Source organism: Manis pentadactyla, chromosome 3 (genome assembly GCF_030020395.1).
Source record: "Manis pentadactyla isolate mManPen7 chromosome 3, mManPen7.hap1, whole genome shotgun sequence".
NCBI lineage: Eukaryota > Metazoa > Chordata > Mammalia > Pholidota > Manidae > Manis > Manis pentadactyla.
This window is the reverse complement of record NC_080021.1, coordinates 50,364,494-50,436,582: the sequence shown is the minus strand read 5'-3', so window position 1 is coordinate 50,436,582 and position 72,089 is coordinate 50,364,494. Positions and strand designations below refer to the sequence as shown.

General features: G+C 36.2%; 1 long non-coding RNA gene across 1 annotated transcript; it reads right to left on the bottom strand.

The window, feature by feature from the left end:
* Positions 1-19,970: 19,970 nt before the first annotated feature.
* LOC118935812 (uncharacterized) lies at positions 19,971-48,449 on the bottom strand. Its single transcript, XR_008996768.1, has 3 exons — positions 48,361-48,449; positions 27,654-27,832; positions 19,971-20,093 (listed from the first exon to the last, which is right to left on the bottom strand). It is a non-coding gene; the product is annotated as an uncharacterized LOC118935812 (long non-coding RNA).
* Between the last annotated feature and the right edge of the window lie 23,640 nt (positions 48,450-72,089).

Here is a 72,089-nt window from a genome sequence, read left to right as displayed (position 1 = left end):
TTCAGCTGTATCAGTCCTCAGCCTTTCAGTTTGTATCTTTAGTTCCCTCCATGCTGACTCCTTATGCCAGTGCTAAAATATTCTAGGGTCTCTCCCTTTTAAATTAACTCTATGTAAAATATTTATTCCCCTCACTATAGCCTAGTCTCTACCCTTCCCATAATAGCCAAGCCTTCTGAAAGGCTAGTATATTACGAACCATTCACTCTGAAACAAACAGTTACTGGATTTTCATCCCCACCACACTCCCAAATCTACTTTCACTTACTTACCTACCTTAATGGCTAAATCCATAGACAACACTCTCTACTTGCCTTGTTCAACTTCTCAGAAGCAGTTGATATTTTTTACCTCTGTCTCCTTAATAGCATTTCTTCTTGAGTGTGGAAACAGCATCTTCTCCTGTTATTTTTTTTACCATCTCAGGCTTTTATATATTCTTTTTCTTAATAGCTTACACTTTCTCTGCTCATGCCTCAGATATCAGTTCCATATGTCTTACCAATGGTTTTCAGACCCAGACAAGTTCACTGTGGATTCAATGAGACTGAAAAAGTGACAGTGAAACGTTCTTGGGGTGAAAGGATTTATACCCAACTTGATTTACACAGTGGCAGGTCAAGTGCTAGAATCCCGTCCACTTCAGAGCAAGTCTGCATGCAGCAAGCCAGTCTCTGCCTCTGGGCCTCTCCGCCCCTGCAGCCCTCTCAGTCTCTACCCTCCACCCTCCTGCAGCCTTGCAGCCATGCAACAGCCCAGAGCACTGGGCGGAGCTCTTTATATAGAGTCAATAACAACATAGTGCCCACCTGTGTGTAGTGAGCTAGCCAAGCAGGGCCAGGTGAGAATCCTGGCGGTAGGAACCTTCACTTTCTCTACACCAAAGTTATTTCTCTTGGCTTTTTTCTCTCTTAAAACTGTCTTTTCAATGCCATGATATTGACTCACATTTCTTCACCCTCCTGAACTTCACACCAATCTATCTGGCTACTGGATAAAGCCACTTGAATACCCCCATGGTCTTCTGAAAATAAACAATTTCTCCCCTACTGCACACATTGCAAATGCCCTACTGGATTTCCTCACAGCCCTTCCCAACAGCTTTTTTTTTTTTTTGGTATCATTAATCTACAATTACATGAGCAACGTTATGGTTACTAGACTCACCCCATCACCACTCCCCCCCACATACCCCATTACAGTCATCATCCATCAGAGTAGTAAGATGCTGTAGAATCACTACTTGTCTTCTTTGTGTTGTAGAGCCCTCCCCATGCCCCCACACACACATTACGCATGCTAATCATAATGTCCCTTTTTCCCCCTTGTCCTTCCCTTCCAACCCATCCTCCCCAGTCCCTTTCACTTTGGTAAATATTAGTCCATTCTTGTGTTCTGTGAGTCTGCTGCTGTTTTGTTCCTTCAGTTTTTTTCTTTGTTCTTATACTCCACAGATGAGTGAAATCATTTGGTACTTGTTTATTTCCACCTAGCATATTTCACTGAGCATAATACCCTCTAGCTCCATCCATGTTGTTGCAAATGGTAGAATTTGTTTTCTTCTTATGGCTGAATAATATTCCATTGTGTATATGGACCACCTCTTCTTTATCCATTCATCTACCAATGGACACTTAGGTTGCTTCCATTTCTTGGCTATTGTAAAGAGTGCTGCAATAAAAATAGGGGTGCGTGTGTCTTTTTCAAACTGGGCTACTGCATTCTTAGGGTAAATTCCTAGGAATGGAATTTCAGGGTCAAATGGTATTTCTATTTTGAGTTTTTTGAGGAACCTCTATACTGCTTTCCATAATGGTTGAACTAGCTTACATTCCCACCAGCAGTGTAGGAGGCTTCCCCTTTCTCCACATCCTCGCCAACATTTGTTGTTGTTTGTCTTTTGGATGGTGGCCATCCTAACTGGTGTGAGGTGATATCGCATTGTGGTTTTAATTTGCATTTCTCTGATGATTAGCGATGTGGAGCATCTTTTCATGTGCCTGTTGGCCATCTAAATTTCTTCTTTGGAGAAGTCTGTTCAGATCCTCTGCCCATTTTCTAATTGGATTATTTGCTTTTTGTTTGTTGAGGTCCGTGAGCTCTTTATATATTTTGGATATCAATCCTTTATTGGATATGTAATTTATGACTATATACTCCCTTACTATAGGATGTCTTTTTGTTCTACTGATGGTGTCCTTTGTTATACAGAAGGTTTTCAGCTTGATATAGTCCCACTTGTAAATTTCTGCTTTTGTTTCCCTTGCCCGGGGAGATATGTTCATGAAGAAGTTGCTCATGTTAAGTCCAGGAGATTTTTGCCTATGTTTTTTTCTAGGAGTTTTATGGTTTCATGACTTACATTCAAGTCTTTGATTCATTTCGAATTTACTTTTGTGTATGGGGTTAGAAAATGATCCGGTTTCATTCTCTTGCATGTAGCTGTCCAGTTTTGCCAACACCAGCTGTTGAAGAGACTGTCATTTCCTCATTGTATGTCCATGGCTCCTTTATCGTGTATTAATTGACCATATATGTTTGGGTTAATATCTGGACTCTCTATTCTGTTCCACTGGTCTATGGGTCTGTTCTTGTGCCAGTACCAAATTGTCTTGATTAGTGTGGCTTTGTAGTAGAGCTTGAAGTTGGGGAGTGAGATCCCCCCTGCTTTATTCTTCCTTGTCAGGATTGCTTTGGATATTCAGGGTCTTTTGTGGTTCCATATGAATTTTAGAACTATTTGTTCCAGTTCATTGAAGAATGCTGTTTGTATATTGATATGGATTGCATTGAATCTGTAGATTGCTTTGGGCAGGATGGCCATTTTGATAATACTAATTATTCCTAGCCAAGAGCATGGGATGAGTCTCCATTTGTTAGTGTCCTCTTTAATTTCTCTTAAGAGTGTCTTGTAGTGTTCAGGGTATAGGTCTTTCACTTCCTTGGTTAGGTTTATTCCTAGGTATTTTATTCTTTTTGATGTAATTGTGAATGGACTTCTTTTCCTGATTTCTCTTTCTGCTAGCTCATCATTAATGTATAGGAAAGCAACAGATTTTTGTGCATTAATTTTGTATCCTGCAACTTTGCTGAATTCACATATTAGTTCTAGTAGTTTTGGAGTGGAGCCTTTAGTTTTTTTATGTACTATATCATGTCATCTGCAAATAGTGACAGTTTGTCTTCTTCTTTACCAATCTCAATGCCTTGTATTTCTTTCTTTTGTCTGATTGCCATTGCTAGGACCTTCAGTACTATGTTGATAACTGCGGGGAGAATGGGCATCCCTGTCTTGTTCCCAATCTTAGGTGAAAAGCTTTCAGCTTCTCTCCATTTAGTATGATGTTGGCTGTGGGTTTGTCATATATGGTCTTTATTGTGTTGAGGTACTTGCCCTCTATACCCATTTTGTTGAGAGTTTTTATCATAAATGGATGCTGAATTTTGTCAAATGCTTTTTCACCATCTATGGAGATGATCATGTGGTTTTTGTCCTTCTTTTTGTTGATGTGGTGGATGATGTTGATGGATTTTCAAATGTTGTACCACCCTTGCATCCCTGAGATGAATCCCACTTGGTCATGGTGTATGATCCTTTTGATGTATTTTTGAATTTGGTTTGCTAATATTTTGTTGAGTATTTTTGCATCCATATTCTTCAGGGATATTGGTCTGTAGTTTTCTTTTTTGGTGGGGTCTTTGCCTGGTTTTGGTATTAGAGTGATGTTGGCTTCATAGAGTGAGTTTGGAAGTATTCCCTCCTCTTCTATTTTTTGGAAAACTTTAAGGAGAATGGGAATTATGTTTTCTCTATAGATCTGATAAAATTCAGCAGTGAATCCATCTGGCCTGGGGGTTTTGTTCTTGGGTAGTTTTTTTATTACCATTTCAATTTCATTGCTGGTAAATGGTCTGTTTTGATTTTCTGTTTCTTCCTTGGTCAGTCTTGGAAGGTTGTATTTTTCTAGGAAGTTGTCCATTTTTCCTGGTTTTCCAGCTTGTTTGCATATAGATTTTCATAGTACTCTCTAATAATTCTTTGTATTTCTGTGGTGTCCCTCATGATTTTTCCTTTCTCATTCCTGATTCTGTTTATGTGTGTAGATTCTCTTTTTCTCTTAATAAGTCTGGCTGGGGACTTATCTAGTTTGTTTATTTTCTCAAAGAACCAGCTCTTGGTTTCATTGATTTTTTTCTCTGTTTTATTCTTCTCAATTTTATTTATTTCTTTTCTGATCTTTATTATGTTCCTCCTTCTGCTGACTTTGGGCCTCCTTTGTTCTTCTCTTTCTAGTTTCAAAAACTGTGACTTTAGACTATTCATTTGGGATTGTTCTTCCTTCTTTAAATAAGCCTGGATTGAAATATACTTTCCTCTTAGAACTGCCTTCACTGCATCCCACAGAAGTTGGGGCTTGGTACTGTTGTTGTCATTTGTCTCCATATATTGCTTGATCTCTGTTTTACTTTGGTCATTGATCCATTCATTATTTAGGAGCATGCTGTTAAGCCTCCATGTATTCATGAGCCTTTTTGCTTTCTTTGTACAATTTATTTCTAGTTTCATACCTTTGTGATCTGAGAAGTTAGTTGGTATAATTTAAATCTTTCTTAATTTACTGAGGCTCCTTTGTGTCCTGGTATGTGGACTGTTCTGGAAAATGTTCCATGTGCACTTGAGAAGAATGTGTATCCTGTTGCTTTTGGGGGTAGAGTTCTGCAGATGTCTGTTAGGTCCATCTGTTCCAGTGTGTTGTTCAGTGCCTCTGTGTCCGTACTTATTTTCTGTCTGGTGGATCTGTTCTTTGGAGTAAGTGGTGTGTTGAATTCTCCTAAAATGAATGCATTGCATTCTATTTCTTCCTTTCATTCTGTTAGTATTTGTTTCTCATATGTTGGAGCTCCTGTGTTGGGTGCATATATATTTATAATAGTTATATCCTCTTGTTGGACTGACCCCTGTATCATTATGTAATGTCCTTCTTTTTCTCTTGTTCCTTTCTTTGTTTTTGTCTGATACAGGTACTGCAACACCTGCTTTTTTCTCTCATGTTTGCATGAAATATCTTTTACTATACCTTCACTTTTAGTCAGTGTATATCTTTGGGTTTGAGGTGAGTCTCTTGTAAGCAGCATATAGATGGGTCTTGCTTTTTTTATCCATCCTATTATTCTGTGTCTTTTGATTGGTGCATTAAGTCCATTTACATTTAGGGTGATTATCAATAGATATGTACTTATTGCCTATGCAGGCTTTGGATTCATGGTTACCAAAGGTTCAAGGGTAGCTTCTTTACTATCTAACCATCTAACTTTAACTCTCTTATTAAGCTATTATAAACACAGTCTGATGATTCTTTATTTCTCTCCCTTCTTATTCCTCCTCCTTCATTCTTTATATGTTAGGTGTTTTATTCTGTACTCTTTTGTGTTTCCTTTGACTGCTTTTGTGGATAGTTGGTTTTATTTTTTGCCTTTACTTAGTATTTCGTAGGTCTACTTTCTTTGCTGTGATTTTATTTTCTCTGGTGACATCTATTTAGCCTTAGGAGTGCTTCCATCTAGAGCAGTTCCTTTAAAATACCCTGTAGAGGTGGTTTGTGGGAGGTAAATTCCCTCAACTTTTGCTTGTCTGGAAATTGTTTAATTCCCTCCTTCAAATTTAAATGATAATCACACAGGGTACAGTATTCTTGATTCAAGGCCCTTCTGTTTCATTGCATTAAATATATCATGCCATTCTTTTCTGGCCTGTAAGGTTTCTGTTGAGAAGTCTGATGATAGCCTGATGGGTTTTCCTTTGCAGGTGATCTTTTTTCTCTCTCTGGCTGCCTTTAATACCCCATCCTTGTCTATGATCTTTGCCATTTAATTATTATATGTTTTGGTGTTGTCCTCCTTAGGTCCCTTGTGTTGGGAAATCTGTGGGATTCTGTGGTCTGAGAGACTATTTCCTTCCCCAGCTTGGGGAAGTTTTCAGTAATTATTTCTTCAAGCACACTTTCTATCCCTTTTTCTCTCTTTTCTTCTTCTGGTACCCCTATAATGCGAATATTGTTCCATTTGGATTGGTCATGCAGTTCTCTTAATATTCTTTCATTCTTAGAGATCATTTTATCTCTCTCTGCCTCAGCTTCTCTGTTTTCTTGTTCTCTTATTTCTATTCCTTTAACAGTTCCTTGCACCTTGTCCAGTCTGTTCTTAAGACCTTCTATCAATTGTTTCATTTCTGTTATCTCCCTCTGGACTTCATCCCTTAGCTCTTACATATTTCTGTGCAGGTCCATCAACATGGTTATTACTTTTATTTTGAATTATTTTTCAGGAAGATTGGTTATATCTATCTCACCAGGCTCTCTCTCTGGAGTTGTCTGAGTGATTTTTGACTGGACCAGATTCTTCTGCCTTTCCATGGTGGTCGCAGGCAGATGTCGCATGTGTCAGCTGGGAGAACAAAGTCCCTTCAGCTTGTTGGTTGCCTTGCCCTTCTCTGCTGCCTGTGCCATCTACCCACACACCAGGAGCAGTCAGTCTCTCAGATAATCTCCTGAGATGCCATGGGCAGGGTGACCCTTGGGCTAGCCTAGAGCACCATGGGTCTCTTAGCTGTGGGGGGGGGCATTCTCCTGCAAGAATGGCATCCTTTGTGCTTTCTGGAGCTTGCTCTGGCTTCTGCTGCCTGTGCCAGTTACCCACACACCGGGAGCAGCCCTCGGGTATTTTAGAGTACTGCGGGAAGTCGCTGCTACATTAAGTGTGTTCTCCTGCAAGAACAGCACCCCTTCGTGCCTTCCAAAACTTGCTCTGGCTTCTTCCAACTGTCCTGGTTACCTGCGCACTCGGAGGAGACTCTGTGTGGTTGCTGTACGCGGGGCCGCTTCCTGGCTCCTCCACAACTGTGGCAGTCAGCCAGTCCATTTGCAGCACCAGCTTGGGGGAACAAATGTGGCAGGTTGCTTATCACTGTGAGGGGCTTTGGGGCTGCTTTACCCCTCTGGGCTTTAGGGGGCCCAAAGTTCCTCAAGATTCCTAGCCTGCTGGGCTGAGTGTACTGGGATGATTTTTTCCAGCTGTTGAGCCCTTATCCCTCCAAGAAGTCCAAAAGGCACCCACTTTTCTTTTGTCCCAGGGGAGCTGGCTGTGGAGACCCGCTCGCAGTCTCCATCTTGGATTTTACTTTGCTGTTTCTCTAATATCCAGTACACCATGCAATGTGTGTCTCTGATCCCAGTGCAGATTACTAGGGCTGGTTATTTAGTAGTCCTGTGCTTCCACTACCTCCCCCTCTGACTCTTTTCTTCCCACCAGTGAGCTGGGGCCAGGGAAGTGCTCAGGTCCCGCTGGGTCACAGCTTTGTATCTCACTTCGTGAGATGCTGAGTTCTCACAGATGTAGATATAGTCTCGCTGTTGTACTGTATCTTCTGGTCTATTTTTTAGGAATAGTTGTATTTGTTGTATTTTCAAAAATATATGTGGTTTGGGAGGAGATTTCTGCTGCCTTACTCATGCTACCATCTTGAGCCCCTTCTGCCAGCTGCCTTTTAAGGTTGCTGTATGTACTCACACAAAGGTGGGCTTTCAATGGCAAGCACCTGTGCTTTCATTGAGTCACCTGTGGCTCTCCTTAGAGGAAGGTGCTGTGGATCCTTAAGCTGCTCTGCCCACAGATGAAATAAGTCAGACCTGCCTAGGAGATTCCTGACCCCACCACCTGCACAACAGTTTACCAATAACTGTGAACAAGGGCATATGAAAGTCTAGCTGCCTTGTCTCAAGTCAGGATATCTGTGCAGCTTCATATTCCAAGAAATCCCTACAAGAAGTTTTCCTAAGAATGCATCTTTACTGAGCTTTTCTCCTGTTCCTGATCTGCTTCCCCATTTCTATGTGAGTTTCCTCTGGCAATATTTTCTCAATTAGCCCCTAATATACAAATCCTTTACTACTCATTATCTGCTTCTGGAGAACTCAACATAAGCCATCCTGTTCAAAAACCCTTCCATTAGTATAACAACGAAGAAGAACTGAAGGAACAAAATAGCAGCAGACTCAGAGACTCCAAGAAGGGACTTGTGGTTATCAAAGGGGAGGAATGTGAGAGGGCAGGTGGGGAGGGAGGGAGAAGGGGATTGAGGGGTATTATGTTTAGTACACATGGTGTGGGGGATCACAGGGAAAACAGTGTAGCACAGAGAGGGCAAATGGTGAATCTGTGGCATCTTGCTACACTGATGGACAGTGACTGCATTGGGGTATGGGTGAGGATTTGATAATATGGGTAAATGTAGCAACCACATTGTTTTTTCATGTGAAACCTTCATAAGAGTGTATATCAAAAGGACCTTAATAAAAATAAAAATACAAACCCTTCCATTTTCTTCTTTTTAGTTTTGGTTAGTGATGTTATGATTATCCCTTTTTTTCCAAGCTAAAAATTTAAGAGTCACCATCAAATACCTCTGTCTGGATTACTAAAAATATTCTTAACCTTGTTTCTGTGACATGAGACTTCATAGGTCATATTCCTTATCCACACTGCTGCTGCCTGAGTGATCTTTCTAGTACAGACATAATCATGAGCCCCTCATAAAATGACTTTCTTTCCATGACTATCTAAATAATATGCAAAGTCCCTAGAATGATACACAAAATCCTCCATGGTCTAACTCCAACAGCCTCCCATTTACTCATGCAGAAAGCATTTATTAAGTATGGCATACAATAGAGAGAAAGAGAGATGTGATCTATACCTTCTCAAAGTTGCCAGTCAAATGGGGATGCTACAAAAATTAAGCAAGTAATAATAAACATAGTAAGGGCTGTTCCTGGTAAAAATACAGGTTACTATGGGAACTTCTAGTGAGAAAAATAATGAAGTTCACATTTGGGGAAAACTTTGAAGAACTCTTAGCCAAAATCTGAAGAATGAGAAGAAATTAAACTGGCAGAGAAGACATACAGTCCCAGTGAGAATAGGACTAGCATGTGTTAAACCCCAGGGTAGAAAAGAGCGTGGTGGATTTAATGATAAGACTAACATTTACTGATTAACTGTTATGTTTCCAGGACTTTTCTAAGTGTCTACTATATTTATAATCTCATTTAATCCTTACAGTTGTTTCATGATATTCTTATTGTTTCCATTTTTAGATGCTAAAATTGAGATACAAATTTTTCAACTATAAAATTTTCCCAAGATCACTCAACTAATAAATGCAAGAGGTGCGATCATAGGCATTACACTCTATTACCTCCTTACTCCTGCTCTTCAGGAATATGGAACAATATAAAATTTCAAAAATATACTAAGCTTTCTCTCTCTGTAATATCATACAGCAGGTCATCCTAGCCCCAAAATATTTGCATAAAGGTTAAATTCTGTCCCATATTTTCCTAAAATATATTATAGTTTAACCAACGAAAAGTATCATCTGCATGAGTTACCAAGTTACAAAGAAAGAGGACATATTTCAGGCAGAAGACTAGATCTGGTTAAACCAAGGGGTTGGGACTTTGACCTGATGGAAGGAAATATACACAGATCTCTGGGTTGAAAGGAAAGAAGAAGGTGATCAGTGTTCAGAAATGGAGGTATAAAAGACAAAATTTCTCAGCTTTCCAAGTTGGAGTCAGACTAAAGCATATATGCTAACAGGTAACTGAAAACTATTTTCAATGCCTAAATTAAGATAGTAGCACTAGTGTAGCATGCTACAAATCAAAGATACTCCAAGGAATCCCAACCATTGTCTCACCAAACTAGAATAATCTTGTCCAAATAATTTCCATTTCAGCTTGATTTTTCTCTACCTTCCCACATTATAAGAAGAGAGGGAACTGAACAAAGAAGAGAAATCCACTCACCTGTACCTCATAATTCATTTAACAAATAAGTGAATACCTACTGTGTCCAAGGCATGATTCTAGATGCTCCATATATATTGATGAAAGATGGTTGAGGTCCTCCCTCTGTAAACTGAATGTGCAACAAAATAACAGGGTTCTCTTATTACCCATCCCCAGATTTCCCATTCTTCAAGTTGCCTGAGACATGACTAAATATAATTGTTAAATAAATGAATTAATAAATTACCACAGCCTTTTATTGGCATTATACATTAAGATACCCTATGCTTTATCTATTACTTGAGAATTCATTTCCTGAGAATTTTAAAAAATATTACATATTCCATAATTGCATTCTCACTATCCCACCCCATGTATTTATCATGAACAAGAGAATAATATCACTACTGTGACAGAGATCAACTATTATGCTCTTAGTATACCATAATTAGATCTGTGTGCTCCCTTCTTAATTTTCACAGGGCTTATTCAGAAATAACTGTTTCACAGTAATTATCATTGACCTTGATATGATCCTCCCTTCAAATACATTACACCTGATACATCAATTCCCCCAAATTATCAAAAGCTCAGAGCAATAGAAAGATAAATAACCAAAGAAAAAAATTCATTGAATCGTATGATCCAAAGGACCTTCATACAGAAATGCAAATATGCTTTTCCTTGGCTGCTAAAGACAGTAATTTATTTGAAATGCCGGGTTTAGAGTGAACATCCACATTATTGTATTGCAAGAGCATTGCATTAGCTCCCAACGTGCACTAGAATAGGGTTATATTCATGCAGCTCAAATTGGGGTAGGTAATTACTGTCTTGCTAATTTGATTAGTTAGGTAATCATATCAACTGGATCAACAAATATTTCACTTATCCATATGATCAAATTAAACAGACTAGACTTAGTCTACTTAGTTATTTCAGCTGCCTTAGCCACTAATGTACATACTTACAAGATTAGATCGTAAAATTATTAGTTCAACCATAACAGTTAAATAGGACTTTCTGAAAACATAGCCATGGTTTACATGTGCCCAGGACTACTTAGTAGTACCTTTGGCAAAGGGAGAATTGTATCTATTATCCATAAATTTAGTCACAGAATACTTATTTTTCTTAGTCTGATGGAATTTTGGACTGAATTATACAGTTAAGTATCTCAGTTTTCTATGTCCTTTGAAAGTGAGTGTCTAAGCTGACCTACGCGAAAATGATTCTGGAAATGAAATAGCCAAGCTTATCAAGTCTGTGGCTGAAAGGAAACATAAGAATCTACAACTATTTCTACAGTAATGCATGTGAACATGTAGACACCGAGATGCGTTTCCAGGGAATGCCAGTATGCTTAACAAACCCTTAACTAAAGTGAAGTTAAAGCATATAATTCTACCAGTTAAACCTGACAGGCATTTCAAACTTGTCCTTTTATTCTACAATGAAAATAATATTACTTTTCGTGAGGTTTTTAAGATCAATTAAAAGAAAAAGATAGTTTTCTCCCTCAATGTAAATTAAGCTAGAGCTATAATTCTGCATCTGTTTCAAAAAGAAAGCCAAGTGCTTGTAAAAGAAACAAAATGGCGGCCTATATTCCTTCTTTCCTGTCTTTAAAGAATCAATATTAAACTTTTTTTAAATGACAGAACTAAAGTTGGAGTATACAGTTTAAGATGAGGGTGACTGGTGTGACTTCACTATAAACAGCCCTAGCAAACAGACAACAACCCAGCCCACCTTGGGGGCAGGGCAGGGGGTACAAGTCCACACCCTAAGCCCTTTATCAGTTCCCAAAAATCCTCAACTGCCTATAAATCCCCTAGACAACACACCAACCCAGGCGCTCTTGTCCCCTCCTGGTGTGAGCCAGGAGCTCTGTCCTCTCACTGTGTCTCTCAATAAAAGCCTCTCCCTGGCTCTCCTACCAAAAAAAAAACAAAAAAAGATGAGGGTGATTGGGTCCTCCTAATACCTAACAACTGAACCTTAAAACTAGACAGATGTAACAATCTGATCATGGAGATCCGGACTGGGCCTCAACACATGCTGTTCCCTGGCAGAGCAGAAAAGGACGTGTGCCTTTACAGGGATATGCACCTCTCCAAGAAGAACAAGGCAGGAACCGAGCTCAGCACCTTGAGTTCAGAAAAAGGGCAGAGAGAAGAAAGGAATGAGGCATCAACTAAGTGTCCTCTTGGAAGGAATCATCAGAGGGGGAAAGAAACCTTCTCATTAATGATGAATTAATTCCTTTGTGTCAAATAATAAGAGAAGCTTAACAACTGATAGATAATATAGCAAATGATATTATAAGAGTATGCAAAAAATACCATGTTAGTATAGAGCATCTATTTTAAACTGGGAGTGAAGGTAGAAAGGATATAATGACAAATATTTAGCTATTATAATTATCTAAAATATTGAATAAATATTTTATTCCAGGCATATTTTATAGATGGAGAAACTAAAACTCAGAGAGTATAACTTTGCTAAATCTCATAGTAAGTGTAGAATCAGGATTCAAATTCAGGTTGGTCTGATTCCAAAAACCTTTATGCTTTCTTAATGCCAAAGAAAACCACCTTTTAAAATTGATAACTTATAAAAATGCAAGTGTTCAAAATATTTTTAATGATAAATTGTGGAACAAAAATTTTAATACCAAATAGATCCCATATTTAGAGCCAATCCTGAGAATACAGCATAATAAAAATGATTAGATTTAAATGAAGACTATTTCAGGAAAAGGGAATGAAGTAGCTGAAAACACTTTATCCAGGAGTATCATTACAAAATTCACATATTTTCAAGTTTTGAATGTTTTTGTTTATGCCCTGAAAAAGCAGATGCTGAGCTTTATCACCTATGTAGAATAATCATAATAAGTGATATTTGTCCAGTTATCCTAAAGTGACAAAATTTATAAGCATTCCTATTTGTATTTATTTATTGTTTCTATTAACTTAACTAGAACCATCACTTATTGACATCCTAAAGCTGCCAAACAGGGAAAATTATCCAGAAAAAACATTTGCTAAAGATACTAACTTTGAGATTAGATACTACTTTGAATAAAGTAGCATTTAAGTTAGCATCAAATTATGAAATATGGAGGATAAATCTTAGAAAAAATGTGAAAAACTTACACACAGGAAATGGCAAAATATTCCTGAGGTAGAAAGGACTTAATAGAAAGACACAGAATATCCATGGGTTGAAACATGCAACATTGTTAAAATATCAGTTCTCTGCAAATTTATCTATAGGTCCAATACAATCCCAATCAAAATTCCAGCCATCTAGTCATTGTGAAATTTGATAGGTTAATTATAAAATTTTACAAAGTGGAAGGATCTAAGAATAGCCAGTGCAGCTTTGAAAGAGAAGAACAAAGACAGAAGATTAACCCTGGTATTGCCCTCAAGATAGTCAAATAAAGCAATGGAATAAAAGATAATCCAGATAAACCTATAGATAGATAGATAGATAGATGGCTGATACTGACAAAGGTGGAAAGGTACAGTACCCAGAGGATAGCCTTTCCAACATGTAGTGCTAGAATTGGATATCCATATGCCAAAAATAAACTTGAATATTTTCCACCAAATATAAATTTTAACACAAAATGAAAAACAAATATAAATATAAAACCTAAACTGTAAAATGTCTAGGAGAAAATCTTTGTAACCTTAGGTTAGTAAAGATTTATTAGATACAACACCAAAAGCTCAATCAATAAAAGAACAAATAGAAAAACTGGGCTTCATCAAAATTTCAATTTCCTGCTTTTCAAAAGACACTGCTAAGAAAATGAAAAGACATGCCACAATCTGTGGGAAAGTATTTGTAAAGCATATATCTGACAAAGATATTATCTAGAACAACTAGAACGCTCAAAACTCAACATTAAGAACACAATAATCAAGTTTAAAAACTGAAAAGAAATTAATGAGAATGCTTGATATCTTGATCTAGGTGATTGTTACATGAATATAAACATATGTCAAAATTCATCAAACTGTATGCTAAGATTTCTGCATTTCATGGCATGTACTTCAATATAAAAATAATAAATAAGTAAATATTAAAGTGGGTAAAATATTTGAACAAACAGTTCACCCAAGAAAATACAGTTGATCCTCATTGCCCATTGTAATTGCATTCTATAAAATTACAGCAAACACTAATTTAGGGAATACTAGCTTGGAGAAGATATCTGGCATGAATATGGCATAATCCTGCAGGACATAGCATACACCTTAAAGCTATAATCATATACGATGCTGTGTTCCCAGTAGGGAGAACACATTGCAATATACCTTCCCCAAGCTTGCCCTCAGCAATGTGTCTAAAATGCTGTTTCATCATTCTATCAGGTTAAAAATTGTGACTAGGGCAAATACCATAAAAGGCCTTAAGAGTGTTGCCTGAGACTCTGTGCAAGATATGCATACCTGTAAACAAAATATATCAATTTTGATCCAAGTGAATCTAATTGTCCCCAAGTTACAAGTTGGCTCGCTGTAAAACCCCCAGTTTGAGGGTTTGTTACATATTTTTCAGGTTGTATAGTTGACAGTAGCAATAGCCTTAGTGAGCTGGTTCTACCCATAGCCTCTCTCTCTGCAACCATGGCTTCCCTGATCATAAGTCCATTGTGCTAGCACCAGGCATGGCTGAATCCAGAGTCACTCAGTAAATTCATTAAATCAGTATTCTCAAGTATGATGTTAAACTATCCCCTAAACTAAAACTCTATCAGTCATTATACTTCCTTCTTAGTAGTGGAAGGTGCGTGATGAAATACTTTATACCTTATATCAGACAGGGTGTCTCAGTATGCTTCAGATCACTCAATCCCAACGATTTCACTGATGTGTCAAGTCCATGAATTTTCATAGAATTTATCTTGAACTCACTGGAGCTCAGATGCCCCAATATACCTGGCACATGTTTACATCTGATCCCAAAATGATATTCTGGGATAGTACAGGTCCCTTTGGACTATATAATGACAGAGAGCAGAATAGTTAACATAGCCCTTGAACAAGACCATAAATAAATACTGCTGCTGGTCCCATAAGACTATAAACTCTTTTCTGGGCTAAGGATGGAAAATAATTCATTCATCAAATCAGTGAGCCAAGGACTTTGACAAATACAGTCAATATGTAGATTTTTCCACTGGTAGAAACTTCACATCTACCATGAGATTATCAACCTTCCCAAAATGTTGAGAATCACTGTTCTAAGAAAATTAACCTTACATTGTCCATTACCAAGAGGTGTTATTAAAGCTTCAAAATCTTTTTGACATTCTAAAAAGCATCAGGCTAAGTAAATCATTCTAGGTTAAAAAAATAACCTTAAAGAGGTCTATATGCATGGCTTTAACATTCTTCCCATTATCTCCTGGTGGTATACTATTTGTCTGGCCTCTGCTATCGGTCTCCTTTTGTAAGCTAATTTTCCTGCATTATTAAATGTTAGTGTAACAGACTGACTCATCAGAGTAAACTTTTCCAAGTCCAAGTCTCCAATAGCCAGTAACTTTCTGATGACACACAAGTAAACATTTATCCATCAGCCTCATTTCCAATGAGCTCCTGAAATGTATAACTAACTGCTTACTGAACATTTTTATTTAAATGTCCTGCATTATATTCAGGTGAACAGCTCCACAATTGAACTTACCATCTTATTACCCCTTTCTCCTCCCCAACTCCCTAAATGTTCCTATTATGATACTCCAATTACAGTAGAAACCAATAATATTCAAAGAATTGTCTAAGTTAGAAGGATAAAATTTATCTTAGATGCCTTCTTATTGTTGATTTCCCACATCCAATCAGTGTACACCCTGAACATTCCTTCTTTCTTAAATATGTGAATTATCTACTTCAACATTTCACTAATAATGACATAGCACTAATATTCATTAGTATTTCCCTGTCATAAAATTTTTCTCCTTTCTTCCATTATGTCCTCTCCTTCAATCTGTCCTCCAAACTTCTCCTACAAGGATATTTCTCAAATGCAAATGTATCAGTCTTCTGCACAAATACATAAATTTTCGTATAAAATTCAAACACCTAGCTAGATACATAAGCTCTTTATAATCTTATCAGTGTATTTCTTGCAGCTTCCCCATATTTTATTCTTGGCTGTAGCTTAACTAAAACATGTGCAGATTCCTGAAAGGACATTTCAGGCTTATGCACTGGCATCGTCACATAAAGTTTGGTCTTCCTGAAACTCTGACTTCAGCCCCTGCTTCATATCGCTAACTGCTGTTTGTCCCCCAACACTCAGCGCAGTGGTCATCCATCCTGGTAAGCCTCTCCCAACTTACAAAAGGGATCTATACTCCCATCCTTGGAAAACCCTCAAGACCCACATCTTCAGTCCTTAACATAAGTACTATCATCATTAATTTCCTCATCCTTCAACAAATGGCAAAACAAGTCATTTCTTACACTGGCCTTTGTGTCAACAGAAAATAGGACAATGATAGTAATTAACTGTAGTCAAATTTTTTTTTGCAAAAGAATGTAAATCCAACCACCTTCAAATATCAAGAAAAGTATTCTAGAACTCATTCCTGCCAAGACTCACTGAGCTAAAATGTAAAGAGAAATGTAATTGGATAGAACCAAGTTTGGTAAATATCACTTAATTTTTAAGACAACTTTTAGAGACATTTTTGATTTACAACAAAATTGAGATGGCAGTACAAAGAAATCACATGCCCTCTGCACCCACACGTGCATAGCCTCTCCCATTATCAACATCTCACCAGATTGTACTTCTCTGTTTTGTTTACCAAGGATGAACCTACATTGACACATCATAATCACCCAAAATCTGTGCTTTGCCTTAGGTTTCATTCTTGGTGTTGTACATTCTATGGATTTAAACAAATGTATAATGACATATACCCAGTATTATATTATACAGAGTGTTTTTCACCTCCCTAAGAATCCTTTGTGCTCTGTCTATTCATTTCCTCCTCTGCCCTCTCACTTATGGCAACCACTGATTTTTTTTATTCCATCCATAGTTCTGCCTCTGGAAATAATTGGAATCATATAGTATGTAGCTTTTGCAGATTGTCTTCTTTCAATTGGTAATATACATTTAAGTTTCTTCTGTGTCTTCTCTAACTTGATAGCTCATTTCTTTTTAGCACTGAATAATATCCTATTGTCTGGATGTAACACAATCATTGAATTTTTATTATGTGTCCTCCCTGGTTTCACACTCTTTTGCATTCCAGCATCTTTTGAAACTCCTATTCATAATTCCTACTATATTTTTGTGAAAGGCAACTGAGCAACTACCTCTCTTCTTCTAGTAAGTGTATTATTGTTTTTCCAAATAGATACTATAATTGAGTAATACTTCCTGGAGTTATCTTCTACAAATTTGCTATCATACAGTAATATTTTAATCAAAAACTATATAAGTTCTATTCTCTCTTTCAAATATCTTTCTTTATTTATAAATTATAACATAAAAGGAAAAGGCCCAGCTAATATTAAAATATGTTGCACTGTTTGATTTTCTCCTATGAGTATCCTAAGCTATGGGATATACCATAAAAGATGGTATGATTTATATGTGACATACTTATATGTTTCTTTATATCTTCTACTCATTCTAATTTGAAACAAAAATAAATTCTCCTGAAAAGCTATAAAAGACAAGACGTTTATTTATAGTATTTGGAAATAGTTTCCTTTGTTACAACAAGTTTTTTTCTTTCAAAATTCACCAGTGCCAGAAACTTTTCTAGGTCTTAGGAGACAGCAGCGGACAAAACAAAGTCTGCTCTCATAGAGCTTACATTATATATGTGTGTGGTATCATAAAATGATAAAAGTAATGGGAGAGGGAACATCAGGTCAAGGGGAGAAAAAATAATGGAGCATAGGATATAATTTTCCATAACGAAAGTTCGTATGAAATTGACTCACAGAGGAGACCTGAAGCGGATGAGTGACCAAGCCAGTCATACAGCCCTCTGGTGTAGAGTAATAAAAGAAGAATAAACAATGCAAAATCCTGATGACAGCTTGATCTATTTATGGAAATGTTAGAAAGTCACTGTACCTAGAATAAAGTGAACAAAGAGAGGAGAGGTCAAATATGAGATCAGTTTGGTAACTAGGGGTTAACTTATTTAGGACTTTGAAGGTTATAATTACGACTTTGGATTTTAATTTGAATGAGATGAGAAGGCTTTGGCATAGTATGACTTAAATTTAAATATCACCTTGATTGCTTTACAGTTAAAAGATTTTAAGAAGACAAAAAGAGCAAGGATGGAAACAAGAAAGCCAGTAAAGAGGCACTAACGCATGTGAGAGATGTTAGTGGTAGAGGAAATGCTGAGAAACAGGCTTGACGAGCAGACATATCGAGTATGAATGTAGTGGACATATAGAGTATGAAAGAGAGAGGAGCACCAAGAGTAATTCCAAAGTTTCAGTCTGAGCAACTTAAAGGATGGAATTTCAACTTAGAGAAGTGGGGGAATTCTAGGAAAGAACAGGTTTTGAGGAATGGAAATCAGTAGTTTTGTTTTTAACCTACTAGATATCTAAAATGTTGGGCAGGTAGTTAAGTTCATTGGAGAGGACTAAGTCAAAGATACACCAGTTGTGGCAGACGTTGTTGAGGCCTATGCACATCCATCCTATCAGGATTACCCATTTTCACTTGCATTTATCCAACTTCCAATGGTCAGTATTTGTGACTCAGCTTAATGGCTTTCTCCAGCCATTGGATTGCTTTATGCATGTGGCAGGCTGGAAGTGCCAGGGAACTGAAGTCCCCCAGGAATGGGCTAAATCTGAAGTATCTGCTATCTACTAGCAACCAGAATCCCCAGTGGAAATAAAGTTCCAGTTCCCACAACAGTAACTTGTTCAAAAGTGCACCATTTATTGGTGCCCCTCCTTGTCTCGCTTTCACAAACTTCTGTTCAGGTTTCCTGGGATCATCTTCCACACAGCTACTTGCACTTGAATTTTTATCTCAGAGCCTGTTTCTGGGAAAGCTTAAACTAAGACAGCAATCATTAGCGCATTAGCATATGGATAATATCTAAGTTGTAAGACTGGATGAGATCAGCTGGGGATCAAGTTATCAAAGAAAACATACCCAAGGAGTAAGTCCTGAATGCTTCCCATACTTAGAGGCCAGGAAGATGAGAAGGAACCAGGGGAGAAGACTAAGAACAAATAGCTAGTGATATACAGAGGGGGAAAAAAAAATAGTAAAAGGTGGTGTTCTAAGAAAGTGATTAAAGATAATATCACAAGAAAGATGGAATGATTAAATACCAAATGCTACCAATCTGGAAAAACAGTGATAACCACAAACAAACTATGGAATTTGGCCTCAGAAGAGAGTGGGCATTATTTAAGAAAGTCCATATCTCAATGGATAAAAATTAAAATGAAAATTCAAAGTCTCTTTGCTACTGAGTTTTTGTGCCAAATGGCTGGACAGACATAGACACCTTGCTGATAACAACATCATATTTTTATCTCCCAATAGTCCCTTCTTGCCTAAAAATCTTTGATTCAGTTAACTATCCAACTACCTGCCAATAAATAAAGACAGGAAAAGGATAATGCAAAGGGGCTGACTGGGAAAGCAATGTCCTTGAGAGCATAAGAAGCATGGAATCCAAAAAAAAGTGTTTTATTTGTTGTTTTGTTTGTGGTTTTGTTTTTATTTGTTCACAGAGTAGATGCTTTATCACAGCTATCTTAAGAATTATCACTCAAGCATAATTATGTATTTTATATGATTTTATATTATTTATAAACATAATTTAATATGCCTAACAAAGTAGGCCCCCAGTTAGATCATCACAGATTCAAGCACTGCAATTTGCTTCAGATGCACATGAGTTATCTCACCAGTAAGAGAACATTTTCAGGTTTTTCAACAGAACAGCAAATTCCAACTGAATTAAACTATAAGGAAGCAAGAAGGCTCATATAATTGGAAAGTTTAGAAACATGATTGATCTTAGATAAGGTGTATTTGTGTGGCTCAAACACAGTGAGTGGAACTACTTCCTTCCTCATTTCTCTTTGTTGGCCTCATTCTGCGAGGCCTCCACTGCTGGTCCCAAAACAGTCTCCAGGTTACAGTTTCTTGTTCATATTCAGTGGGGTACAAAACTCCCATAGCCAAGTATTTCCAGCAAAAGTCCTGAAATTAATTACGATTTAGTTGGCCATCTCAGAACTAACTTATATTTCACAGAGCATTCACAGAATTAGATCAATCAAGGCCCGCCAAGTCAAGATCAAGGGTAAAATGTGGTGGTACTACACAAACAGAAGTAACAGTACTGCTATCAAAGGAAAGGTTAATTAATACTAAAGGATGTGTCCACTGCGGTACCCGTAGTCAACACCAGAAGGATCGCATTAGTTACAGAACAACATGTGAAGTCATAATTAGGGTCCACTCTGTACCTGCACAGAGCAGGCAAATGGAAAAGAAATGAAGTGCCAATTGTATCTGTATGAACAGCTTTACTACTCAGTGATGCTCAGTGACTGCAGTCAAGCCACTTATAAAAGAGGTCCCTTTCCAGAATGAAATGGAGATTTTATACATACACGTTTGTGTGTGTGTCTGAGAAAGAGAGCGGGAACACTCAGCTGAGTGATTTTCTCACCCTTCAGAAGATAAGGTAGAAAAGAGAAAGAAAAAACCCTAAGATAGATTAGTATCTCCAACTAGACTGAGATCATCAGGAAAACTTTAAAGTCTACTTAATAAACAAATATTTTTTGAGCACCCATGCTCATGTATTAGGCATTAGTAATGTCCCAAAGAAAATGTAGAACATATCCTACTTAGTAGGGGCATACACACTGTGAGAAGAGAGATAAAAAATGAAAAGATAAACACATTGATTAATCAATTAATTAGATAACAAATAAAACACAAATAATATTAGGATGAAATGAGTGATACACTGAAAAATTAGTGATATGAGGGAGAGTGACTGATGGCTGTTGTAGGCTGGTGGTCATAGAAGGCCTCTCTGAGTTAGGAAATTCAAGCTGAGTTCTAAAATGAGTTAGTCCCTCCAAAGATATGGGGGAAAACCAGATTAAGAAGGAAGAGATCATGCAAAGCACCTAAATTTTTATGTTTCTGTAACAGAAATATCACAGTGACTACACTGTCCTGAAGAGAAAATTGTATTATATGAAGTTGAGAGCAATAGCAGGGGACAAAACACACAGGGGCTTTATAGCTGGAAAAAGGAATTCGAATTTAATATGGTTTTAATAATAAGCATAGGTTTAAGGAGAAGGACATGATCTAATCACTGTCTTAAAAAGGCATTCAGGTTTTTGTGTGAAGATTGGTTAATATAAGGGTAAGAGTGGAATAAGAGGGCTAAAGAGAAGTGTTGTTTTAGTTTACATAAAATATGATTATGGCTTTGATGGGAGAAGCAGCAAGTCTTGGCATATGTTTTGGAGGCAGAGCCAACAGACTTGTTGATTGTCTTGATATGGGGAATAGGCTACACAGAGGAATCAAAGTTAACTTTTAGATTATTTTCCTGACCTAGTGGATAGATTAAGGGGCCATTTATTTGGTACAGGAAATAATGGAGGTAGCAGATTAGAACAGGGGCAGTAGGCATCAAGAATTTTATTTAGCTATGGTTATTATCAGATGCCCGTGAGGCATCCACGTGGCAATATTCAGTAGAGAGATATGAATCTGTTGTACAAGGAAAGATCATGAATGGAAATACAGATTTGGGAGTTATAAGTACATAAAAGGATACTGAAAGACATTGAAATAAATTAGTCAATCCAAGGAGAATTTAAGCCAAACCTTGAGAAAGTATATATATGGAAAAGAGAAGAGTCCATGGAATAAATGCTACACAGAGGAGGAGAAATCAGCAAGATCCTGAAAAAGAGTTAGATCACTTTTTAAAGCCAAGAAAAGAAGAAATTATTACAAGGTGGAACTGTGAGAGTCAAACACTGATCACAGAAGGCCAAATAAATTAATGACCATTGAATTCAGCAACATGGATGTCACTGTTGACCTTGACAGGTGCTGTCTGTGATAAGATGGGGCAGAAACCAGAGAAGAGTAGGTTGAAGAGAGAATTTGAGGTGACTTAAGTGCATACATAGACTATAGTAACTCCATTGGTAAGACTGGGTAACAAAGGACTATTTTTATAAGAAAGAATATACTAAAACATGTAAGTACATCAGTGAAAATTATACTGAAAAAATTTATTGGAGAATTTATTACTTACCAAGTATTCAATTTCTTCCTTCATCAATCAAACATTTGAATGAATAAAACATGTAGTATGTGGTCCAGGATGCACTCTTAAAATGTATATTATGGAAGTTGTACATATAATCCAACATAAATTAAATACAAACAACAATGCTTCAGATTATTTAACTGTTAATTCGCTTCTCAGAAATTGGGAGCTGTGGGGACACAGAGTTTTAATTTAAAAGAAGAAAAGAGTGAACACAATACAAGAGAGAGACCAGAAGAGGAAAAGAGAGACTATAAAAATATGCTCACAGTTATCCTTCTTCACAAATTTGTTCGCATGCTCTTGAGCATTGTCATTATACATTTCAGGGGCCATGAACTTCTCATGAATTTAGAAATTTGAAGGTCTGGTTATGAATCTTAATTTTGACACATAATCTTTCCAACCAGTCTCCACATTGGAGAAAAGAATATTATCTTTGATAAACCTACTTCCATGTAACATTGTGATGATTAAATAAAACAAGGTATTATATATAATAGTAAAAAGAAAGGTCAAATAGAGGCTTGGTTACTCTGGTTTTGGTACCATTAAATACTATCAGATGTACGTGATTATTCCAATTTATCAAATGAAGAATTGGTCCACTTCATTTTTGAAATTACATAATTATTCTTCATCATAGTGCCTTATCAAATTGTACTTGATACTTGATAAAAATTTAAAAATTAGCTTGAACTCAAAGATTAGGTTTTTGGTTGAAGTACTATATCTCAATAAGACAATCATGGAGGAATTCATTAGAACTAATCGCAAGCACAAAATGAGTCACTCATTTTGTTTCTTTTTTTTTTTTGTAGATAATTATTTTTTATTGAAGGGTAGTTGACACACAGTATTACATTAGTTTCAGGTGTACAACACAGTGATTCAACATTTATATACATGATAATTCTAGCTACCAGCTATCACCATACAAAGTTGTTACAATATTTTGACTATATTCCTTATGCTATACATTACATCCCGCATACTTATTTATTTTACGACTGGAAGTGTGTACTTTTTTTTTTTTTTTGAGAGGGCATCTCTCATATTTATTGATCAAATAGTTGTTAACAACAATAAAATTCTGTATAGGGGAGTCAATGCTCAATGCACAATCATTAATCCACCCCAAGCCTAATTTTCATCAGTCTCCAATCTTCTGAAGCATAACGAACAAGTTCTTACATGGAGAACAAATTCTTACATAGTGAATTAGTTACATGGTGAACAGTACAAGGGTAGTCATCACAGAAACTTTCAGTTTTGCTCATGCAGTATGAACTATAAACAATCAGTTCAAATATGAATATTCGTTTGATTTTTATACTTGATTTATATGTGGATACCACATTTCTCTATTATTATTATTTTTAATAAAATGCTGAGGTCGTAGGTAGATGCAAGATAAAGGTACAAAACATAGTTTAGTGTTGTAAGAGAGCAAATGTAGATGATCAGGTGTGTGCCTGTAGACTATGTGTTAATCCAAGCTAGACAAGGGCAATAAAACATCCACGGATGCCGATTTCTCTCAGAACAGGGGGGGTGAGGTTCTAAGCCTCACCTCTGTTGATCCCCAATTTCTCACCTGATGGCCCCCCTGCGACTGTGCCTGTCTTAGGTTGTTCCTCCCTTGAGGAATCTTACCCGTCTCTGGCTAACCAGTCATCTTCCGGGGCCATACAGGGAAATGTGAAGTTGGTAAGTGAGAGAGAAGCCTTATTGTTTGAAAAAGTTAGCTTTTTACTTCTTTGCATATTTATGCCCTGTGGCTTCTATGCCCAGCATTTGTCTTGAGGTATCTTTACCACTTGGAGGAATTATGATACTCGGTAAATTTGATATGAGGCACGAATTCTATTTAAGGGTTGTAATTAGGAAGGAAGAAGAAAAGCTACAGAAGTAGCAGGTGGAAGAAAACATGGGAAGATTGATTATTTCTTTGACATATCTTCTTGTAGAGTAACTTCAACATGTATAGGTTTTGAACTACTAATTAAATTGCGCACACACATTAACATAATAGGAGTACAGTTACATAACCAAAGCAGACCTATAATTACCAGCCATCTCCAGTGAAACCAAGAAAACCAGTTAGGCACCTTAGACATTTGTGAAAACTTATCTATGATATGGTGGATATTGTCCAACTGAACTTGAACAGTCTGAGAGAAATCAGACAAATTAAAACAACCCATTCCTGGGGACTGTTCACATCCCATATGTTCTTTTAACAGTAGATAGTCTGTAGTTCTAAGATTTTGGAGCGCTACAATTTGCACTTCTCCGAATTCTTGGTTGAGTTCCAACAGTATAGGTCCAGTCAAATTTGTTGTTTTACTGTATGCACAGGCCGGCTTAGATATCTCCTTCTTCATTCCCATGGCAAGTCCAGGAACTGGTGGGATGAGTGCATCTACAGCTGTAGCAGCGCGTGGATCTTTGTTGGGGTTTTTTGGTGATCATCTTCTGGCATGAGTCTTCCAGAGAGTGCTGATGTTGGAAGTTCTTTTTCATATCATAGCCAAATTAAGCTTTGATCCTCTGTATAAACACAAACAGACCCTTTGCCTACACTTTTATATGCCCTTTATACCATTGTGTAGAACTCATTGGAGGTCGCCACACAGTAACTGCTTTTTATTTATTTTTTTGTTATCATTAATCTAAAATTACATGATGAATATTATGTTTACTAGGCTCTCCCCTATACCAGGTCTCCCCTATAAACCCCTTTACAGTCACTGTCCATCAGCATAGCAAAATGTTGTAGAATCACTACTTGTCTTCTCTGTGTTGTACAGCCCTCCCATTTCTCCCACCCACCCCATGCATGATAATCTTAATAACCCCCTTCTTCTTCACCCCCCCTTATCTCTCCCTACCCACCCATCCTCCCCAGTCCCTTTCCCTTTGGTACCTGCTAGTCCATTCTTGAGTTCTGTGATTCTGCTGCTGTTTTGTTCCTTCAGTTTTTCCTTTGTTCTTATACTCCACAGATGAGTGAAATCATTTGGTATTTCTCTTTCTCCGCTTGGCTTATTTCACTGAGCATAATACCCTCCAGCTCCATCCATGTTGCTGTAAATGGTAGAATTTGTCCTTTTCTTATGGCTGAGTAGTATTCCATTGTGTATATGTACCACATCTTCTTTATCCATTCATCTGTCGATGGACATTTAGGTTGCTTCTACTTCTTGGCTATTGCAAATAGTGCTGCGATAAACATAGGGGTGCATCTGTCTTTCTCAAACTTGATTGCTTCATTCTTAGGGTAAATTCCTAGGAGTGCAATTCCTGGGTCAAATGGTAAGTCTGTTTTGAGCATTTTGATGTACCTCCATACTGCTTTCCACAATGGTTGAACTAACTTACATTCCCACCAGCAGTGTAGGAGAGTTCCCCTTTCTCCACAGCCTCGCCAACAATTGTTGTTGTTTGTCTTTTGGATGGCAGCCATCCTTACTGGTGTGAGGTGATACCTCATTGTAGTTTTAATTTGCATTTCTCTGATAATTAGCGATGTGGAGCATCTTTTCATGTGTCTGTTGGCCATCTGTATTTCTTTTTTGGGGAACTGTCTGTTCAGTTCCTCTGCCCATTTTTTAATTGGGTTATTTGTTTTTTGTTTGTTGAGGCATGTGAGCTCTTTATATAGTCTGGACATCAAGCCTTTATCGAATGTGTCATTTTCAAATATATTCTCCCATACTGTAGGGTTTCTTTTTGTTCTATTGATGGTGACTTTTGCTGTACAGAAGCTTTTCAGCTTAATATAGTCCCACTTATTCATTTTTGCTGTTGTTTTCCTTGCCCGGGGAGATATGTTCAAGAAGAGGTCACTCATGTTTATGTCTAAGAGGCAAAAGCCTATGTTTTCTTCCAAGAGTTTAATGGTTTCATGACTTACATTCAGGTCTTTGATCCATTTGGAGTTTACTTTTGTATATGGGGTTAGACAATGGTCCAGTTTCATTCTCCTACATGTAGCTGTCCAGTTTTGCCAGCACCACCTGTTGAAGAGACTGTCATTTCGCCATTGTATGTCCATGGCTCCTTTATCAAATATTAATTGACCATATATGTCTGGGTTAATGTCTGGATTCTCTAGTCTGTTCCATTGGTCTGTGGCTCTGCTCTTGTGCCAGTACCAAATTGTCTTGATTACTATGGCTTTATAGTAGAGCTTGAAGTTGGGGAGTGAGATCCCCCCTACTTTATTCTTCTTTCTCAGGATTGCTTTGGCTATTTGGGGTCTTTGGTGTTTCCATATGAATTTTTGAATTATTTGTTCCAGTTCATTGAAGAATGTTGCTGGTAATTTCATAGGGATTGCATCAAATCTGTATATTGCTTTGGGCAGGATGGCCATTTTGACGATATTAATTCTTCCTAGCCACGAGCATGAGATGAGTTTCCATCTGTTAGTGTCCCCTTTAATTTCTCTTAAGAGTGACTTGTAGTTTTCAGAGTATAAGTCTTTCACTTCTTTGGTTAGGTTTATTCCTAGGTATTTTATTCTTTTTGATGCAATTGTGAATGGAGTTGTTTTCCTGATTTCTCTTTCTGTTGGTTCATTGTTAGTGTATAGGAAAGCCACAGATTTCTGTGTGTTGATTTTGTATCCTGTAACTTTGCTGTATTCCGATATCAGTTCTAGTAGTTTTGGGGTGGAGTCTTTAGGGTTTTTTATGTACAGTATCATGTCATCTGCAAATAGTGACAGTTTAACTTCTTCTTTACCAATCTGGATTCCTTGTGTTTCTTTGTTTTGTCTGATTGCCGTGGCTAGGACCTCCAGTACTATGTTAAATAACAGTGGGGACAGTGGGCATCCCTGTCTAGTTCCCGATCTCAGAAGAAAAGCTTTCAGCTTCTCGCTGTTCAATATAATGTTGGCTGTGGGTTTATCATAGATGGCCTTTATTATGTTGAGGTACTTGCCCTCTATTCCCATTTTGCTGAGAATTTTTATCATGAATGGATGTTGAACTTTGTCAAATGCTTTTTCAGCATCTATGGAGATGATCATGTGGTTTTTGACTTTCTTTTTGTTGATGTGGTGGATGATGTTGATGGACTTTCGAATGTTGTACCATCCTTGCATCCCTGGGATGAATCCCACTTGGTCATGGTGTACGATCCTTTTGATGTATTTTTGAATTCGGTTTGCTAATATTTTGTTGAGTATTTTTGCATCTACGTTCATCAGGGTTATTGGTCTGTAGTTTTCTTTTTTGGTGGGGTCTTTGCCTGGTTTTGGTATTAGGGTGATGTTACCTTCATAGAGTGAGTTTAGGAGTATCCCCTCCTCTTCTATTTTTTGGAAAACTTTAAGGAGAATGGGTATTATGTCTTCCCTGTAGGTCTGATATCCTTTTGTTTCTTGATATACTTTACATGCCTCGGTATCAGAGCCAACAGTGAACTGTATTCACAGAAGAAATCTCAGCGTGGCAGCTCTTTAGTTCATTCCTGCTTCCTAAATGCCTTCTCCACCAGCAGCTGCTCTGGAATTCTAGACTGCCAACTCAGTATTCCCACCACTGAAGGCACTGTGATGGCTGCTGCATCAGGCAGTGTGCCCTGAATATTAGCCCAAGCTGCACAGAAATGCCTGTCAATGAAGATTAAAGGAAACCACTTTATAATTGGCTTAGCTGAGGAATTCATGTACCTTCAAATGTCATAAATCAACTTACACTTACAGTCACTGACTATTTAATTAATAGCTTCATGTTGTCAGTCCAGAAAGGGTCACTGAGGACAAGATATAAAAGGTTCAAAATTTCTACCAGCCTCTATAGTACTCTTAGAATCAAAATATTGTCACATTAGTCAAAATAATTACTGAGACAGCATCAGACCCTTTTCAGCAGCTAAGAAAAAATAGTAATTTTTCTCTCTGCATATATTTCCTGTATTCTTTCTTTAGCCTACTATATGTACCTTTATGTACAACAATAAAATAGAGCCAGGATCTCCAGTAAGAAATGAGTTGTATTTATATAGTGTCACTGATTTACATATTTTTATATTTAAATTGTGTAAGATGTACTTGAGGCTAAAACCCAAAGATAGAATTCTCAGTCAAGAGAATGGAGTATAGCCAGAATAATTTAAATCACAATTAAGAATTGCTTCTAGTATCTTAATATGACTAACATAATATTTCACTAAAGTTTTCCCGATTATTTCACCAAACAGTGAGAGAAAGTTCTTTACTACACCTGGAAAAAAACTGATAAATAGAGCTTATAAATAGGGAAGAAATCAAATTAGTATAAGAGATATTAGGAGATAGTTATAAAGAATTATGAGCATAAGCCACACTTTATTAAAAGAGGTAGAAGGAATATTAAATGACTTTATTAGTCAATTTGAATTTTTATTTAAAATGTATCTACTTCTGAGATGGGGTTTACATTGTAAATAGTTAAATATGATCTCTAAGACTCACAATTGTGTTTTTTATGCTTATAGTCTTCCTTAGTAATTAAGCTTATTTATTACTAACAGGCTGGCACTGTAACTAGTTTTCAAAATCAGTGTAACCAAGAAGGCAGATACATTGACCTAACAGAGATACCTCTGCTCCTAACCTATGAATTTAAAAAACTGCTTGGTTAATATCAGAACTGACAGCTACAGTCACATCTTCTCTCCAAGTTTGAGAGCAAGGGAGGAAAATAGAAAGACAAATCAATTTGAATTCCACAGACCTTTTTTTGCTATTAAGATAATTTATTTTCTACAGATTAGCAGTGGAAATAGCATAATATTGTATTAGCACACAGGCTTTGGAGTCACATGTTTATATTCTTAATCAGGTGCCACCAATTATTACCTATATGATCTTAACTAGGTTAACACTCTAGGTCCATGTTTTTCTCATTTATAAAATGAGGATTATTGTAGGAACTACCTTTGTACAGAGTGCTAGTTGTCTCTTATTATTGATTCTCCCTTTGTTTTAAAGTAATAGACCTAATTTTTAGCTCAGTGTATGGTCTTTTGGGAAAACACACACACAGACACACACACACACACTTCTCAGGCTCTCTTGCCCATAGGTGTGGCCATATCAGTAAGTTGTAGCAAATGAGATGCAAGTGGGAGTAATGCATGCAATTTTCTGGAAACAGCCTTAAGAGCAAAGAGAACACCTACCTCAATGCCCTCCCTGCTTTCATTGGCTGCAGTACAGACATTATGACCTGATCTAGTGCAGCCATATTGGACCATAAGGTGTGCCTGGGAATAAAAGTCACACCTAATAAAGCAATGACACTCATGAAGCTTGGGTCCCTGACACTATAGAGCATCATTCCAGTCCCTGATATTTGTATCAGTGAGAACAAACGCAGTGGCTTAAAACAAGAAAGATTCATTTCTTGTTCATACTATTTTTCCATCTTGGATCACCACAGTTTGCTCCACTCCAAGCTGACCTGAATTGGAGGCCAAGGCTGATAGGGCCTTCCCAACATTAGAGCATCTTCTTCAGAGGCAAGAAAAAAGAACACGACAGAGTGTTCATTAGGTCTTAAAGGCTTCTTCCCAGGAATGACACATTACTTCCACTCAAATTTAATTGACTAAAACAAGTCGTATGGTCACATCTCACATCAAGGGCATGGAGATGTATAATGCTACCCTGTACCTGGAAGGAGAAGAATCAGAAACTGCAATAAGCACACTAATGATGATTACAACCTTCTACTATGGGACATTTAAGTGAGAAAAAACATTTCAACTTCTTAAAGCCACTGTTACATTGTTTCCTATACCTCATGATTCAACCTAAGCTTAGCTAAAATTCTATGAGAGAGTGTGAGTTATAAAGATTAAAGTAGGCGTAATACATGAAGTGTCTGGCACAGCCTGACACATGATATGCATTGGATAAAAATAAGACACAACACCACCATTTTCATTACATTAGGGCATTGCAGTAACCAGAGATGAATGCTTAAACTGTGATTAGAGAAGTCACATTCCTGTTCCATGTATTTGATATCCCTAAGTCAAAAATCATTGTCCAAAAACTAACAGTGAGGAAAGTAATGTGTTTGGCAGCTGGAGTTTCGGCACGAATGTGGGTGTAAGGAAGCCCTCCTGCTGGAGCTGTCAGTACTTCTCAGTTGGAACATCTAAGGAGCCTGTTTCATAAGAACATGATGAAGTACATCTCTCTGTGCCAAAATGTAGCACCTCAAAGAATTTCTAGCTTACAAGTGAAGATGCATTGTTTAGTGCATTTTCTCAATTTTTCCCACAAGGGAAAAGAGAACCTCTACAAAAATCTCAACACACATTCTCACCTCCATACAGACACACACAGTTTCTGATTTAACCTTAAGGTTTTAAGATCTTGTAGAAGCTAAAAATACACACCCTCTGAGAAAAGTTTAGGACCCCAGATTTAATTCCATACCATAGTGTGTCTTTCTTGAAGACTCTTGAATCAAGATATGAGGAAGGAATCATAATGAGCAATGGTAATTTATTGTTTCCTTTTTTAAAAAATCATCCAGCACCATTATTTTACCTGTTTTTACTTTTAAATTAATTTTTACTTCTGCAACAAGGAAAAAAAGACAATATAAATCTCCTCCTAACAGGCTAGAATATTACATTACCTGTTGTGTCAAGGAAAGAATGTCACATTCCCACATCTTGTTATACATAGTACACTGGTTATAGTGTCCGAAGCTTTATTTTCTACTAACTCCAACTTTTTTTCCATACAACCACATGCAGAAATGTTTCCTCTGCCCAGGACACAATTATCCACAGTGACCCAAAATGATGTCTCTATAAAGGAAATCTGATCATGATTCATCCCTATATAAAACTCTGAAATGGAATAACAACAACAAAAAAAGTCTACTTTTCCAGTCCTCTTCTTTTGAGAGCCTATAGTTCGTATTACTGATTGTTGGAATCTGTTCAGGAATTTTGGAGTCAGGAAACACTGACTTTAGCTATCTTGAATTCATTTCTCAAATGTAATTTTCTGATGTGCAAAATCAAATGCATTGTACGCTCATACTCACTGTATTAGATTCATTCACTAATAGCAAAAGTGATTTGTTTTATAAGCAATTATACAGATAGTGTGGGACTTTTAAAACAACTATTGTTCTTTATAACATCCACCCTAAAGATCTTGGTAATTGAATCCCAGTTTATAACCTTTGTGTATTTCCATCTAAACCCTCATTGGCATAGAGTATAAATAACAGGAAAACAAAATTAGAGAAACCGATATGGGATATTGACTGACTTAGTTTACGATGTTAAAACAGCAAAAAGAAAGAAACTTCACCTCTAAATAAGATGTAGGAAATAACTGCAGGTCAACTCTTTCATTGCCATAACTAAAGATAGCTGGATAAATTACAAAACTCAGGTTTTAAAAGGTTTCATGGATTTCTGTAAGCAAGGAGGATTATTAGATGAACTAAAATACTGGAAAAAATAAAACTCTTTCAAGATATGCTGATTATTACCAGCTATTTCTTTTCTCTTTGGGCATTTAGCAATCCCGTGTGTAAGATTACTGTACTTGACAACACTTCAGGCTTTCCCAGGCAGTAAGTCTCCAATGGGGAAAGGAGACATCAGCAATATTTTAAGCAGCCACAATGAGCTGGTGAGGAAATACTGGGGCTTAAAAGTTCTAAAGTTCTAACATTATCAGGAAAATTTTAAAAATATATGCTATATGAGACTGCAATAAGCCAAGGGCTTACCATAAAATAATAGTGAGAGAATGTATAGCAGACTAATAAAATGAAAAAAAAATGGAATATTAAAAACTTCATTAATTTAAAAGAAAGCAAGAGGAAAAGAACATCAAAGAAGTGGGCCAAATGCAGGTTATTAATAAGGTAATAATATAAATCCAAATGTATTAATTAAATTAAAAGTAATTGGAACAAATACTTTAATTAAAAGAATAGGATTATAAAGAGAGATTAGGATTTAAACCTTACTATACACTTCTTGAAGTAAAAAAACTTTAAATGTGAAATTATAGAAGGAGTGAAAGCAGAAAGATGGGAAAAGAAAGACCTTGACAGTTCTAACCATACAAAAGCTGGTTTACCTATACTAATATCAAGGTAGACATGAAGTCAAGAAGTATTATGAGAGGTAAAGAGGAATAGTTCCTAATGAAAATGGGGCACTCCATCAGGAAGATATCACAATTAATAGAAAAATTCACAATCAGGGGTGGAGACTTCATTCATTTCTCTCAGTAAGTGATAGAAGAAACAATAAATATATAGAAGATCTGAACTAGTCTGTTAAAAAATTTGGGCTGATTGCTGTATGGAGAATGCTACATCAATGATAGAATTCATTAGTTTTTCAAGGACAAATGGAACACTTACCAAACCCTATACTGGGTCTTAAAGAATGCCTCAAAAATATACAAAAGATTAAATTATTCCAAATATGTTTTTGACCATAATAGTTTAAATAGAAATATATAACAAGTATATACCAAGAAAAAACCCAAGGACTTGAAAATTGAGCAGTATACTAAGTAATCCATGGTCAATGAAGAAATAAAAATAGAAATTAGAAGACACTTGATGTGAATCATAATGAAGATTTGATGTTTGATATACTAAAACAAGATGGAGGATGATATCAGTAAGATAGTGGAATAGGAGATTCCATCTCCCATACTCCTACATAAACACTGACTTTAATAACCACTCATGAATGAGAGTATTTATATGGGAGCTTAGGAGTTCAACTAAAAGGTTTCAGCAACCTTTGGAGGAAAATCATCTAGAAACAGATGTATTCAAGAGAATATGAACAGCTTCATTTACCTACATTACTCCACCCCCAAGGCTGCACACCTCAGTGCCAAGAGAGACCCCTTCAGCCCACCATTTCTCTTGTGGGAGAAAATGAGAGCAAAGTGAGCACCCAGCTCTCCTAGTCTTATGGGATGCTACCTGGGAAGCCCAGTTCTGTCTCACCCTATGCAAAACACTGAGCAGGTTAATGTAGTTGAATAGTCTGGAGAAGGCTAGGAGTAGATAAAAGGGGTAGGGACTTACAGCAACCAGCAGATGAATTTCAACAACACTACATATCCTACTTACAGGCTTGTAGCCCCCTTCAGAAAGTCATAGGTCATCTCATTTGTGGACTTCCACAGGTAGAACACAAGGTCCCACAGGTGGCATATGTGAGCTCCTACAGACAGTGCATGAAAGCAGAAAGCTTTCGCCCTAAGATCAAAAACAAGAGAAAGATGCCCATTCTCACCACTTTTATTCAACACAGTAATGGAAGTACTGGCCAGAGCAATTAGACATCCAAACTGGGAATGAAGAATAAAATTGTCTCTTTTTGAAGAAGACATGAACTTATATAAGAAAATAGCAAAAATACCACCCAAAAAGTTACAACTAATAATCAAAATCAGTAAAGTGGCAAGAAATGCACATATAAAAATAATTGTGCTTCTATTGAGTAACAATGAACTTATTTTCAAAAAACAAATCCAGAAAAATTCTATTTTCATTAGCATCAAAAAGAACAAAATACCTAAGAAGCATTTAACTAAAAAGGTGAAGGATCTGTACCCTGAAAATAATAAGACACTGATGAAAAAAATTGATAACACAAATAAATGGCCTAACAATAGATATATAGATCATGGAACAAAACAGAGAGCCCAAAAATATTCACACACTTATATAGTTGATTACTATATGAGAAGGGAAGCAAGAATATACAATGGGCAAAAGACAGTATCTTCTTCAAAAAATAGTGTTAGGAAAACTGGACAGCTATATTCAAAAGAATGAAACTGGACCACTGTCTTACACCATACACAAAAATAAATTTGAAATGGACTGAAGACCTAATATAAAAACTAAAACCACAAAACTCATAGAAGAAAACATAGGCAGTAAAGTCTTGAACATCGTCATTAACAATGTTTTCCTGGATATGTCTTCCTTTGCAAGGGAAACAAATGCAAAATTAAGTAAGTGGGATTATATCAAACTAAAAAGCTTCTGGATAGCAAAGGAAACCATCAAGAAAATGAAACAGAAACCTACTGTATGGAGGAAGATATTTGTAAATGTTACATCTAATAAGGGTTAGTATCCAAAATACATAAAGAACTCATACAAATTAATAGAAAAAAATAATCCAGTTGAAAATGGGCAGAATTGTAACTTATGTGACAAGTGATAGAAAACTGTTCATATCTGCAGATCTTATAAACATGCTTTGGGAAAATTACTCCAAGAAAATTATATGAAAGAAAAATAATAATGATGTCTTCTTACTGGTTTTCCCAGCTCTTGAGGGTTTACATAGCATTTTCATATGCTGTTTGTAAAGAGATATTTGAACTATGTTATTCTTATTAGCAAAAAATGGTAAAGAGCATAAATGGCCAACATACTAATAGAAAGGAACAAAGCATAGTTACCAAGATTATAAGGAAGTTGATATGTTGGAAGCTGAGTGTAAGATGATGTTAAAGGAAAAACAATACAGAATTCAAAATAGTACATAATGACAACAAAATGTATATGAATGAATACTGAAGATCAGAAATATAGTGCATTTATAGATGTGTGGGTAAAATTGCGATATTTCCAGAATCTTTCACCTGGCCTTAGTGCATCTCCATATCAATAGGTGATTATAAGGGGAAGCGAGGGCATATCTGGACCAGAGAGATTGGGTGGGGTCCCCTTTTGCAGCTGTGTTGTGAAAGACATGGACAAGGAGAAGCAGATGACTGCTTATAAGCAACAAACGGGTTTATCCCACTTTATTTACTTATTTCTGCTTCAAAGGTAATTTGCCCCAGGATGGGAACTTATTTTCCCCCCAGAGTTATATCTGGTGGTAGTCAGCAGGCCCTCTGAACCCAAAATCTGTCTTCATGGGTATGATGCTTGGGTGGGCTTCCCCTAGACTTGTTGGGGAGATACCTGGAAATGCCCCTGTGGATGGTGGGGAGGCCCCAGTGGCTGTAGTGATGGACAGTGCAGTTTCACCCAGGAGCCCCCTATCTGTGGTGCTTCCAACTGGGGAGTCCCCAGTGAGAAACTGGTCTAGGATAAATCACCTCCTAGATAGGTGGGTGCTTCCCCACAACTGGGGAAGGGTGGAAACACCAGAAGCTGAAGAATTAGTCTTCCATGAGATAGAAGACTGCTTAGAGGCCCTGAGTGGCCATGTAGCAGCCAGGACTGTGGGATGTTTGTTTTTCAAAATAGTAGAAAGTGTTATTGAGGCAAGAGATACACTTCGGCAAGAGAGAGACACACTTCAGCGTCATCTGAAAGAGCTAGGTTATGACTTGTGGGATGCCCTTAAGAAAGAAAGACAATTATTGAGAAGAGAGGTTGTGCTCCTGGAAGATATGTTTGCAGCAAGGAAGGAGGCTGCAGAAGAATCCATGTTGCAGGAGGCCACTGGGGAGGGGAAGGAAAGAGCAGTTCCTTCAGCCTTGAAGATGGTAGAGGAGATTTTGGGAGAGGATGAGGGGCTGGGGCTAAGTGCAGAACTGTTACCGAGGCCACCAACGGAGGCACCAGCCTCTCCTGTATTAAAGGCCCGCCCAGTTGTAATTAAGAAGGTAAAAATGCAACAACCACAGGCTCCTTAGGGGGAGGAGCCACCCCTTCCCCAGATTGTGGAGCACTCCATTCTCCACCCCATACCCAGGATGAGCTGGTGGACATGAGCTTTTGGTTTTGGCAGAATAGGTCAGAACCTCTGCCTACATGGCTTTTGTGTCTTTGTGTCTCTGGAATATGGGGGTGGAAAATATTGTTTTGTCAGGGTCTGAAATGGGTAGACTGTCTTCCCTGATGACTCACTGTTCCTTCTGGCAGTGGTTGCAAAGTGCCCATCGCACCTCAGGGAATTGGGTGCTTCTGGATTGGCTGACAGCAGCCATCAGGGCAGTTTGGCCTAATCAGGGTGATTTACCATACTTACTCACTAGCCGGAAAACATATGCAGAGCTCCAGCAGGTGTTACAGGAACTGGGCATGAAAAATATCATCTATAATATGGACCCCCAGGATCCTGATGAGGAGTTCTCACTGTAGGAATGAGAAATCTGATGCTCTATACAGCTCCCCCATCTCTCTATGGGTCCCTAGTGACCTATTCTTGGCCTCCCACATAGGGTGACCCATAAGTGAGGCTACTTGTACTTTAGCAGATCTGGGGGAGGTTGAAACAATAAGAGCATGGAAGGAAGTACATGCTGTGACTGAAAGGAGAGGTGATAGAATGATGAAACAGCATTTTGGAAACAGAGCTGAGGGTCTAGCTTGGGGAAAGTATACTGCAATCTGTTCTATCTACTGGGAACAGCATCACATAATGATTATTGATTTAAGGTGTATGCTATGTTGTGGGTAAAATGGCAATATTTCCAGAATCTCTCACCTGGCTTTAGTGCATCTCCACATCAATATGTGTTTCCAAGGGGTAGAAAGAAGTAGTCCATCTCCATATCAATAGGTACAAGGCAATTTTACAATAGGCACAAGGCAATATTACAAGGGCAAGTGAGGGCTTATCTGGACTGGAGAGGTTGGGTCACCTCTTCTGCAGCCGGGTCACCAGAGACACGGGCGAGCAGAAGTGGACAACTGCTTAGAAGTAATCAATGGTTTCTCCCACTTTATTTACTGATTTCTGCTTCAAATGTAATTTTCCCCAGGCTGGGAACTTATTTTCTCCCAGAGTTACAATATGTTACCTGTGTCTGGTCAATTTACCCATTCTGCTACCTATTCTGCATTCTTGTAGGAATAGTTTCTAATGAATAGTTTTCATGTCAATATTGCTCTCAGATCCAGTTTGAGGAAATCCAACTTAAGACATATACATTAAAAGAGAAAATGAAAAATAAAATAAATCATAAGATCTCTCAATAATTCAAAAGAGTACTTATAAAATTCATGGCCTACTAAAAAATTAATATATTACAAATAGGCAGAAAAGTCCTCTCTCTATAAAGTATATTTATCAAAAAGCCTCCACAAACACCACACTTAATAAACATTTAAAACTTTCCTTCTGAGATGGTGATTGAGACAATAACATTCACTATCACCACTCTAGACAACTGTATTCCCAGCCAGTGCAATCCAGAAAGAAGAAGAAAAAAAAAAGACATAGGGATTTGGAAGGAAGAAACAAAATTCACAATTCCAAGATAACATGATTGCATACTTAAGTTGGAAGTGGAGGTAGAAGGAATCAAAAAACTACTAGAATTAGTAGGTGACTTTACAAAGGTTATAGGATTAATAGTCCATTTAGAAACTCACTTATAATATGTAAGCATTAAACATAGAGAAAAAATATTTTTTAAATATAAAATATCTAGCAATGTATTTAATTAAACTTTGTAAGCTCTTTCATTAAAAACTATAAAACATTGCTGGGAAAAATTAAAGAAGATCTAAATAAGCAGATATATTCATATACTGGTAACCCCAATATTATCAATATGCAAATTCCTCCAAATCTATAGGTTCAATGCAATACCAATCAAAAGTCCAGTAGTTTTTCTTTTGAAGAAAATGTCAAGTTGATTCTAGAATTTATATGAAAATACAGAGGACAACCAAGAAAAGACAGGTCAAGCTTAAAAGAGAAAAAAAGTGGAAAAATTATACCACCAGATAAAAAGAACCATTATAAACAATATGACAGTGGTGCAATAACAGACAATCAGACCAATGGAACAGAATAGAGAACATGAAACAAGCCCCACTCTATATATGGTTGCCTAATTTGTAGTAGAGTGGAGGGAATCTATGATCTTTTCAAAAAATGGTTCTTACTCATTCATATATAAACATTGGGAAAAAAAATATGTGGCTGGAAAAAAAAAGCTTGCCCAGATGGACTGTAAATCCAAATGTGAAAATTAAACAAGAAAGCTTCCAGCAGAAAACAATGGAGAACCATCTTGTGACTTTCGAATAGGTTAACATTTTATTGAAATGCTATAAAAAAACAACACAAGATGAAAAAAGTTGGTAAACTGTATGTCAAAAGACACCATTAAGGAAAGAAAATTCAACTCGATATTGAAAAAAGATATAAAATATTTGCAATTTTATTGCAAAGAACAAGAAAAAGAGACGACCGAGAAAAAAAAAAATGGGCAAAAGACTTGAAAGATATTTTATAGAAGACAATATCCACGGCTAATAGACATGTGTAAAGATAGAAACATCAGGGAAAACAAAAATCAGATTGATATATCACTACACATTCATCATAATGGCTAAAATTTTTAAAAGACAAAAAATAGAAGTTTGACAAGTTTATGGAGTAGCTGAAATTGTCCTAGATTCTGATATGAATGTAAATCAGTAAAACCACTTTGGAAAATCACCTGTTTACTTCTGCCAAACATATGCATACCCCATGACTCAATGTAATCCACAACAAAAACAAGGTAATCATTACAAAAATGAGTTTATGGTAATATTATTTGCTCATAATAATAACATTTATAATAGTTTATACTGGAAAAGCTTAACTAGACATCAATAGTTGAAGGGATAAATACATTTTGGTGTCCACACATTGGATAGTGTACAAAATGGGGATATATCATTTACAATTACTCTTAATAATATAGAAGAATTCAGAAATATAATATTGAATGGGCCACATAAGGTAGACATAAGTACATATAAATTCCATGATTCCATTTATTAAAGTACAAAAAAAACCAAAATTAATGTATATCATTAGAAACCATGGAGGTAGTGTCTAGAAGAAGCACATAGGAGGGTCTTGGGTCCTGCTGTTTCGTTTATTTGTTTCTAGATCTGTTACTATACAGGTTTGTTTGCATGGTGAATGAAGTATGCATTTGTATTGTATACTTCACTAAAAGGTTTTATAAAACAAAAATGAAATTTGTCTGAGTTTCCAATATCTTTATTGGTGATGTTCTATAAAACCTCTGTTTTTCTAATTTGATAATGGCAGATTTCCTTTATCCTTTTCTTTTCCCAATTTCTTTCCTGTATAAGGAAATGGCTATGATAGTCAAAAGGACAGTCAACTGATGATTTGAGAATATAACATGTTCTTTAGGGGGGAAAAGTTAGGAAACTGTCAATATTGGTTTAATAAAATGGTGAAGGGTCAGGAGTAAAAGAAAGAAAAGGAAATTAGATCTCAGAAAAACACCGAAAGTGGAAGGTTCCACAGCCCTGTAGTAAGTTCTCAGCATTTCATTTTATCACTCAGCATATAAAGTAGGTATTATGGCAGCTCCTCTCACTCACAGTTTCTTTCTGCCTGCTGAAATCCCTTAGTTCTCAAGTGTCATTTTTAACTTTATCACTCATTGATGAATTATTTGCCAAGAATATTCAATTCCATTATCATTTCAGCCTTGAAAAGGATAAGGTCTGTGATTTTACAATCATGAAGCTCTTCTGAAAGTTATCCTTACCTCCCTTTCCTAAGATTGCAAAAGGAAAAGAACTTGTAACTTAATGTTTAGTACTATAGGATTTATTTTATTTACAATGCCTTAAAGATCTTGAAGTTCTAAGATTTCTAGTTTGGTTTTATTATTAGAATTCATAATTTATCACATTATTGACATTAAGGTACAGATGTTAAACAATTACTATAGCAGTATTTGGATGAGCTGAATGTATTTTAATTGAATTGTTCTCCATTTCCCACCCTCCATCCCTTCATTGTATACATCATTTTTATTTTGCATATATCCTCCCATCTTTTATAGTATATGTTTATATATTTATCTTCTAAGATAAAAATCCACATTATTTATGACAATTCTTAGAAATTACTGTAAATTTTTTAAATGCACAGTATGATTTATGTTTTAGTTCTATGCCTTGGCTAACTGTTTTAATTAACAAATGTCAAGTGCACCCTAAGTTAACTAACTCAGACTCTATGAAAGTCAAATCTGTTTTAACAAACTGAATTTCCTAGAAAACTGATACAGAATTTTTCCATGGGTGTTTCACCCTTTTTTAATCTATCTTATGTGTCTTTTATCTCTGTGTAGAAAGAAGACCAAAAGTTAAAATGTCTTTTGACCTAACTTAAAAAATATATAGTTTCAATTTATACTTCAATATGTCATAATTGATCAACCCTCTTTTCCTATTTAAAATATTTTATAGAGACATCACTGATAGATGAGTATCATGGTCATACTTAGGAAGTAAAGATATGGACAAAATAATACAGTATGGTTCCCACTCCTTCTTAAGATATACCATTAAAAAATAGGCCTGAGAATCACAAAAGTACAGTGAGATGTGGAAGTTGTAAGAGTTTTAAACTGCTACTTTAAATTTGCTAATAAAATTGGATTTTTAGGGCTCATGTGCATTTCTCAAAAATAGCTTCCTACATATTGGCCAAGACAATTTTAAACATCTGTAAAGAGCTTAACTAAACTTCAGACTGGCTTTTCCGGACTTTTGGCCCTGAATTCCCATTTCTTAAAGCATTTATTTAAAAAAAAACTTGTCATTGTAAATTTGTATTTGCCTCTTTGAGATGCAAACCTTTTTTAAAGCCTCTTGAGAGTTTTATAATCTAGGAATGTCCATTCACAAGGACTCGTGAACCTTCTCTCCGAAATGTTTATCAAGGGAGCTGTACCCCATCTCCCATTCTCTGTGGGGGATAGAAGCCTAACTTTGGTGGATGCTTTGATCCTGGTTGTAAAACTACCTCCCGTCATAAAAATACTAGAAAGTTTACTTTTTCTTGGGGTAAGCCAATTAACAACACAGATGGCCTGTGTTCTCCCCCTTTCTGTAGAGCTTAAAAATCATCCCACTCTTTTTTTCAGTGGAATTAAATTCAAACTGTCTCTCTTCCCTACTGAAGTGGCCTTGAGCAAAGTCTCCCTTGCCTGTTCAACTTTGGTGGAATTTTTGCTTTCACAATATTGATAGAGGGCAGAGACAGGAGACAAGCATCAAGATTAATTGTCCAAAAAAGCTGAGATATAAAAAATATATATAGTAAGAACAGGAGGTATTCAATTTTAAAACCAAGATTTCGTTTTAAAAACCAGAAAGTTAGGAAGATTCCTAACATATTCTTTAGCAAACAGATAATAACTCAGCCCACTTTGGGAGCAGGGCAGGCAGCCCTGATTGATATGTTCCCTCCCAGAGGGAAGCTGCTATCCTAGGCAGCAACGGGATCAGTAAATTTCTTGTATTAAGTTAACTTTGCCTAATTACCTGGAGGACTGATAATAGAAGAGACTGAATGTCTCTCACCAGAGATAAGCATTTTGAGAACACTCTACAAGTTTTCACCCCCTGGCCCTTCGAAAAATTCTTAAAAGAGGGAACCCCCAACCTTTCTGGGTGCCCCCTCTTTGAGGATGACCGCACTTTTTCTCTCTTTAAGTGCGCAACTTTAAATAAAGCTTTCTCACTGCCCAACTTAATTGTGTTTTGTCTCTGTACTTTTCTAGTGGTAAGCGTCTTTGTTTCTTTGCTATTTCATTCTAAGTCTTCGCTTAGTCTCCGCTTTTCTCCTGTTAAGCAGGGAGGAGCTGCTGAGAGCTCAGACTTGGATCTGCAAGTTCCCATTGCCTGGGTGACCCGGAGGGAACTGCAGCCCCAGGAGGGTGCCTGAAAACCTCCCTTCTTTGGGAAGCTCTCAGAACATAATCTCACTCTATCCCATGTTCCGCGGCTCTCCAAATTCCGGGCTGGTAGGGGCTAGTCCCGCGCCGGGCAGATCCAATCCAAGCAGACACAGGACTTCAAGTGACCCTGGCTTTAAGAGATGGCAAGGGAATCTGCCCTGTGCTGAGAAAAAGTTGAGCAAACATTCTCTTTCCCTCTGCAGTTTCCTGTTCTCAGCTGCCTGCAAGGCAGCTATCATTCCCTGATACTCTCGCTTTAATACCTTCCTTACCTACACTCTTAGGACCTCGTCAAGAATTATTTCTCTTTCAGAGCCAAGAACCCTCCCCCGCCCGGTCCAGGTTGGAGTTTCACCTGGTGCGCAGGGAGAGACCTCCCAGATGCAGCTGCCTAGCAACAGTACTACCAGAATAACTACCACCTGACAAAGATTCACAACTGATGTATTTTATTGCTCTAATGAAAATTTTTGCATGAAATCTTTTATCAATAGGTAACTTCATTGGTTTATCTGAGATTATCAAGTGAGATACTAAATTATAAAATGAATATTTTTTAATTTTCAGATATTGATGGTATAATCCCAACTGACTTTTAACTAAATTATTCATAAAAGGAAGACAATTAGCATTTATTAAGCCTTTTGTTATGCCATGTATTATGTATAATTTAAAACTCTACAAAAAAGTTCTATCATTATTTACATTTTATAGATAACAAAATTGTGGCTTAAGGAAGTTAAAAGACTTGCCCAATGTCAGAAAACTAATAAATAATATTTTCAAAACCTAACCTAGGTATGTCTTATTTCAAAATGAATGTTTTTTTTCCATAAGGATACCTTCTAGCCTTAGAATCACAGAATCATTAATTTAAACAAACTAATTTAAGATTACTCTTTAGGAATTTACACAATTCATCAAGTATAAGTGTCTATAGGTATTTCATTTAAGTAGATATTAATTCCAAAAAAGTTTTCATAATCTGGAGGTTAGAATCTGATCAGTATTTGAAAGACTGGAAATTCAAATAAATCTAAACTCCTGATCACCAATGAATGCTAATTCATTCATTCCATAAATATGTTATTCATTTAAAAAACTGGGAAAGCCCATCAGAAAATTCTATCTGGTAATCAAAGGATGGAAGAATACTACCAAAAAATTCAAGAAGTTCAATAGAAGAGTTACTAAGATCAAGGAAGGAAACTTACCTAAATTGAACCTCTATAACTCAGTAACATAGCCTTGTTCTCTCCATCTCCACACTGCCCCTGGGGACTGACTACATCCCTTAAGAAATATCCTTGTATGGATATGGACTACCTCAAAGTGGCAGCTTAGGGTAACCATGTTAGTGACTGAATATTCTCGTGAGGTCTTAAAAACAAACCTTCAAACTCTCACCTGTCTTATTTCCATGTAAACTATGAAACAGATACTCTTTTTTTTTTTTTTAACTTATCACAGAGCCTTGTTTCATGACTGAATCTCTCACCCAGTTAGATTCCTACCTCTTGAAGGAAGATCAAAGGTAGGGTAGCGTGAGCATGGAGATCTTTAGCAGTGCCCTGCCCAGACTCCCTGTTCATGGTCAACGTACCCAACTCCCAGCTACGAAGAATATCCCAACCGAAGACTTGGCAGCTGCTTCCCTCGTGAGCTTGCCCTTGGTCAAAGGGAACCACCTTGCTCAAGGTTACACTTCCTCCCAGAGATGGTCATGGTCAGTGACTGGCTGATAAAAGAATACATAACTTGGGGACATCCTTGAAAGGCCACACCAACCCCAGAGCATGCGGTACAGCCAAGTTGCAGATATACTGCTGGTCAGCTTCTGCTTCTGCCATTTCCTGCTCTACTCATTTTGCTTTTTCTGAGAGATGTACTGACCAAGACCAAGTCCCGGTACTGTTTTATACGCAACCATGTATCTCATAGTTTCCAGGGAACCAAGTCTAAGGCATCACTTGAATTTTGAATGGCCTGGAACTCAAATTCTCTGGCATCTCCCTTTACATTCCATTTAGAAAATGATTTTCTATTTCATAATGGTACATTGTAGGTTTTTCTTTCTTAATTTAAAAACATGAAAATTGTTTTTTGCATTTATAACCATCTAATAATTCTGGCTTTTTTTATCTAACATTTGGTGAGGGTAGAGGCAAAGGTGGGAAGGTAGGGAGGGATAAAAGAGGCTAATTTTGCTACAGTTTAGTTCTTCCTTTTAGTGTCAGATGCTCAAATTTAAACAATTATATCAGAATTCAACAGAAATTCTCATTATAAATATAATGCAAACTCTTAAGAATCTGAAACAAACGTGTCAAAGGAAAAAGTCCCCCTTAATTTAGTTTGGGGACAACAAATAATGAATATTTGTGACACTCGTTGGTAGAGGCTTGTGGTAGTTGTATAATGCAGTCTCTAATAGAAATTGTCCCAAGACTCCAATGAAAATAGAAAAACTTGGGAGAAAAAAAGTCTTGCCTTTTAGCTATACTTAGATTCTTCCCCTGGCATTGCAGTGTATCCACATGAATAAAACAGTGTTTAAAACTCTGATAAGTCAAACACAGCAGACTACTGCAATACCTGGAAAATAACAGAGTCTCAACATATATTTTTAAGGGAAATGAATAATGGTTCATATGCAGTGGTGGAAAAACTATTAAAGGAACCACCAGGAATGAAGCAACATTTTCCCAGCCTGATTGCCTCTGCCCCAGAGGATGAGAAAAACATGTGCCTCAGCCATTTCTCTTTCTTTCTTTGCTTTTTTTGGGGGTGGGGGGAAGGGGGTTTGTGTTGTTTCTAAAGTTTTAATAGTGAATATGAAAAACACATTGAACTACATACCAAATGCATTGGATAATATAAAAATACAAAAATTCATTCAACAGTAAAATAGCAGCACCCATGTACCTATCACCCAGATTTAACAGATATTGGAATTTTGCAATATTTCCTTCAAAATTTTTATTTAGAAATAAATAATTTTATTTAGAAATAAATATAACAAGTGTAGATAAAATCCTATTCTTTTGTTCCGAATTTTCTCCCTCCTTCAACAAAAGATAACACTATTATGAATTGTATATATCATGCTCATTGAATCTTTTATATTTTAAAATGTTTACATGGTTTAAAATGCACATAAATGATGACATTATGATACATGCATTTTTGCAGTTAATTATTTTATCATAGCCATATGTAGATGTAATTTATATTAATTAGTATGCATTCCAAAAATAAATAAATCACAGCTTATTTATTCATTCTACTAAGGATAGTTGGGCTGTTCACACTGTTAAGACTCTTACAAATATTATTCTAATAAACATATTTATACATATTACCTTTGTAAATGAGTACACAGTTCTATCTATAAAATTTAGAGATAAAATTTCTGGGTTGTAGATTATGCATAGCTTCAGTTTCACTAGGTACTGACAGTTCTCTCACTGACAGTGTGGTTCTATCAACTTACATTCCCACCAGCACTGCATATTAATTTACCACCCCCCATCTTTGGCAAAACAGAGTGCTAACTTGAGCATGAATTGGTATCTCATTGTGGTTTAATTTAAATTTTCCCACCACTGGGGAAGTTAATCATATGTTTATTGGATATTAAAGTTTTCTTTTCTGTGATTTGCATGTTCATATCTTTTGCTTTTTATTGGTCATTTTTTTCTTATTGGTATGTAGGACTTTTTATTTAATATATGTGATATTGTATATATATACCCATGGATTGTTATGGTTGCTGCTATTCAAATGTTTTTAATTTTAATGAAATCAAATTGGTTCATATTTTCCTAAATGTCTTGTAATTTGTATATAATAGTGATTAAAAAGCATAGGCTCAGAAGACAGCCCTCCAGGATTGAAAACCCACCTGTCACATATTGAAGGAATGTTTTTTGCAATGTTAAATGCTACTTTGTCATCCAAGAACGGGCAATAATAGAATTTACTTCTAAGATGGTCATAAGGATTGAATTACTTAGCACATGTCAAGTGCTCAAAACAATAAGGCCTTAAAACAAGGAAAATAGTATTCTCAGTGAGCATTACTGGGTATTATAATTATTTGTAATAGTGTTGGTAGTACTAGTACCATTAAAGAAATATTTCTCAATTCCAAGAACATAAGGAAATATTTATCTGTTTATTTATTTACACAGCATCTTTTTTTACTAAGATATTTTTAGAACAGTTTAAGATTCACATATATTTATTTTGTTAATGTTCACTTTTGCTTTAAAAGAAGTCAAGGGAGATGAGGGTCCAACTGAGACAGGAGCCACTGAAGTCAAGTTTTAGCAGAAGATTTGCATGTTAGTATGATAGCACTGTGGGAGGATAGATTGGAAAGAAGACTAGAGGCAGGAAAAACAGTAAAGTTATTGTCATAGTACAGGAGAGAGGTATAGATACTTGAAACTAGGTATCTGCAGTGAATTGTCAAGTCTTGTTTCTGATTAACTGGGGAGGGGAGGGGAGGCTAAAACAACTGCTGGATTTCTGGTCGGGTGACTAGGTGGATCAGTGCAATTCACCAAGCTTTTTCAAGGGATCCTATTAAAATCTATCTTTGTTGGCTAGTTATACTCAGCAGCCATAAGCAGAAACAGTTGATTACTACTTGATATATTTAATGTGTGTGTGTGTGTGTGTGTACACACACACACACGAAATATTCCTATAAGATCCCGGTATACACTAAAAGCATCAAGACTTTGCATAGGAACACATTATTAGCTTACAGCTAATAGATTCACTTCAGAATCTATTAGCGGTGAAAAAAAAAAGGCACTGAAAGGTAGAGACTTCATCTACCTTTAATATCTTGCTATACAGTACTTTTCTTGGCTATTAGTTATTTGACATGGGACATTTGAACAAAATCAATATCTGAGAGTAATAAAAATTTATTAGGGACTTATACAAATAGCAAAGCCTCATAGACATGGCCATAAGCAAGACAAACAAGGTTGCCTTCTTCATTCACTAACTTCTAGGGTCCTCTACTATGTTATTATATTACATATGTGTAATTTATGCTTTTAGGATCACAGCAACCTGAAGACTAAAATAAGGTCACAATTGGAACTAATATTTCTCTATTTGTAACTTTCCCTGAACTAAAGGTATCTCAGCCTCACTTAAATTCTTCTAAAATAGTTTTAAGAATCTCCAAGAGGTGTCTCACATCTATCTTTCATACAAATTTCCTGGGATTCTGACCCCTCATGCTCTTACTTCAGCTCTCCATAGTGAATTTGGTCACCACTGTGCCAAGACCTACAGCAGTTAAGCTGCCACTGCCTGCCAAAGGTGTAGTGCTCCTGGTGCTTATTGTAGGCCAGGAGGCTGCTGATGTCTGCTCTGCTTGCCCATAGAGCACCCTTGCCTGATGTTGCTGAAGCTGTTAGCACACCATTTCCTTTCAACAGCCGTCAGATAACTTGTCTTCTTTTACAGCCAAAGCTGCTGGCTCAAATATGCTTTGCTCTTAAGCTCTTAAATGCATTTTATTGCACATATCTTTTCTTCTAGTAGGTCTATTTTACCACATGCCTTTTCCTTAGAATTAAAGACTGTGTCTAAGAAAGCTGTGTGGGAAGACAACTGCAATGATGAATGCTATACCATATTAAGAACCAGTTCATCCCTCCAGCCTTGACTACTGCTCTTGAAAACAAAGGCAAATTGACTCTTTTCTTCCAGAATTATTTGTTCCCAGAAGAAAGTTTAATTCTTCATGAAGATCCCTAATTGCTTTCTTCATCAATGCCCACAAATCCCTAATTAGTAAGATAACCAAATAAAATTCAAGCCGTATTTAGGAACTAAGCCACATATTTTTATATGGGTACTATTAAGATTTTTGTATGCCATAATCCTTTAAAAATTATTGTGGATTCAAAAGAACTAGGAAGTGAGTATAAAGAAAATATGATTATGTACCCTCTTTCTTTAACTTTGGGTTCTAAATTTTTATTGATAACTAAATTTTTGAAGGAGCCATTTGCTACAATGTGAGTCCAGTCTTTTAAAATATTATGGATGAGATAATAATAATAATAGATGTGATACACGTAAAGGTATTGATTACAAGAAAAGGTAAACATTTAACAGCTAGCATTCCAGGGAAGAATATGAAGCCCTTAATTATAATGTTTGATGGCTTTCATCTAGTTTGGCTGCTTGTAAGGTACAATGTGATGTCAGTGATCATGGAATTAGGAAGATATACAAACAATAGGGTCTCATAAACATGAGAGGAGTCAGGCACATCCCTGATTTAACTTTATTTTATGAAGTTTTTAAGAGGTTTTGGGAGAAATGGTTTGACCTGTAAAATATCCACACCTCCACACCAATACTAAGTCAAGCCATAACAGGAATATCCTTACCTCATTTTTTTCTGTAGAAGACAGCTTTTTCTTAAAAGAGAATCCCTCATTTTCCATCCTGAGAATTTTAGTTGACTGCCCAAATCATTACTGTGTGACAGAAAATAAATGTCAAATGTCTGAAGACTATCAGACTGGTGCACAGTCTACCAGGTTCATCTATTTTTTGGTTTTCCAGGAACTAAAAGGAAAAAGAAAAATTATTTCTTGCCTTGAATCATTCAAAGAAAGAGATGTAAGTGGATCTAGAATTTATTAACTCTGAAGTCTCTAAATCCTCCACTATTTGTGAGACAAACATTGCTTCCCAAAACTTAAAGCACTGTGTGAAAAGTAAAAACAGGTGACTGTCATATTCCTTTAACATGACTCTCTTGCTCAAAAATATTAGCTCAAATCCAGTCCTAGACAGCAAGTGAACAAATATCCAGGAGGCAATAAAAAGATGTAGCTTTAAATATACAATCTTCTTTTCTCTAAAATACAGGTTGAATGAGTAATCACAGAAGAGAGAGATGATATAAAAGTGTTAATCTCCTCTAACTACATATTGGGCCCAATTCTGTCTCCCATAAGGGCAAGTGAAGTGCAGAGTCACAGGAGGAAGTCACCAGCCTTGCCCTCCAAACAGGAGCTAAATGACACTGTCTGGGCTTGTTATGAATGAGTTCACCCCCATATGAGAGATTGACCTGAGGTAAACTGCTTGGGAAATAGCATTTTCCTCAGATAGGCTGAGATTTCTAACAGAGTCCTCTAATACAACTTTGACATTCTTTTCCCTTCTTGCTTTCTTACTACTGACAGGTGACAAGAGCCCAGACTACCTTTGGCTGCTACGTTAGACCCGATCTGGACTTAGCTATCCCCTATTCAAACACTGTGGGACACAGATTATTGTTAGGTAATTGTGAAATTAAATTTAACATATACTCATTTGTAATAAATATTATTATTCATCTGGAAATATCAATGTTTCAAATCTAAATTCTAAGCACACATCATCTTAAGGATGCTTTTGAGAAAGAAGTCACTGGAGGGTATTGGCGACACTGTGGGAAGGAGAATATGTTTGTAGTAGACATATCTTCCAAGCAGCTCTCAAAACACACTTAAGAGACTATTTTAATCAAGGTTGAGCTCAACTAGAGGTATAATATATAGTAACCTCCAAGCGCATGAGTAAAAGGAGACTTATTACCAAAAATAATTTCCTCAAAAGGGTGGAACTTTTTGTCTTTTTTCTGTAGAGTTTAAAACTATGAAATACTTGGAAAATACAAGAAATATTATAACATTACCTTCTACTCACTACCAAGATGTAGCAGACCTTAAACTATTGTAATATTTGTTTCAGACTACTATTTTTAGGAAACAAGTTATTATAAAGATTAAATATTACAGTGTACCACTATTGATTCATATTTCCTTTCCTCTTGCTTCTCTAGAAATAGCCAGTACTCTCATTTAGAGGTTTATCATTCCCTAGATTATTTTTGTATTTTTACTACATACATACTTAGAAAACCAAGTTACTGTACATATTTAAACACTTATACATGCTTATATTTCAAAGAATACAAAAAACCCAGCAACTTCTTTTATTATTCAAAATAATGACAACATATGTAGCTGTAGTATATTTATTTTAGCTACTGTCTCATATTGTGTTGAAAGAGACTATAAATTATTTTTTTGCCCATCCTCCAGTTATAGACATTAAGGTTGTATCCAACATTTTGCTATTTTAAACAAACAAAAAATCTTATACATGCATCCTTTTATAACATGTAGAGAGTTTTCTTAGAGCAGATATACACTGAATACATTTAACTGTCCTGGAAAATTTCCTCTACTTTTTTAAAGATACCATCATTATTTTCAACCTCAATATAATAATATATATTTATTTGGTTTGCAGTTTTATTTTTTTAAGTTATATAATATAATAAGCAATGAACCTACCAATTTCTAAACACCTTCATCCACCATTTATATGTTATAAATCATCATGTAATTTCTTTTTGGTACTCCACTCTGAGCCTGTCCTGTGTTTTAGTTCACATCCTTCCTCTTATTTTATTTTAGCTTATACAGCAAGTGTAACATGGATAGCTGTTTTCTACTAGATTCCATTGACCTTTTGTAAAGGACCAGCAATTCTGTAAGCATCCGCATGATGATCACATACATAGCATTGTTTGCATGCTCTGTGCTAATAAAAACTTTGGGATCCCTTTCATAAAATCAAGGCGAACAGAATTACTAAACCAAAGAAAGCTGCAACCTAGTATATTACACAGAAATAAAATTGATATAATGTAATTCACATTTTTACAGTATGCATGAAATACAAAACAAGTTGAATAATAGAAATTTTCTTTTTAGAGTTTCCATTTTGTGTTTTGGGATTAACTGTATGTTCACTCTGTCATCTCATCTACAAATAATAGTGAGATACACAGCAATGTTGGAATACATGTATCCAGAGAGTTATTCTGTACTGAGAAGGGAGCACAATTTAATAGGTTTTCCAGAGCATAATTTTGTTTCCAAAACAGTTAACATATTGGGCCCAAGTCAGTCTTCACAAGGGAAGCAATTTTTATGGTCAGTAGAAATGGTAGCTCCTATTTGGAAATATCATGCTGGCATCTGGCATATTATTTAGTCAATTTTTGAATCAAAGAAAAAGGATTTGGAAAAAAGTGATCACAAACAAATGTTGTCTACCTTTGGATTAACTTGAACAACTAACCTCCCTCCTCCTATATTTTTCATTTCTACTATGTCAGATTTTTTTCCAAACTAGTATACAACATGCTTCAAAAGAATATGACTACATATGCTTTGTGAATACATACCACCATATATTTTTCGCTTATTAAAATTACCTTCACTCAAATAGTTACAATTAGATGCAGCTTTATTGAAAACACTAATATTCACAAGTCCATTTTTTCTCTTATACAAACTACATTAAAAAATTTAAAAAGCAGACAAATTCACAAGGGAAATTTCCCAAGGTAAGAATAAGTGGTAAATTAAAAGAACACAGAAAACAGATGGAAGATGAAGAGGAAAGTAGAGGAAAGGAATGAGAAAAGCGTATTTCCATAACCTTTTCTAGATCTGGACAAAGGCAGAAATGGGTTACTAAGCCAGAATTTTGTGATTCATTATGTGTAAAAGGTAATGGTCTGTTATAAAAAAAGACATATATTTATTTATATCTTCCAGTAAATGTGTTTTCCAGGAATTAACCAACTTAACTGGAGGGCATTATATCTCCAAGCTGAACAATGTATTGAGCATTTCTTATTGCTGAGTTGCTTAAATATTTAAATGGATGGAAGCCTGACTCTAAGTTAGTTTATGGCAACAGAGCAGAGCTCTGGCTTTGAACGTTGGTATTCTGTACCCATGTTATAACTGATGGGAAGTTCAGTGATTAACACTCACAGGTTAATTGATTTGATTATGAACTTGAAAGATAAATCCATCAACCATATACAGTAGCCAGATCAACTCAAATATAACCCATAAAGCACTGTTTCTAACAAAAGTAGTTATTTGCTACTCCTAATTATGACTTAGGGACTTTGATATAATGGAATTTCAAATTATCTTCTTTCACTTGTACAACTGATTCACTTCATTTGTATATAAGGCTGTCCCCATATGGAGGCAATTTTATTTTACTTTGAAAAAAAAAGTTTTAAAGGAAGCAGTAAAGAAACCTGAAGCTAATGCTGATCTCCCCAGTCAATTACTTGTGCTCAGTTACACTGTAAAATCATTATAAATTAGTGATCCAGGAACTTTGCTATACTGAACTTGAAAGAGCAAATGTTCCCTATACTTAACCCTGTCTGTCCACCACAGCCTAGGGTGAGATGCAGATAGCCAGAGACTGTAAATACCATTACTGATTATGTCTTAATTGCTTAGCTATGTCTAAGTAACATGTAATAAAAATGACATAGCAACAAGTTTCCAATTAATTTGCTAATCAAGTAAACAAACAACTTCTTTGGGCATTAATATTTGGGGTTGCTTTATATATTTTTTAACTGAATTTCCCAATTTGGCAGAGTTCATTGATCATACTCATTGCATAATTTCTTAAACTGGTACAGTCTCAGTTTGATTTGAAAAAAAGTTAAGATAGACTGCTTGTCCTTACCCCATTATTCTTCCATCCATTTTAGTCCTCTTATTAACATCATGTCCACTCTTTGAGACTAATTTACTGTATCTCTGACCCTGACTTTGTCTCAATCTTGTATGAAGATTTAAATGCTTTAATCCAGTTATAAATCTGTTATGTTATTGTTCTTTCTTTCTGGCCATATTCTTTGGTATTTTGGTAAAATCTCTACCCAACTAAGGAGAAAGATGAAGCTCTCTTCTTTCTCTTGGGACAATCAGCTGTAGGGCTGCTCAGCTGCTGAATTAGATGCAAACAACAGAAACATTTCCAACTAACCTGAAGAGAAGCTACATACACAGATTTGGAAACCCTGGAATGACCTGATCGTGTGCATGGGGCCAGAGGCCCCACTCAGAATAATATTCCTGTCATTACAATCATTTGTTCAACTTGGGCTACTGCTCTCTGTTCTGAGAATAACAGATGCTCTGCAAAATGGGTCCCTCTTTAACTCTTCAGCACTAGACTTTTCCAAGAATTTATACACACACTCTTAGCAGCACCTGTGAAACAATCCTGGTAAATCTGGGTGATTCCAAATGCCTTTCTTAAGAGGGACCATAAATAACTGGATTTTGAATTCTTTGAAGAAAGTCTTCTCTGTAGGGTCCAACACTTGCCAAAGGCATATGAACTCCTAAAATTGGTATTTCGATAAAATCAAAAAACTGAGTCACAATTTGAACTAAATAGCCTAATTTTCTGGAGATTTTGGATTTGATAATGCATCTTTCCTCTGGCTTCAGAGCACAGAAGGGAGTGCTATTTGTCATATGGCTCTTCCCCTTACGTATTTACTAGACAGATGTTCTCATGCATGTCTATCTATGTCTCACCTGACTACAACTTTGTCCAAAGATGTTCCATCCAATAAAAGACTTGTCTACTTAACCACTGACTAATGAAGGGACAATCTATAATACACCTAAGTTTACTAATGGACATGGTCTTGTGGTCTTATAAATGAATCCATGGTAAGAAAGCCACACTTTACAGAAATTATAAAACCAGGTCACATAGAGATCCACACAGAACTGCTCAGTTCACACTTGGTTTGTGAGCTTCCAACTAATAGATATTATCCATTCTGATTACATTCCAAGAGTCAGGCAGCCTCAAGATTTGGAATGAACCAGCAAAATGAGAAGCTTATTGAATTCTGTCATATGAATAATAAGAAACTGCAATTTCCAAAGGTATTCTTCAAATCCTTATTATATTATATATTCTTAACATTCAAAAAGGAGGTTTGAAATGTTTCATTGTTCCCAAAAGGGGTGAGCCCATTCACAGAATACGAAGAGAAATATAATGATAATGTTGAATGTTTATTTCATGCTTACTATGTATCTAGCACTGTTCCAAATGTTGTATTTGTATTAACTCATTGAATCCACACAAACTAGATATATTAAGGCACTAGGAAGGGAACTGTGGTATAGAGAAGTTAAACATCTGTCAGTGGCAGAGCCACAATCTGAACTAAATGGCCTGGTTCTGGAATTCATGCTTTTAAATGCCTTGCTTAATACTGCAGCAAAAACAAAACAAAATCTCAATAGTACCTAATCTTTAATAGTTACTGGCCTTGCTCCTTCATTTCCTTCTGAGCCTTAGAACCATAAGCTAAGCAGTTGGAGGCTGTTTAATGCTATGACAGTAATATCTAGATATAAACTTACGTGAAACCATTTAGGAGGCAAGAACTACCAGGAATGGAGGAGGGTGAAGTACTGCTAATCCTCTTCTTAATAGGAATCTCATTCAAAATACAAACCTTATATATCTTAGATAGAAACCAGGCGGGAAATTTTTTTAACAGTTAAAGATTCCTATGAGCAGGCACCTCTTTCAACAAGTTTACAAATCAGAACATGCTATAATTTTTTTGTTACTGGTACCGTGGCTGTGAGCATGTTACTTAATCTCTCTGTGTCATAGTTTAGTCATATGTAAAATGAGGATAATAACAGTACTTATATGGCAAAGTTTTATAATTAAATGAGTTGATAGGCTGAGAAAATTACCTGTATATGATAAATACCCATATTATAATTGTGTTTGTAAATATCACAAAAATATTATTATCCAGAAGTCCCAACTATGGTGGTCAGAAAAAGGTCAAATAAATAGTTATAATATTGTTCAAGTTTGCATTTTATCCATGATTCTATTACCCTCTTCCCCCAGAGTCTATTGGTTTCTTTTTGTTAGTAGAAAGGTTCCTCCCAGCATTCCAACGATCCTTATGATCTTGATTTCTTCTTACACATTTCCAATCTAGCCATTCTGATGTTTCAGGCAGCAGGTGTTACTGTCCCCATGCTGAGCTGAGTCTCAGAAGTACAAAGGACAGTCAGAGCTATCAGCCCAGCCCCCCTGCCTCCATTTCCCCGCTGGCATTGTGCCTGAGCCTTCTACTCTGGTCTTTGGGACTCCACAAAGCTGTCCTCCTGCCCTCCTCAGCCTTGACAGCCTCCTCGTTAAAGCAGAGCCAGGACCACAGTGGGATCCCAAGGCACTCCTGAACTAAACACCTTTCTAACTCACATTTGCCTTAACCAATCATCAGAGCTTATTTCCACCCATTCCTTTATGTACCGGTCACTAACTTGTTCAATTATTTCCAAGTTTTCATCCTTTCCTTACCTATAGATTTGGCATTTGTGATTTTTCTTCTCATCTCTGAACCTTGGCTCACTTGTAAAGAATTCTGATTCTCCAGCTGCATTTAAAATCCAAGTTACGCTGCCTCAGGCTGCCATAAAAACTGTTCCTCTGAGTTAAAGAGCCCCCAGTGACCTAACTACCCAGTTCTGCTCTAGGGAAAATGCCCTTAGAATCAGGCATCAACCTAGACGCATACTCTGTATTCAGTTAAATAAGCAGCATTGAATGAACACAAAGGACATAAGATTAGCTATACAAAAATTTTCGTATGGCAAACAATATTGCAATATTTTCATGTCTTTAATGATGTTGCTTTATAAGTTATAACTTTTATTCACAGGAGACAATAAACACAAAAGGACAAGGGAAAAAAACCACATATTTAATGCATGATGATTAATTTTAAATTCTGAAAACAATTACAGTACAAACTGAAAGAAGTATTTCTTATGGAATTAGGGATGGATCCAAGGAATTGTCAAAATTCTAATGATCTAAACTGTATTTTGAAACATTTGGAAATGTAATTTGGTTATGTGAACTTCCTGAATATGAAGCATGAACAACTGGCTTGAAGTCAATGTAGTATATTTAAATTTAACATATTCTTTGAAATACTTTATTGAATGAACAGAACATGTTTCAAGTCAACCTAGCCAATTTTTAAAAGCAACTTTATGTTGGGACATAACTTTACATGAATAACACATTTCTGTATGATCTGGATTTTCCGAGCAAAGGCATTTATAGTCAATTTAAGAATGTTTTTATATAAGGTGGTACTGCAGGATAGTAAAGTTTAGAGATGTCTTCCTCCCTTGAGATGCTCCAGAGTGGTAAAGATAAAAAAAACCTCTCCTGGGGAGAAGATTTGCTTATACTCCAGAGTAGAGATGAGGTCTCTCTCCCCAGAACTGGATGAACAGTTCACCAGCAGCTATATGTATATGAACAGTTTCCCAAGTCTAGGGTTTACTCCCTGTACTTTATTCAATTACATGCCCAGGTACCATTCAACCTTCAGCACATCACCCCACAGGGATGGCGGCTCAGGGAACTGATGTTAGAAGTTACTTTAGCTGATGCTTTTGCTGTGAGTAATGAACTGTTTTTGTCTCTGATCTAATGTCTTGTGATTGTATATATACTGTTAATGTACCACTCCATCCGCATGCCCAAATAAAACATGTTGAAATCCTAACCCCCAATGTGATGGATTAGGAAGTGGGACCTTTGGGATATAGTTAGGTCATGAGGGTGAAACTTTCATGAATGGGATTAGTATTCTTATAAACTTGTAAGAAGAGACATGGGAGCCTATTTTCTCTCTCTCTCTCTCTCTACTCCCCCCTCCCCTCTCCCCACCAGATAAGGATACAACAAAAAGACAGCCTTCTGGAAACCAGGAAGAGAGCTCTCACCAGACACTAGATGTGCCAGAAACTGGATCTTGCACTTCCTAGCCCCTAGAACAATGAAGAATAAATTTATGTTGTTTAATCCATCTAGCCTATGGTAATTTGTTATAGCAGCCCAAACTGATTAGCATAGATATACATATATTCATTCTCAGTCAATCTTCTCTATACCTTCAGATACAGGCAACCACTGATATGTTTTCTATACTGTGGATTGGACTTACCTTTTTTAAAGTTTCATAAATAGAGAATCATGCAGAAGAAACTCTAGTGTTTGACTTATTTTATTCCTGATAATATATCTGAGAACCAGACACATCATTGCTTGTTATAGTAATGCATTCCTTTATAATTGTTGATTAGTATTCCAGTGTATGAATATTTACAATGTGTTGAGGCATTCTGCTATTGAGAAACACCTGGGCTGTTTTCCACATTGGAGCCACTATGATAAATCTACAATTAGTTTGCAAGTCTTTGTAAGGAAGCACATTTTATTTCTCTTGGGTAAATACATAGGAGTAAAGTGATTAGGTTGTATGGTAAGTGTATCATTAGCTTTATACTATATTGCCAGATTGTTTTCCAAACTGGTTGTACTTTTTAACATTCCACCAGCAATACATAGAGTTCCACTTGCTTCATATACTCTCTAAACTTATATTGTAAGTTTTTAAATTTACCCATTCTAATGGGTGTTTCACATACTAGATATTGTCAATTTCCATTGCCAAATACTGTATTTCCATTTCTATACTCTCCAGTTCCCCCCATCTCTAGGTGTGACAAGAATTGTAAAACTACAGCTACTTTTCTGAAAACTTCCTTGTGGCAAGGCTTCTCAGTACAATGTAAGTTTTGTCACTGTCACTGATCTTACTGCATTTGAAAGATGTAAAGGAAGTGGAGAATCTTCTGGGATGGTGCAATTTGGGAAATGGTTTTGGGGAGCACCTATAGTCCATGTTCTTCTCCATTTTACCAGATTCATGGGTATGAAGAAGTTGTGACATCAACAGCACAGTGGTCAAATAGCAGCCCGTTCCTGCCCTCTGTGTTGCAAATACAGTAGTAGCTTGAAATCAGAGGCACAGAGGAGACTCCCTGGGGTCCATCTGAATGGGCATCAGATGATTTCAAAATCATTTAAGCCTTTAATACTTTTCTGCTTGAAACACCCAGAGTACTTTTTGTTATCTGAACTCTGATTGACTCAATAGACTAGAAAGAAAAAAAAAGAAAATGAAGGAAATAATGCCTGTAAAACATAGATAAGAGTTTTAAAGGTAGATTGGCCCAGAGTTCAGAATTTTTCCACTTTAATTCTCTGTGGGAACTGCTTAATATCATTATTTTATCACTGGAATAATTTGTTAACAAAGATCTGTTGGCTGCATATTAATGATAATATTTATTAAGAGCTTTCTATGTATCAGGCACTATAAGAATCAATTCAATTCAATCAAACCTAAATTAGTCATAGTACATGCATTGTTATCTTATATCCATTGTAGCATTTTCTGCTTTCTGCTAGAAAGGAATTTAAACCCAGTTCTGTCTAAAACAAAATTTATACAATTTCACGTTCACTGTTACTTCTCTAACAAAATTCGCCACTAATTATCACCTTCTACCTCAATGGGAAAATAGGTATGTACTCTTCCAAATGCTTGGTCTCACCTACAAACTTACCCACATCTGACTTTCTTTCTTTCTTCCTGTCAGAAATGTAATGGAAATAACCACTTACTCCCTCCATTAAAAAAAAATCCCTATTAAAACTACCATATGATCCAGTAATCCCTCTTCTGGGATTTGCACAGGAGCAAAGAGTAGAAAGGTGGTTACCAGGGTAATGAGGTGGGGGTGGGGGTGGTAAGGAAATGAGGCGATGTTGGTCTGAGGATACAAAGTTGCACTTACGTAGGATGAATAATCCTAGAGATCTAATGCACAACACAATGGCTATAGTTAATATTATTGTTCTATATACTAGAAATTCGCTAAGAGTAGATTTTAGGTGCTTTAATATGTATCTTGAAACATCATGCTGTATATTTGAAATATATAATTTCTACTTTAAACAATCTCCATTAATCATACATAAGATTAGGTTAGACTGAGACCCAAAACTCAGAACAATGAATAAAAAAGTTGATGTGCTTTTCTTTATTGTGTAAACTTTGGAATGAAGAACTCTAGGAGTAGGAAACTTCACAAATTATTGGAACTCAGATTCCTGCAGTCCTGCTACTCCACCGCTCTCAGCAGACAGCTCCCACCTTATGGTTGAGGGTGACTGCTCAAACTCCAGCCATCTCTTCTATATACTAAGCAGCAGGAAAAAGGAAGGACCAAATAAAAAGTGAAATGGAACCTTCCTCATTCTAAGGATTCTTGCTAAAAATTACACAGACATCTCTGCTTACAGTCTATTAGCCATAAATTATACTTAACTGTAGGGGCAGGGGGGAGGGAGCTAAAAATTGGATTCTCTTAATAAGTAACAATTGGAAACTGGATCTTAAAAAAAACTATCAGAAACATGTACACACTCCATCTCTGTTCTATATTTGATCTCATCTTCTAAGAGATTAATTCTGTAAAATGCATACAAATTCAACATGAAATATAAGGTGTTCAATGACTTGTATCTTATTTAACTCTTCTGTCTCAACTTCTGCCCCCATCATCACAAACTCCCTCTAACCTCCAGTCAATAATCCTTTTTTTTTTTTCAAAATTCCATGTGTCACTAAAGATTCAATCAGATAAACTATACTACAGAAGAACCACTACAAATAATACAGAATAAGGGACTTCACAGGATTCAACTCCTAGCAGGAGTGAGGTCGTGAGGAAGTCTATGCAAGAGTATTGTCTGAGTCTCAGGGTGAGCCTGCAAAGTGGGGACACCCCCTTGGGGCAGTGGTCAGGAAGCTGAATGTGGAAGAGAACAATGGGAAACTAGAACCACAAGAATGAACTAGAAATGCATCTGTCTCCAGCCTCTGTTGGTAGCTTCAAGGCCAAGATTGTCCTGCAGGAGAAGCTGACCCTTGAACATAGATCTGTTCATTTATCTGGCCCAAGATTTGGAGAACCCATGAGAGAAAATCCAGCAGGGGAGAAGGAACCAGGCTGGTATGTTGACCCATGTCAGCAAATAAGCCAACACTGCCACAAGCTTGGCACCGCAGACCAACCTTTGAAACCTAAAACATTATTGTTGCTCTCTCACTTCTGCCTGCCAGCTCACATACAAATTGATCTTGTCATCCATATCCAAAACAATGCTGAGAAGGGGATGCTTGGAAAGGTAGGTAGAGCTCAGCTATGCTGGCACAGTATAAACCCTGATGTATTTGGGGCTAATTTTTAAACACACTTCTTCAAGATTCCTTTCCATACTTCCTAAGACTAGGTGAATCTACCTAGCCCAAAGGCCTTGGATGTTTGTAATGCATTAGATTTTCATTTCTTTTATACCTCTCTATTGAATAAATGAATGTGGGATACAATGCAGTATTCTCACTTTTAAAAACTTCTGTATTATTTCATGGAACTAGAAGGTATAAAAAACATGTGAAGATAATCACCAAGCAAAATCAATGGGTACCCTTTGTTAGGGTGCCTTTTATGTACCTGTAGAAAAAATGTTTCTAATGAAAGGCAAAGTACAAGAAACTAAAAGTACACCTTTTACATAATTATTAAATTCTCAAAGTTTTATTCCTACAGAAGTTTCTGTACTTTAACTTAATTTTGTAAGTAAAATCAATTGCTAGGTTCATAGATGTAAAGTTGGGACCATGGGATTGCACAAAATAATAAATCTGATATATCAGTATGACAGTTTTTGCTGGAAAAATTTCTGTCGTATTTTCTAGGTTCATTTCATACATTTTTCAACGTACCAAAATATGAGTTGATTATAAATAATATATATTAAAAGGTTATAAACAAAGAACACATTTCCTTCAACTGTGCCTCTTTTCTCATCAAATGTAAACTTCCCCAGTTTTCTTCATGCTGACCACATATTGAACAAAGCGCCTTTATACTCCTTGGAATCACCCTGTCATATGCTAAGCAATGAATTAACATCAGGATGGTTTTTCATCTTTGAAAAATGAACTGTGATTTTTTTAATAAAAAATAAATTGAGTATTATTTATTATACTTGACAAGCTATTCAGCTAGCTAGGCAACATTTACTGATGTCCCCAGATAAAGATTTAGGTAACATTCTTTAAATATATGAGTTCCTGGTGAATTTGTAGAACTAGCCACTGTTTGAAATTGTTTGTTTTGCCCTACCTCTGAAAAATGACAAAAAGTGAATCAGTTCCTTAAAGAGCTGCCAGCCAAATGAAATCTGGTAATAGGCTACTAATGGTAATTAAGAAATTCTACTTTTTTTCTTAGTACATCAGTCACATTGAATAGGTTGCAAAATGAAACAGTCAACTTAATGTATTTTTTTAATCAACTAACGAAATATTGTATGATGTTTGAAAGAAATTATTGTATTTAAAACTCAAAAAAATTATTTCAAAAAATGAAAATTGAATAAGATGCTCAAGTATTTGCTATGCTCTAACAGGCACTATCACCTTTAAAAGCTGATAGATAAAAAAATAAGTAAAAGCTCACATTCCTATAAGGAACTGTTATAAAAAAAACTCTAGACATGAATACATCTGGTTGTCATACTACAGAAGATCATTCAGGAAGGTCTAATCTCTTCTCTTCAAATATACCCTCTATAAATGGATGGCCTCCACACGTGAGATCTACCAAATATCCAGACATTGTCAGGGAAGGACAGGTAAATAGGAATATTCAAAGTTAAATAGGAAAGACAGACTTTCTTTTCTCTTTGAGGTTACATGCTGCTTGAGGTATGCCAAGAACTACAATGCTTGTACATGGAATAGAGGCATTGCTACATCTTGCCATAGGATTTATGAAAGCTTTAAGGATAAAGTAGAATAATAAGGAGAACAGGGGTAGGGGATTGTGAATACAACAGAGGCAAGGATAAGAGGACCACATATTTAGCAGGAAAGAACAGGCTAAAGGAACGAAGCTCACTTATTTATTGTTATGCTACTGTGTATTGAAGGCCACCGAACATAAGACACATCATCTTTCCTGCTAAACAAAAACAACCTCAACAGGGTTTCTGATGGACAAGAAAGCTTCAGAGTAACAGGTTTAAAATGGAAAGAACCCATAGTTATTTTACAAGGCCAAGGTTTCATTGTACCAAATGAAAAATAAACCTAAAGGGAGGATGCAAACTAGCCCAGAGAGAAGCAGTCATATGATACATGTAAGGTAATTGGATTTGATTGGTGAAATGCTTTGAGTTTGAAAAGTGCTGTGTATTTTATTCTGCTATGTAAGTGATCACTGCAACTAGAGACCAAATTAACACTCCCCAAAGTTTCTCTCCTCACCATTCAAATTAAATCTACAACAGTGGATAGTGAAGCTGCTAAGCATACCCAAATGCTTTGTTCTCTCTGCATGTCAGTCAAGGAGCAAAACCATTTAGTAAACCTGGAATGCCATGTATTGTAGAAAGTGCTGATTATAGCTAGTAGAGGACAAAAATTATCCCTCTCTATCAGAAATCTGTGTATTGGAAACTTCTGCAGAAACCTACAAATTTCTCTACTGTTCCCAAACTCTTTAATAGTTAGAAGACTCAGTGTCAGGATTGTGCCTAGTGCAGCTGAGCATTCCCCAAATGCCTAATAAAATGACTTGCACACACACACACATACACACACACAAAGTTAGCTTTTTGTTGGATGAACGAATGAAAAAATGAATTTTCTGGCCTAAATTGTGTTCATATGACTTAAAGCATAGTGATGAGAAAGGTTCGTATGAATTAATAAAGGCAACAGGCTTCCTCTCACTCTGCCCAAGTGGCAAATAAGATACACAAATGACCTTTAGACTATCTGTCCGACCATATATCTCAGCTTCAAATTATATCTTTCAAATACTCAGAAAAATAAAAATCCTCATCCTGACTAGGAATGTGAAGAAGATAAAATGCATTCTAACACTAAGTGAAGGTTTCAGTGGGTTTCTATTTTAAATAAAAATAGTTTGAATTCAGACTGAGGGGATGCATTTATGTTTCCAGATTCCTGATGCCCAAGTGGAATCCAGAATATTCTTTACTACTTATGAAACTATACTGATATCAATGGTGCTACACTAAAAAAATGTTAAATCTAATTGGAAAGAAGATATAGAAACTAATCATGGAATTCAGAATAGCAATGAAATATAAAGCAACAGGGAGAGATGGTACAAAGTCATGAAAAGCTTAACCCAGGAAGTAGAATTGAAACAGGACCTTGAAAAATGAATAAGATTTGGGTAAGCTAGGATAAGAATGAGCATTTTAAATGTAAGTAAAACAGTCTAAAAACCATGGTTTTGCATTTGTTTTCCTCCTCATGTTTCTGATATCTTCTTTAATCCCATTCCAGAAATTGAATCTTTAAGCTAAACAGGACCTCAAAGGTAATATAGTTAAATCTATTTTAAAAGATAAGAAAAGTCTGGAGACAAGAGGTGACTTCCCATTACATTCTCATACAATTAGCAATACCATGATCATATGGTACACACCACTTTCTTGCAATTGTCCCTTTATTGGATTTGTACTCTTACATCAGCATTCAAGAACAAAACTTCTCAATACCTAGAGGTTTAAATTTATGTCTTTCAGTTATGATGTAATTTCATTTCTTCCATAATTTCTTTATAGCAACATTGTAGATTGATATTTTGGGTATAGCCTCTAGGTTCCCTGCATTACATTATTTAATTAGCTTCATCTATCTGTGATTTTTCCCATGTCTTTACCTAAAGAATTTTTGCTTATTCCTTTTGTCTTACTCTGTAATTCTTCATATACATAAAATTTATTGACTAAGTTTATATAAATTCTACTTTATTCCTTATCTTTGCTTGTCATAATAATTTTCATTCTCTTTACTCAGTCCTGGAATATTTCTATTTTTTCTTTGAATTGAATACTACATGGATTAAGCAGAAAATGATATATTTGTCTATGGAGCATCTCTTGAAAGCTTTCATTGCTGCTCATCTTTCCAAAGGCATGCCAAATTAATTATGAAAGCAATTGGAGATCATTTTTCTACTCTAGCGCTGCATAACTCTTGTAAGGCATGGTCTCAGTCAACACTGAGAACAACCCAAATCCAAGGAACTACTCAAGTTACCATGTTCTAGTAACCAATCATATAAATCAGCTATTAATCAAAAGCTAGCCAAGATCATATAACATTTTCCACTTTTTAAAAAATATTTGAGGAAATGATTTGAGTACTTGCACTATCACATTTTTTTTAATTTCAGGAAGACATAGACTTTATATAAGAAGGAAAAAACTCATACAGATGCCTTTCTGCAATGACAGAGAGCCAAACACACACATTAAAACATAAGAGTGCTAAAAATATTCATTCCCATTTTAATCAAAGTTTACATATAATATTTTATGAGTGATCTGTGATCAACTGAAGTGCCCCTGGAGGCCATCTCTTTGTTTCAGTATTAATTGAGATTCCCTAATTTCTTATCTGCAATTCTAATATCCAGAACAAAAAGGCATCCTACAGTATGGGAGAATATATTTGTAAATGACATATCCGACAAGGGGTTAACATCCAAAATATATAAAGAACTTACACGCCTCAACACCCAAAAAGCAAATAACCTGATTAAAAAATGGGCAAAGGATATGAAGAGACAGTTCTCCAAAGAAGAACTTCAGATGACCAACAGACACATGAAAAGATGCTCCACATCACTAATCATCAGGGAAATGCAAATTGAAACCACAATGAGATAGCACCTCACACCAGTTAGGATGGCCAGCATAGAAAAGACTAAGAACAACAAATGCTGTCGAGGATGTGGAGAAAGAGGAACCCTCCTGCACTGCTGGGGGGAATGTAAGCTAGTTCAACCATTGTGGAAAGCAATATGGAGGATCCTCAAAAAACTAAAAATAGAAATACCATTTGACCCGAGAATCCCACTCCTTGGAATTTACCCAAAGAATACAACTTCTCAGATTCAAAAAGACATATGCACCTCTATGTTTATCACAGCACTTTTTACAATAGCCAAGATATGGATGCAACCTAAGTGTCCAACAGTAGATGAATGGATAAAGAAGATGTGGTACATATACACAATGGAATACTATTCAGCCATAAGAAAGGAACAAATCCTACCATTTGCAACAACATGGATGGAGCTGGAGGACATTATGCTCAGTGAAATAAGCCAGGTGGAGAAGGACAAATGCCATATGATTTCCCTCATTTGTGGAGTATAACAATGAAGCAAAACTGAAGGAGCAAAATGGCAGCAGATTCAAAGACTCCAAGAATGAACTAGTGGTTACCAAAGGGGAGGGGTGTGGGAAGACAGGTGGGGAGGCAGGGAGAAGGGGATTGAGGGGCATTATGTTTAGTATGCATGGTGTGGGGGATCACGGGGAGAACAGTATAGGACAGAGAAAGTACATAGTGGATCTGTGGCACCTTGCTGCACTGATGAACAGTGACTGCATTGGGGTATGGGTGGGGACTTGATAATATGGGTAAATGTTGTACCCACATTGTTTTTTCGTGTGAAACCTTCATAAGAGTGTATATAAATCATACCTTAATATAAATAAATAAATAAATAAACAATAATAATTATAACTTATTTTGAGGTAGTCTGACCACCTCTAAATTCATTTAACCTGGCTTATATGGATATAAAGTCATTTATAGTATTTATTTGGCCTATTTAGTATGAATATTCCCAAATTTCCCTGCAGAAATATTTTATTAATATGTTTGTTTACCCAGTGCCACTAGTCCCTGCTGTTAGTATTACATAATAGACTACATTACTCTTCTCAAATTCATAGACATTGGCATTGCAAAACACATCTGGCTACAAGGCATTTGGACATTAATTAATATTTTTGATTTATATAGCAATATATAGTTTTCAAATCATTTTTGCATGTATGATTCTCTATAGCCTTGAAAACATTGAAAATCATTTACATTTTCATTTTAAGAGAGAGACTCTGTGCAGCTGAGTGGTCTCTTCACAGTAGTGAAGCCAGTAATAGCCACACCTTGAACCCATGACTGAATGAAAATCCAGTCATTTGATTGAACTTCTGGAGTGCCTGTTGAGTACTCACTACATGCTAGGGTTCTCTCCACGTTCCCAAGTCCGATTCATTATCTGATGTTATTTATGTAGTACCTGAGGAATAAAGCTATTCACAAAGGTTAAGGAAAATTTCTAACTTTGGCAGACGTCGATGATTATTCAAGGTGGGCTTGAATGTCTTAAATGGAGTCGGTTTGATTGCCACTTTGCAATGCGAATGTTGATTCTTATACAATGTCTACAGCTCAAGAAATCTGACTCTCTATTAAAAATCTCTATCCTTCACAGATATTTCCGATGTTTGCGGTTAGCAAAATTTAAACTAAATCTTAAGAAACATTATTTTTCCAATTCTGAAAAGAATGTTTGATTAACTTTGGTAAAGTTCTGTGTAGTCTGTCTTTGTAACTATAGTTTAAATTCATAACAAATTTCTACCTAACATAAACACATGTCATACTATGAAAGTTCATTTTGCTGGATCCCGTAAAGCTTTTCTTTTTTTTTTTGACATGGAAATTATACCACTTAGGCTAGGCATTTTTGTGTGATGGCTGATAAGGAGAATGTTCCAATCTAAACAGTGACAGACTACAGACAACAAGACATTCCTCCAGAACAAGTGTCCACTCAACGTGTGTGCGGTGTTTCCCCCTGTCTGCTTCACATGCTTCACAAGAGCATGTGAAGCCCTGCTGATTGTTCCCAGCTGGCCTCTGCATCAGCAGCACAGAACTCCTGAGTTAGAAGGGGTCTTTGGAGGACACTGACTTTAACAGCCTTGTGAACAGAGCCCAGAGAAAAGATCAGTCTTGCAATTAGTCACGTAAACAAGTTACTAAGAGAAGCATTTGAATGACACAATACCCAAGCCAAGAATAGATATTTAATAGGAAAACTTAGAGATTCTAAGGGACTAAACATAAGAAAAATGTCCCTACCTATCTTGTTCTTTGCTTTCTTTCTAAGAGAAGCTTGAAATATGAAGTATAATGCAGAAGTAGAAAACTTAAAAATTATCTCAATATTAATGAGCTAGCTATAACAAATAAGATGTAAATGGAAAAAAAGTGAATTAAAAATGGAATGGGTTTAGAAGAAACAAAGCAAAGTTGGAAAGCAAGAAATAAAAAGTCTGAGCTTCTGTATGATTCCACCATGAATCTGTTTTGTTTGGTTTTGTTTTACTGACTATATTTTACAAAATTTAATTTGAATACCTTCAGAAGGGTAAATTCTCATTCTTTAGTCTCCATCATTCTCCATTATTTTACATTTATCTAGAATTTATTTATCTATTTACTTATTTTATCTACTTATATATACCTAAGTGTGCATACCTGGTCCCCAAAGTAGCAAGTCTATGTTCCTGAGTAAACTGTAGTTTGCATATATAAAGAACTTGAAAGCAAATGCAAACATTGATGAAAATAGTATTTCAAAGGATGTTAGGGTCATAAAAGATTTACAGATGATAGGAAAGCCTTGAAAATATATACTTGCACTCACAAAGATGGCATTAAAGAAGAGCAAATGGAAATAGAAATGAACTTCTTGGAAAAAGGAGCAGAAATCTTATTGAGGGATGTCCCTACATACATTGGGAAATTCCTCTGACCTGGGCCTCTACAACATAATATTCCTTTTGCTTTTTCTCATTACATAGTAAGTCTTTTGGGGAATTTTGCTGGTCATTTTCTTCTATCATATCAGATGCTGACACTCTAGACTACTGTATTTCTTCTTTGCTTCCCACTCTTCTTAACCTGAGCTATACTCTCCTTTAGGAAGATTTTCACCTCTTCATAGTTAAAATCATACTGAGAAGTAGAAAATACATAGAAATAAATGATAATGAAAATGCTAAAAGTCAAAACTTGTGATTTGCAGCCTAATTGGGACTTAGAATATTATTGTCTTAAGTGTTTTCATTAGAATATGACAAAGATCAAAATTTAAATTATTAAGAATCCAACTTGAGAACTTTGAAAATAGATGACATAATACATGCAAAGAGAAGAGAGTAAATAGAAAAGTGATGAAATATTTTACTAGGTACTTTAAATTCAGAATTTTTATATCATTCTGATGAATTGGAATTGTTATCAATATGTAACATATAACTTCAGAGATACGTGAATTCTAGAGGGTTTAATCCACTTACATTTCTGTGATTACTAATACATTTGAATTCCATCAATCATTCCATTTTGTACTACTTATTTGCCTTACATTCTTTCCTTTATACGTTCCTTTGGAATTTGTTTTTTTCTTCACTTCATTCTGTTCTCCCTTTGTACTATTTTATGTTATGCACTCCATTCCTACACTTTTAAAGGTTGCCTCCCACAAAGTAATATGTATATTTAACTTCACAAAGTCTAAATTTGGTCAACATGTTTATTTCCCTGAACGAAACAAGGATTTTAAATGCTTTAATTTCTATTACTTTCTTCTTGAATCTATAATTTCTGTCCAGTGTTTGCACCATTTTTTTGACCTTACTAAGTAGGCCTTCTTCTTTGTGTATTTTTGGCACAATCAGCACACTTTCAGATTTACCACCAAGTTGACCATCCTTTAACTAGTCCCCCAGTATTCTGCCTAGTGCCTGGTCACATGTACACCCTAAACTTAGGAATTTAGCCTCACACAAATCACCTACACTAAGATAAGAACAGGGATGTTTTCCTCAAAAGAAAAATCATCTAGATGCTGATACCAGAAAAAGGGAGAATGGATTCTGGGCAGACAGATAGAGCAGATGTCCACTACAGATGGTCTGGCAGAGTTGAGCAGAAGCCCCTCTCACTGACTCTACACTGTGCCTTGATTTTACCAGAGCTGGTCTGTCACTTCTTATATTAAACACCCAGGGTGTTTTAATTTCAGGATTTTTACAAGATAGGCAAATGAAACCATTTTGAAATGACTAAGTAGAGACAACTAGCCCAAGTGGGACTATCATGCCGGAGTTCCAACAATTTCATGAAAATCAAAACCAATGACAAAGCAATGTTCTGGAGGCTGTTTAAGCAGGTCAACAATTCATATTGGTGTAGGCTGACTTAATCAACTCCTGCCACCAGAGGGGAAATAACAGGCTGTTCTTGAACAAAGTAACAGAGAACTACAATTGTCTAGAAAGCCACCGAACTTGGTGGCGCTGAAGCATCTACTTCAGTGAGTGTCTCCAGTAACAGCCCAGCAAGCTCAGGAGAAAGTACTATTTACCTCCTCAGGCTCTGAGCCTTTTTGTCAGTGGTTTGCCTGGGGGGGCTCTGCTTGTAAAGTTTGCCTGAAGAATGTGTTTGTGTAGTAATGTGATTGTAAATGTGCTGAAACACATATTCATTAGAGAGAAATAAAATTGTCTGAAAATTTTTTTTAAATGGGAATTTTGAGAAACTTTAAGACTTTTATTCGTTGCCCAGCACTGGTTTCTTACTGCACTGCAGAGGAGCTATTAGGGAAATGATTTAAGCATTTTTCGGTAATGCAGTTTTTTGTGTCTATTAGTGTGCTTCTAATTGCATATTTAAAGACTGAGATACTTTAAGCGATGGTGCTACATACCCACTGACCAAGAAAAGAGCAATAGAGACAGCACGGTCTGTTGGATTAAAAGCCCACAAGGCTCTACCATCCACCCGCTGCTACCAATAGAAAGTTGCTCAGCTGTGCTATGCCAAAATTCCTCCATCTGTAGGAAGGCATAAATTACTGGTAACATAATGACAATAGTCACATCATACACTGGATGTAGATATATTATATAGATATGTACATATTTATTATTTATAGTACCCTTATGTGGCTATATCAAATATGAAAATTGAATAGGAAAAAATATGTGCTACTTGGTAACGTGGGCTAAGAATGAAAGTATGAAGCATGATTATTAAAAGAAATGAAACATTCTACTGCTACAAGAGAAAGGAATTGAGAAGATAAATTATGGTCATCTTATGAACAAGCCTAGAATTAAAATGTCCCAAAATTCGTATCACTGAACTCTAAAGGGACTTGCTGTGCACGTTGTGAGTCAATGAATTCGTCATTTCAGATGTACTCACTGCATAAAGCGTGAGCCCTTTCCAAACAGCAAGCTAAAAATACAATGGCTATTGCTTATCCAGTTTCTGCAATAGCACATCTACCTGCCACTCCTACTCCTCTGACTGGCCTTCATTAACAGATTTTTCTTCCTCTGCCTGACCCTTACATGCTAAGAATTTTCCTAGGATTCCATTTTCAGATCGCTTTTCTACGATCTAAACCCTTTCCCTGAGGTAATGCCAATCAACCACAATTTCAAACCCAAACTCTCTGCTAATAGTGCCCTAGGTGAATCTTCCAGATCCATTTTGCCAGTTGCCTACTTGAACCACAACCCTGAAGGCTCAAAGGGGCTTCACATTCCATCTGCATTCAGTATATCTCATTAACCTCTTCCCTTCTTCCCATTTCTAATTTTCTCTTCCTATAATTCCTAGTTTATGTAACATTTCACTGAAGCCAAATACTTCCTCCCTATACAGACACTCTCTCCACTCTTAAGGTCTATAAATGGTATATTCTGCTCAGAACAAAATATATTCTTCCTCATTTGTACTACAAATGCTTTAGGTAAAGGCCTAATGACTTCTCACTTAACTTTCCTCTCTACCTACAGTCCCTTCTCTCCAGCCCACCATCTCTGTGACCTCCTATTTAACTGCAATCCATACTACTGCCTTTTATATCTAATATCTACTCAGTAACTACAGAAAAAAATTCAAGCTCTTTACAAAGGAATACTAGGCATCTCCATCTGTCCCAAGTCTAACTGCTTTCTCCACATTTCACCTAACTCTTTAGATAAATTCTGCTCTAACCATAAACACATCATGTTTGTCCAAGCCACTATGTTATTCATGGTGACTACCTCAGATGCCTTTCATACTACCTTCTCCATGAAGAACCCTATCCATGGTTTAATACCCACATTAACTGACACTCCTTCCCCATTACTCCACAAATGATTGCTTGCTCCCTGCTAGATTACCTTTCATAATTGCCATTATTAATTATCACATAGCAGTGAAAGTATCTACCTGCTTCTCCCATTTTCTCTTTTACACTAATCTCATTAATGGTAAGGATAGTATTTTATTCACCTGCTAGTATTCTCTCATTCAGGTCTGAGCATGGAATATTAAATAAGAATCAAGACAGTTTGCCCAAATACATGACCAAAAACTCCAAAAAATTTAACGTAAATCAGATAACCTAGGTTTATGTCCAAAATTACCGCCTTACTGATCCTGAAAAATAACCTTTATATTTCTTCATCTATCAAAAGAGGGGGTTGACCTAGGTGTCTTCCAAGTTTTCTCAGCATTTTTGCCTACAGATACATAATGCAGTAATTCAGAGCTGAAGTTTTATGCCTAAAATTTTTTTAAGTTTTATAGAGATTTTCTATATTCATTCAAGAGAAGAGTTAATATTGTAAAGAGTCAACTCTCTCCAAATTAATCTGTAAATATAAAATTTATTATAAATTTGCAAAACACAAAATTATATGTAATATATATATATATGATTATAAACATATATCTCTCCAAGCATTTCTCACAAACAAAAACAAGTTTGTTGCTGGTGACACAAAATTGCCCTGTCAGATATCCACATGTTTTATAAAGTTTTAACAATTTAAGCTGCATGATACCAACACAGAAACAGACAAATAAATTGCTAGAGCAGAATACAGAGACCAAAATTGATCTCTGCATACATAATAATGAATAACAAAATAGGATTCACCAAGTAGTGGCTAAAGAATGAGCTAGTTAAAATGTCATTAGAAAAATTGATTATTCATATGGAAAAATAAAATGATATCACTGTAACATATCTAAAAATATATTCCAAACGAATTAATGCCTAAATTTTGGGAGAGAAAACCTTTAAATGATTAAAAAATAATATACCTTGCAAACACTTATACAGTGCTTATTGTTTCTGAGAAACTCTTCTAAGGGACATACATTAATTCTATCAATAACCCCATTAGGAAGGTAAATCCAATTATTTTTATTATTATTTAATTTACAGAAAAGGTGATTATAGCACAGAGAGGTTCATAAACTTACTGAAGGGTCACAGTTGATAAGGGACTGAATCAGAATTCAATTTTAAGC